This window comes from Leptodactylus fuscus, chromosome 11, assembly GCF_031893055.1.
Source record: "Leptodactylus fuscus isolate aLepFus1 chromosome 11, aLepFus1.hap2, whole genome shotgun sequence".
NCBI classification, from domain to species: Eukaryota; Metazoa; Chordata; class Amphibia; order Anura; family Leptodactylidae; genus Leptodactylus; species Leptodactylus fuscus.
In genome coordinates, this window is record NC_134275.1 from 44,611,252 (window position 1) to 44,683,340 (window position 72,089).

A 72,089-nucleotide genomic window follows, 5' to 3' on the forward strand; every position below is an offset into this window, starting at 1 on the left:
AATTTTTAAACACAGTCCTTGGCATAAGCTTAAGCATATAGCATCATACCTTCAGATTTTGTCTTTTCCCGCACATCTTCTTCTTGTAACTGTTAAAGTCTTTTTATTAACATTTGATATCAAACTTTATCATAATCTTGGACTTGATTGAAGATAAGTTTTCTTTCCCTAATAACTAAGCCAAACTAGGCAATTAACTAAACTATAATATCACAGTGTACCATATCATTCATTTATATATCATACTTCTCTTTATATTGTATCAATATTTTTGTCAAACTATCAGATAATAGTACTTTGGATACAATAATCTATATAAACATCATATATCAACATATATATCTTTATATCTATATGTATGAATATATATGTGTACTTCACTTGTGATGACAAATTGCAACATGACTTTGAAATATAATGTGATTTCATTATTACCATTCTATAGACATTCACAATATTTATTCTTTAGTTAGAACTTTTCACCAATTATACTAAACATATGTTCCTATATGAATGTGTTATCATACTTATCATACATTTTCTAAAGTTTAGTCACTTTATTTACCTTTTTTAATAAGAAATAATTTTATTTTGAACATTACTTTATTAAATATCATTGTGTTCTTTATCTGAGACACAATATTAACCCTTTATTCATAAAACGTATGTGCCTAAAGTTTCCTCTTAACACCTCGTCTCTTCACAGACTCCTGTGACCTTTTTCACCTTTCAGATACCTCCAATACCAAGAATAGAGACAAGACTTACACACTTGACTCTGTCTTAACTGTATATATTCTTGTGTACTGGCTGTATATGAATACCATATATATGAAATAAGTATATAAACATAAACTTTTCAAAATATGTCACATCCTATAATCAGAAGTTTAAAGAATAAACCAGAGACTATCTCTCTTGATATCCCATATCCTTTGATGATATTATACTTCTCCTTTCATGAAGATGATTAGCTTATCTCATTTGCATATAAGACATTTATGTTTTCCCAATGTTTGTTTTCCCAATGTTTGTTTTCCCAATGTTTGTAGATGTTGATGTGTGTAAGTGTATGCAAGTGTGTGCATACATGTAAGAATACATAATCAATAATAATACAATAAAACAATAATACAATACTGGCTATAGCTAACTAGATTTTCCCACCATAACTAATATATTTATTATCCCATGATCCAATTACCACAATAAACCTTTATTATTTGTCAAGTTTGAACAAATATATTGAAGATTATCTGTATCTTCTCAAAAGCTACTTTTTCCTACAGAATGTTCACCTAAAATAACCTTGCTTTGTAGTGCAGCTGTCACCTTTTCTCTCAGCTCATGTGACTTAAACACTTGGTTTTCCTGTAGGTATAAACATATGAGGTTCCTTTCAATGGATTTCACATATATTTGCTAATTTCCCAATTTAATATAGAGGATCATATAAGATAAAAAATAGAAAGAAATAGAAAAAGAAAATAGAAATAGAAAATAGAAAGAAATAGAAAATAGAAAGAAAATAGACGTCTCTTTGTTGGATATATTTTCCTTTTTTCCTTGTTGGATGCATCCTGATTTTCTTAGGCCTATTTGTGATGTCACAGATCTGTTGTATACACCAGTCGACTCGACACATATAACACTTATACTGACCAGCCCATCAGGGTCACAGGTCACAGTGTGTTGCTGTCAATCAACTGACCACATGAACGGACATTTGATTCACAATAAGTAAGAGCTCCATGCCTAGTTGCATGCCTTCATACACAATGGATTATAACTTGAAAATCCTAAAAACATGGACTTTACATGAAACTATTGAAAAACATGCTTAAGGTAAGTTATAACTTATATCACTTTATCATGCATTATCAGTCACATCATGTTAATTTGTTTACTCATTAATAGTTAGACACTCCATGCATTCTTTTGGCTAGAAGGAAAGAATGATGAATGAATGGATATCACTGATTGAACTGTTGCATTTTTCCATATATCTATATCTGAAGAGAAAAATAGATAAACTTTAGCAAAAACCAAATTAATACAATAATGATTTTAACCAATGGACAGTTTAATAACTTTATGGATTCCTAATACTATTTGATCATATTCATATATTGTACATATATTCATATACATGTCATATATTCATATATTGTACATAACATGTTCCTCCTCTCCCTGCTTCCAGAGAGTGGGCTATGACAAAAAGTCTTCACCACACATCAGGCTCTCCTCCTGTGTGTAAATATATATTATGATTATGATCCAAAGTATTATTCACTATAGCATAATTATGATTATTTATGAACATCATCACATAATCATGTGGATTATACCTGATCATTGGACTTTTCCTCATATAAAAGGGATTTTTTTTTTTTTATATATAGCCAAATAGTACGTAAGTAAAACTCAGTAGACAGTCATTACATCAGAGATACTTTTAAATTTGATCCCTGACCTCCTTTCAGATATATATTTTTAAGTTAAACCCATGAACTTCCTGTCAACACGTCCATCCATAATAGCCTCGCCAGGTCATGAGAGAATGCCAAGCTTGCCCTTTTCCTAAGAATATAAGACAGGTCAGATGCCATTGGGTTACTGAAAAGATCTGACATTTTGGAGACAACTGGTACATTCCCAGATACAATCTTTTGACTATCAATAGATTTGGTTGGCTGCAATTCTTTAATTTCAGTTAATACTGGAATTTCAATTTGTGGACTTTCCTGCATGGCATATGGTTTATATGCAACATGTAATTTCCTACGTTTCTCATAGATTTTGTCACTTTGGCCAATACCTTTCCTCCTACAAATAGGGGACACTATAACCGGATTTGACAGATGCCTTTTAATAGGCTTTGCTTTTTGCTTTGGACATACTCGGTTTGCTTTTGCCATTTGTCTCTCATGTGTTCTGGCCACGTCCAATAAACTAGCAGCTTCAAATAAAGTCTTCTTATCTGAGGCACTGGCAAGGGTGACTGCATCCAAGAATTTGAACTTTTTAACAAAACTTTTCACCATAGATGAAGAGTTCACCTTTTGAATGACAGTTTTGTATGTCCTTTCAAATTTAGACATGAATGCATATGTACATTCTTTTCTGCCAATCTTTATCTCATTCAGTATGTCAGGTGTTGGCACGCTGTCACCTCTAGTGCACCAGATTAATTTCTTTAATCTCTCCACATCACTGTCTTTTAACCATTCATCTGACTCATTATCATAAGACATTTTTGCAGACAAACGTTCTGTAAAATCAATAGGAAGCCATAATTTAAACAATTTATTTCTCTGTTCAATATTTAGATCAAATTTCTCTGCATGGCTTTCAAAAATTTCTGAGTTTCTACACACATGGATCTTTACATCATATGTGGGAATGGCTTTACTCAGATTGATCAAATATTCCTGAGATTTTAATTTCAATTTAGTTTCTTGTATCATTTGTTCCTCACCATCTATGGCCATTACTGCCACGTGGTGCTCTTTATCAACATATTGAGATTTCTCATTATCTGTCTGAACAGATTTATGCATACTATTACTTAATTTCTTCTCTGTTACCACGTCATTAAAAATCTTTACCAAAGAAGCTATATTCCTAAATACCTGCTTCTCTTTTGTAGAACAAATTCTATTTTCAATCTTAGAATTTGCCTGTTCACATTGTGTATATAAATCTTGCCATATACTTGCTAAATTGTCACTAGCCACAACTTTAAACTCAACGTTACATTTCTTAGACAATGACTCTAATTTTTCCATACTTTAAAAGTAAAATCTTTACTCACCACTGTAGAAAGCTTCACCTTCAGCTTATCCTTGGAACAGTTGGTCCCTGTCATCAGAACGTCTCAGTACGTCTGGTACTTGTGGTCCTTCTGTATTTCCTCACAGGCTTTCCTCACACAGGCTTCCGTATCATATAACACGTGCAACAGTCATCTGTATCTCACCAATATAGGTTTCTTTTCGAAGTCTTCCTGAATCTTGCAATTCATACAACTTGCAAAATATTCCTCTCTTCCCCCTTAATTGCAAGTGAATGGAACGAGAAAAACAGGAAAAAAACGACCGTGCTGGGCTCGCCACTGTTAAATATCTTGTATTTGCCGGTGAGACTTGTGTCCACTGTTAAATATCCGTACCTGGCCTTGAAATTGTGGGATAGACTTATGTCACGTGTTATAGGCCTTATCCACGATAGGAAGAAGTCAGCTTGTTATAAAGCAGTGTAGAGGTTTATTAATATCTTGAAGGAAAACACAGGAACAGGGAAAATGTCCAAATAACACAAATATCAGTCAATTGTCAATAGCTTACATCTTCAGAGAAGTTACATCATCTGGATATCTTGTAGTTACAGCTTGGTTCATGCTTGTCATCTGGTTGGTGGACTTGGGCTGGTTACGACGTCCATGGATGTCCATCTGCCTGGACCACCCACCCTGGTGTTCCCAAAGACAGACCTCCTGGTCTTCCCCTGGTCTTCCCAAAGACAGACCCAGACATGTGTATTTCTTACTCATTTATATTCATGAGAGTGGGTGTTACCTTCCATCTTGTAGCTATGTAAGGAGATTTCTAAAATAGTGTACTCTAACCGCACCCATGCACCCAAAATATAAGACTATGATGTCAGTAGAGTGTTAACCCCATGTCTGCTAGAGAATATTGTAAATATATAATATTTAACAATATATATATATATATATATATATATATATATATATATATTTGTGTTGTTGTTTAAATATGTGGTTATTTATACTTATTTATGTTTGTTTTGTATTTAATAAAATGGTTGTTGTGGCCAATTAATTCAACTATTTTGTGTCTGTCTTTATTGGGGCAGGAAGGGGGAGATGGCAAGGGTTGGGGAATGTCATGGTGTTTCAGTTTCAATATTGAGGAGTATATACTGATATATTATAAAAATAATTAGCTTGTGCACTATTGTGCCGTCTAAGGTGGGTCAAATGCCTCCCTTGATGCACTCATCATTATGGGAGCAGAATAGGACATGGAGCAGAATAGGACATGCTCTACATTCATCTAAAATAGAAAGAAGCCTTGGAAGCCTCCCTTGGCCAGTACTTGGTCATCAATGTAAATAGTGAAGGGGTCACAGCGCTCATGAAAGCACCACAGTATCTTCAGAGTTGATCAGAGTTGATGTTGGACCTCCACTGATCTCTTAGACTGTTAGAACCCTGTAGATCAGCTGTTTCCTACAGCGAGCAGCTCTCAGTATTGTTTATATGCCGGGCGCTGCGCTGCTCACTCACCTTATTCTTGATAACCGCAGTTGTGGTTACTAAAGCTGTATCCATTTCAAGTATCTGAGATATCGCTGCAGCACCTGTAACCATCACTATCAAGAATTTTCTGTAGGAGGGGGGTAGGGGGCACTGGGGCCACAAGACTTTAGTTATGCCACTGTGTGGAAGTTTTGCTCAGTGATTTAATTTCACATCCAGTTCATGGGTCACAAACCTCTACATTTTCAGGTTTGAGTTGAACCTGGAGGTTTTGGAAAATTTGGGTTAAATCTAGTTTTATCCAAACCAATTTGCTCATCTCTACTCATGACAGAGTATCACGAGGTCATGTTGATTTGGTAAGTTGACCATCCTGGGGTTTACATATCTGAACTTGTCCAAGCTATCGGAAGGCTAAGGAATCCCCCTCTGTAGTTCACCTTCCATACAGTGGAAGGAGACATTTCTCAGATAATAACACAATAATAAGTAGAAGGTTTGATGATACATCTGTCAGTCTCTGAGGTTAAGTGCAGATTATCCGATGATATTTTTATCGCTTCATTTCCTATTCAGAATGTCTTGATCTAGATCCTGGTGGCTGCTGTTGTGAAATCTTTCCCTTGGCAGGTGATATTTGGTTTGATAGACACTAAGATGTAGATGTTCTCCTTCAAATGCCATGGCTTTTTTTTGGAGGGTAACCATATGGAATTACAATATAAGATGATATCAGCACATAAATACAGAGCTTGTCTTATGGCAGACCAAAGCCAGGGCTAGCTAGAGATCTCCAGCCTGAAGATAAGATGGTGTCCTCACTATTCACGGTCCTTTTTCTGGTCATTACTAGAGATGAGCGAGTAGTATTCGATCGAATACCTCCCCTGCATAGTTATTGGTGTAATCAGTTGAATACCACTCGGTAAACGCAGTAAAAATTTGATGCCACTCCCACCTTCCCTGGAGCTTTTTTACACCAATATCTATGCAGGGGAGGTATTCGATCAAATACTACTCGCTCATCTCTAGTCATTACCTTTAGTAATGCTCAAGAAATATGTTCAGGTAGGTCATTGTCTTCCGGCTCAAGAGTCCAAGAAGACAGGACCCAGTCTGAATCAGAAGTCTGGCAACCCCTGCATGTTGCTGCAGAGGTTCCAGCCCTACTCCTAACAACTATTCATTGTTGCTTGCAGGCTGATAATCACTCTGGCTGGTAAAAAGCTTCTGCAACTCCATGTACACACTGTCTTTCATACCAACAACCATCTATCACTCACATGGACCACTATTTTCACCACAAGGGCAACCGATAGGTACTTCGTACACATAGTCCATCTAACTGGACTTACCACAAGACACATCACTCAACAAATAATAGAAGGTTGACTTCAAAAACTATTGTGCTACTTCACTCTGGTACAACTGTTTCCGTTGGGCTTCAATCCAACCATTTTTTCCCACATCCCCATCCTCTGAGTTGTACTTCACAAAACCAGGAGCCCATGCCTATACTATAACTCTACTCTATTGCCCACAGAGCTGGTACATGACACAACTCTGTTTGGACCCATTAATACACCCCCCCCCAATGGGTGTGAGTACAGCACGGTGATCACTCCTCACTGTTTGCCTACATGCAAATGCATCTGCCAACACTTGATGCGATAAGCAGAATATCAGATAACATTTTCATTGCTACATCTCCCATTCAGGACATTAATATTTGTCTTCATTGTAGACATTCTTCCTCCAGTTGCCAGATGACGGCTCCAGTTTTGGAGGGTAACCATACAGAATTACACCCTAAGATGTTATTCAAATAAGATGGTATCAGTGTATAAATAGGGAGATTCACTCTGATATTTACAGATTAGATTCGAGGCCAGGTAGAGATCTTAGAGATCTCAAGGCTGGAGCTGAGATGGTCTCCTCAATACTCACAATCTTTTTCCTGGTCATAACTTTTAGCAATGCAGAAGACACATGTCCAGGTAGGTCACAGCTCTTAGGTCAAGAGACCATAAAATACAATATCTTTTTGGATTGTTCTGTGTATATTTCAGAGATATTCAAGATTAATGGATGTATGTAATGGAAAACTTTTGACACGTATACTTTAATATATAGATTGGAAATCTAGAATCTTTCTTTTTAAATATCCTCGGAATGTACAGTATGAAGAATAATACAGAATAAGAAAGTCTAAGTCCATGTCTATAGTAATATATTGTATAATACCAACAGACTAAGATGATTTTGTAATTTTCAGGGGGCACTGACCAGCTGACCATTCTTCGAGGATGTCCTGGGGCTCCAGGGGCCAGAGGAGAAAAAGGAGACCCTGGACCCCAAGGAGAGAGAGGTCAGTGCCTTTAATACTGGGGGGACAAACAATAAGAATAAGAATAACGATAAGAAATATCAAAGCTTACAGAATGTGTTCTGTCTATTGTATATGTTGTAGTTCTAGGACAGGAACATTGGCAGTGCTGATATAGATCAGGAACTATATAATGAAATCAATACCAGGAAGCATCGAGTAAAGTTTCTGCTCCTGGAAGTGTTTCTCAAAATTTCATCAGGAAGCATTTACCTACTGAGATGTTTCTTGCTGGTGTCTGCAGTAGTTGAAGAATCCCCCAGATAGTATTCACTGAGACTTCCTTGGCCAGTATCTAAGGTCACTGAGACTTCTTTGAGTAGTATGTATATGACTACATCAAGTAGCACAGTATACACTGACACTTTTCAGCCAGTCTTCTCCAATTAGTATTTACTGAGACTTCTCCAAGTAGCATCTGCCAAAACTTTTTACAGAGACTTCACCAAGTAGTGTTTACTAAGAATTCTCCATAGACTGTCTACGATCCTTCTCACACTTGGAGTGAAGCAGACGGTCACTTACAGTGCTGCCATGTCCCATCAAGGTCTCATACATGGGGTGGGATTTATTCTCCCGCCTGGAGGTCACCACAGACAGTATCCTTCTGTCACCTACCACCTGTACTGGGTCCCGAGGGTTCCCCAGGACAGAGCTGGCCCTTCTGATCAGCCTGTCAAGTCTATTTCTGTGCCTGGTTGATATACTGCTCCCACAGCAGTTTACTATATATTAATGTAGTAATAGAGCTGATATAATGAAAAGCCCAGGAGCCTTAGGCCAGGGCTCCAAGGGCTAGAAATGCTGCGATTTACAGTATCTGCAAAGTGGATGGGATTCATGTGAATCCCATGCCCACTTTGCGTTTCAAACTGCAGCGTAGAAGCTGTCATGGCAACCATTTGTCGCCCTCTGATGGAATTCTGGGGGGCAGTTATCGGTTAAAGTTGGATTCGCAAATGGCTCCTGCACACTTTAGATGCTGTAGTTGCGTTTAACCGCGGCATCTAAAGTATTAACAGCCGCAATCGATGTTGACACGGATTGCAGCTGTTAGTGCTAGGTGTTGGCTGTATTGCATAGCCTGAGCCCTCTCCATACAGCCCCATACCACCTAGGACGTACTAATATATACTTGGTTGTTAAGGGGTTATTAGCCCCTCTCCACTGATTCCAGTGCGGTTTGAATGTCCCCACTATTCCTGAACTATCAGTGCTGTTAATATCGGTGTCTGATATGCTAACTAGACTCTCTAAGGTCCATTCATTTCTATGGGACTGCCAGGCCTGTAATCTCCAGCAGCGCCCACATAGGAATGAATCAATCACACAATGATACTGGTGCTTCATTCACAAGGAGGCTTTAGGGGGACTTTTGGTCCCCCATCCTCCTGATCGCTGTGGAAGCCAGTGATCAGACCCTCATCAATTGGACATTTGTTTCCTATTCTGTGGAAAGAAGATAAGTGTCCATAGTGGCACAACCCTTTAAGCTGGTCAAGGTGGCAAAAGGTCCCAGAATCTACTGAGACTTCTTCACACAGAATTTGCTGAGGCTTGTTCAGGTACAGTAGTATATATTGAGACTTTACCAAGTTGCATCTGTTGGACTTCTAGTATTAAATAATGAGAATTATTACAATATTTACTGAGGCTTCTTCAGGTCATCTTTACTGAGGCTTCTTCAGGTCATCTTTTCTGAGGCTTCTACAGTTGTGTATTTATCTAAGGAGCTGTCTCAGGTAGTACTGTACTTACTGAGGCTTCTTCAAGTCACAATTACTGAAGCTTCTTCAGGTCTTCTTTACTGAGGCTTCTACAGTTGGATTTTCTTACCTTGTCTTTGTGATATTCACCAAAGCTGGAGATCTAGTGTCTGTAGTGTGTAAACTTTCCAGGAAGGCTAAGCATGAAGGTGCTATATTGTCCTAGCTGGAAGGGTATATATGTATCACATGTTTGTATATATTATATAGATGTTGAAGCCGATTTGATCCATCATCTGTTCAAAACCACAAACTACTTACTGATAGAGTTGAGAAAACTTCACAGGAACCATTTTGGAACTGGTTCGTCATGAACTGGATTTGCTGTTATTATACTCTGGAGTCTCCAAGGGAGGAGAGTAAAAATAACAAAAACTTATACTTACCTTGAGTCACTTGTTCTGGGTGTCTAGCAAATCCTTGGTGTCCAGTTCAGGCCAGTTCGGGCCTCTGTTGGACATCATGCACCCTGGTAGTACCTCTGAGGCCTATGATTGGGCTTTATTGAAATATCCCTTTTACAATCTCTCATAATAAATATGGCTACCGATATTTTTGTACAATATGTATTTCTTTCAGGTGCTGCAGGAATTACTGGAAAGCCAGGGGTCCAGGGAATAAAAGGTTAGTATCAGAAGGAATAGATAAGTGCATGTCATCCTCCTAGAAGGACCTCACCATACCAACTACTATAATGGTCTTTATGAATCGAGATATTGACTTCAGTTCTACGCTCTCATTCACTCATCTCCATTTTGATGATTTCCTCTGGTCTGTTTTCCTTCTCCTCTGTTGCTACTAACCTCACCATAATTATACCTGATGCCTATATATAGTTCTAGGCCCATGGTGGCAAACCTATGGCACGCCTTCTCTGTGGGCTCTCATCTATGGAAAAGTTTATACTATGTGGAGGCCACTTTGTATCTGATAATACTGTGTTGGGATCACTGCAGAGCAAATTGTACTGTTTGGGGGCCCTTGGTGCCCTGTTTGATATTAGTACAGGTGATAACATTGCACAGTCAATCTAAAACAGATCCTGTTCTATGTAAATAGTGGACATTAATTGTTCAGTCCCATTCAAATGACTGTATATTCTGGGTCCATAACTGTCTGCAATTGTGGATCCGCACAGTATTAAGGTTAAATTCCCATGTTGGCACTTTGCGATAAATTATTGGGTTTTGGGTTGCAATTTGAGCATTCAGTCTTTAAAAGGTTCACCATCAATGTTCTAGGCCATACCATTTATCATTTCCGTTCCATTGCAGGAGATCCAGGTATTCCAGGGCCTCAGGGACCAAAAGGTAATGTGATAGATTCTGACATATGAGTCCAATTTCATTGACGTCTGTATGTGATGTAACCAATATCAGACTATGAGAAACTTCTACAATATTTTCTGTTGTCTTGTACACAGGAGATAAGGGAGATCCAGGCGCTCCAGAAGTGGCGTACGGTGAGTGAGGTTCCTTCAGACATCACTACTTACACCTAGAAGTAAAGGACTTATTATATCCACGTTCCCAATTTAAGATTACAATTTTGAAGTGATTTTCGATGAAAGATACATTTTGTACTTTTGTGATATTTTCCGATTCTTATCTTTTTCCATTTTCCTGTATTTATGGAAATGACTTATTATTAGTAGTTATGGAGGCAAATATTAAGTAGATGAGTACTCTTTCAGACATAACTAGTGAGTGTTCTTTCTTGGTGTTATCTCCAGGGAGGGTAAAGGTAAAAAAGAAGTTGTAATGGTGAGACTCTGCTAGAAGTAGAGAAAGTTCAGGACAGTGGCGTAACTACCGTGGTAGCAGTGGTAGCGGCTGCCACAGGGCCCAGTACATTAGGGGGTCCGGCGACAGCCGCTTCCCCTGCAGGTTTTTTTTTTTCTTAACAGGCAGTTATCGGCTGGAGTCCAGCCAGTAACAGCATAGCTCCCTGCATGTCCCGCATTTATACTGCTGTCCCGCGCAGCTCCCTGTGGTGTTTTACTTATTAAAGTATTTTCCCCCGCTCTTATAACAGACAAAATGTTGTAACTGCGATAAGAGCGGAGGAAAGCCTGCAGAACCTGTAGCTGAAGGACCTTTGTGTGATGTCAGCCGTCACATGACTAGGTGGGCGTGTCTTTATAGCCCGTGCAGTCCTAGAAGAGATGAAGAGAAGGAGAGATGTGGTGCTAGGTACTGAAGGGGAGGGAATGTGAGATGCAGGATGGAGAGTGTGTGTCTGGGTGAGTGTGTATGTATGTGTGGTGTGGAGCAATTGAGGAGCAACAGTAAACTAGGGGCAGAGATGGAGGGGGAACATTATACTAGGACAGAGATGGAGGGGAGGAGATGAAAATGGGGGTAGAGATGAGGGGTGCATGAAACTGGGGGCAGATGGAGGGAGGACATGAAACTGGGGGCAGATGGAGGGAGGACATGAAACTGGGGGCAGATGGAGGGAGGACATGAAACTGGGGGCAGATGGAGGGAGGGCATGAAATGTTATGTGACATCCGTGCGTTATTAAAGATGGCCAACACCACCAAAGACTGCAGCGGAGCCAGAGACAGGTAAGTAACTTTTTTTTTTTTATGTATGTATCTCCTCTGGGTCTCCAATTATTATACTCTGGGGTCTGAAAAGATCCCAGAGTATAATAATTGTTCATGGGTGTTCATGATGGGGCATAATCCTGTGTGTAGGGGCCACAATGGGGCATAATACTGTATGCAGGGGCCACTGTGGGACATAATACTGTGTGCAGGGGCCACTATGGGGTATAATAGAGCACGCCGGAATGCGGGGGGGGATGGGGGGGGTCGGTCGATCAAGGTCCCTTCGGTGTCAGTCAGGAAGGGGGGGCCATGTCAAAAGTTCGCCATGGGGCCCTGCCATTCCTAGTTACGCCACTGGTTCAGGATATTGGAGGTTCTAGATAAACTGATGTCTGTAGATTAGTGAAGAGCCAGTTTGCAGGCCATGAAGAGATGAGCAGATGGACAAGGGGGTGAAGACCGATGTAGAAATCATGGAAATTATCCTTGGGTCTACTGGCAAACCAAATCCCAAACTTGCTAAAGTCTATCAGAAGATTAAATCAAAAGTAATATTATGCTCTCAAAGCTTCTTTTTCCTTATTCTTGTGTCTTACAGCTGCTCAGGACTGTAAAACACTGCTGAAGAAAGGTTTTACACTCACTGACTGGTACATTATATATCCTGATGGAAAGCAACCACTGAGAGTCCTGTGTGATATGGACACTGATGGGGGAGGTTGGATTGTACGTATTTTCTTGTCTCTTATGATATGATACACTTTAAACTGACTACGTCTACTCAGGGGTGAAGCATTTGTTTCTGACGCAGACGTCAGCGGAGGGGGGAGGGGCCTAGCGGACCGAGCGTCTTAACAGGCAGAGAGCAGGCATGGAGAAGACCTGCTCTCTGCCTGAGCATGAGGGGCGGCCGCTGGAGCAGCGCTGCTCCAGTGGCCTCCCCAATCCACCGCTCAGTGACGGTGACCCTAAGCCAGTCCAGGACAGCTTGTTCTGGACTGGCTTAGATCAGCAAAAATGCCGCCCTCCCTGGGGCCCTGGCACAGCGCCGCCGAAGTGGTCGCCTCATGGGAGGTGTGGCACTGCGTCTACTTAAAGGAATTATTAGAGGAACAGATAGTAGAAATTAAAACCCCAAGTGAAACTTAAATGGAGTCGTCCTATAAGTATGAACCTTCAATGGTCGACCATCAAAGTCAATCCCTCAAAATCCTCCACTATCTTCTGGTGAGAGAGTCAATGTTTTCTGCCAATAATAAGATGGTGGTCCAAATCCAAGATACGCTTCCCACATATGATTATTCAGATATCCATGCATAATGCAAATTTTGGTACAAAAATAGATTCAACAAAATCACAACATTTTAAAATTTTTCAGTAATGTTAAATTCAATAGTCCAATTTTAATTATTAGTTTCTTGTTTTCAAGGTTTTTCAAAGACGTTATGATGGTTCAGTCAATTTTCTATGTGATTGGGCGTCATACAAGACAGGATTTGGCAACCGCCTATCTGAGTTCTGGCTGGGGAATGACAATATTCACAGCATTACTTCATCAGGTAAACAACATACACAAAGACATGTTTTACCAGCTCTCCCCGGCTCCTAACCTGGATGTGTCAGCAGTTTTGAGGTCTTAAAATTACTGCCAGATTTTGTTTTAATAAAAAAAAATCAACGTTAAAAATGCAAAACCCTTTTCTGCATTAAAATTACTTTGTCAGATCAAAGAATAAAAATACAAAGTACGCTTAACTGGTATGGCCATAACAAGTCAAACCGTAAAATAGTGAAAAAATGTATTTCCCTTACATAAATGCTTAAAGGGGCTCTATCAGCAAAATCATGCTGCTAGAGCCCCACATATGCGTGCATAGCCTTTAAAAAGGCTATTCAGGCATCGGTAATGTTATATTAAACTACCCCCCCGTTTTAAAATAATAACTTAAAAAAGAATCTTCTCTACTTACGGAACGTGCACCCTGGGCGGGCATTCTGGGTGTGTCTTCATCTTCTCCCCCGCCTCTTCTTCCTCTGACGTCTTCGGGTCCCGTCCTTCTCCGGCGCTTGCTCGCGGACACTGATAAAAAAAAAAATAGCCCGGGCGCATGCGCAGTAGCCATAGTAGAAGCCCCGTGCTACTTCGCATGCGCCCGGGCTATTTTTTTTTTACCAGTGTCCGCGAGCAAGCGCCGGAGGAGGATGGGACCCGAAGACGTCAGAGGAAGAAGAGGCGGGGAAGAAGAAGACGGCGCACCCTGAATGCCCGCCCAGGGTGCACGTACCGTAAGTAGAGAACATTCTTTTTTAAGTTATTATTTTAAAACGGCGGGGTAGTTTAATTTAACTTTTACAGTGCCTGAATAGCCTTTTTAAAGGCTATGCACGCATATGTGGGGCTCTATCAGCATGATTTTGCTGATAGAGCCCCTTTAAAGAAAAAAAAAAAATCAGATTTTCAAATCGTTGCAAGTACTCAAAATGGTACACAACTCTACTGAAAACATGGAATACATGGCTCTCAGAATGTGGAGTCACAAAAACATTTTGTTTTGTAAAAAAATCTAATTTTCATTGTGTACAAGTAGTAAAGCAGAAAATACCATGAAACTTTAGTTCTGGTTTAATTATTCTGACATGCAGAAATGAGTTCTATAAAATCAAAAACTAGAAATTTCTGGAATTAGTTCCAACACAATACATTTATTTATATATTTATTTATATTTATTTCCTTATGAAATATGGTGTCATTAATAAAATAGCCCATAAAAAACAAGCCCTCAAAAAGAAAGGATAGAAAAAAGATGTAACATATGGACTCGTGGTGATGTGTGATGCGTCAAGAGTGTACGGTAAGTTCTCATACACATAGGAATGTATTGCTAATGAATTCTTCACTTCCGTCACAGGTACATGGGAGCTTCGTGTTGATCTTCAGGACTTCAATTTTGAAAACTATTTTGCTAAATACAAATCTTTTAAAATCATGGGAGAGACTGAGAAATACAAGTTGGTACTCGGAGGATTTACTGATGGTAATATGGGTAAGGATCAATGGTAATAACATCTGTGTGGTGGACAAGTCCTAGACCAGTGGTTCGATCAAACCCTAGGCCCTATGCATGGTTCATTTTGTGTACCAGTAAAAAAACATATACCTATGTCTTGAATTTGGAAAAAAATCATATTTGATTTATCACTAAAGAAGGGTTCGGTGAATGTGCATATGAAACTGGTGGGTTCGGTACCTCAAACAAGGTTAAGAACCACTGTCCTAGACTCTATAATATACCTGTATCTTAGGCTTGTCCTAGAGGTCACAATAACATACTTATATCCTGGACTAGTCCTGGATGTCAACATAACAGACTTGAATCCTAGATTAGTCATGGACGTCAATATAATATGTAAATATAATTATATCCTGGTGCAGGAGATTCTTTGTCGTACCAGAACGGGATGAAGTTCTCCACCCGGGACCAAGACAATGATGCTGATACTAGAAGTTGTGCAGATATGTACAAGGGAGCCTGGTGGTATAATGGATGTCACAAATCCAACCTGAATGGACTGTACTTTCCCGGGAAACATGATTCCTTTGCCAATGGAATAAACTGGGAGTCAGGAAAGGGTTATAACTACTCCTACAAGAGATCTGAGATGAAGATCAGACGTGTGGTGTAGAGGAAAGACAAAGAACTCAAGTTATCTTGTGAACTTTTTATTATGTCTGACAAGCTGTTTCTTAGCCATTTGTTACAAGCAAATCTTGACAACCAGTATGGCCATCATTGTAGCTATTACATAGGTTGTCACTAAGCTTTTCTAGAAGCCTGAATATCATAATCTGCCTAGTTACACATCACTATGGGAAAGATATTACGTTAATTTGCCATTTCTAAGTCTAGGAAAGTAGTATTAAAATTTTTATTTACAGTGAATTATAGAGAAAAGCTCTTTAATGTAGAAATCTGTATAGTCTATATATTACATAGACCCCTCCACTCATGGATTTACCCATGGACACTTCTTTATGTAGACAATTTTCTTTTTCTGCAAAACAAAAATAAACAAAATAAATTCATCACCACAAAGCTTTATTCTTGTTAAAATAATCAGTAATAATGTTACCATTGCTCAAATCCATCATCTTTATTCTCAGATTCATGCCCCACTCAGGGCTCACTTTACATTAGGGCATCTTCAGCAGCACCTGCACCACTGCACTCTTATTGAGGGGACAAAAAGGTGAGCACACGCTACATGTGAAGTACCAAACAACACTCAGATCACCTGGCCTCCACCATGACATGTTAGCCAATGGTACCATGAATGTGCCCATGTAATCCCTCTTTATCAACCATGTAAGAGGGGGTTCAGCACTTTACATATAGCCCACATTCTCTTTGCTACGACCTCAAGGGCAAACATATCAAACTGTGGGACCTTGAAAACAAGGGATGCTGTTTTGGGGCAAGGGAGCAACTGAAAAGTTTCTTGCAACCTTCTCAGTGTAAAACATGCACCAGAAAAAATAAGGAGATAGTCGTACAGGCACAGGTCAAGACCAGGAGAGGATGTCAGAGGAAAAATCAAAAAACAAAAGAAATATCCAGAAACAAGCCAAAGGTCAAAATCCAAGCAGGAAAGTAAAAATGAGTAGTCAAATACAGAATCCAAAAAGCAAGCACGGGGGTCAGAATAGCAATCAGAAATACACATGGTCAGGAAGCCAAACAGGAACAAAACAATTAGACGGCCCCTGTGTAAAGAGGGCAGGGTCTTATATAGGCCTCCTCATCTGCTAATTGGATCAACTCAGAGAACTTCTGAAGAGGTAAAGCATCCAAGGTTGACACGGTAACGTTAAAGGTGAAGCAGCCGGATTGAGAATCATGACATGTTATTGGGGGATTATTTCATCTAGACCTCTATACCTAGAAGGTTTTATTCAGGCCTACACTTCAGTCACATTTCGGAGGGGGAGAAACAATTTTTCATTTTCATGTCCCAATGTAAATAAAATCTGTGAAATAGCTGATGGATCAAAATGCTCATTATGCCTCTTGATATGTTCTGTTCAGGGTCATATTTGGGGGTTTCCATTGTTTTGGTACTTTAGTGGCTCTGAAAATGCGGCATGGCACCTGAAAACTATTCAAGCAAAATCTGCCCCACAAAAGCCAAAAGCGCTTTTTCCAGTATATAGAGACTTTGTGAGATCGAGGTACATGGGCTACCAAAATACCTTGACAACAAAATCATATCATGTGGACTCAGGAGTTGAGCAGATGCATTTTGCTCTTAAAAATAATTGGAAATGGCTTTTAACCCCTTTCCGCAGGAGGAATTTTTCAATTTTTGTTTTTGACTCCCCCTCACCCCCTCCAAACCCCATAAGCCATATGAGGGCTAATTGTTTGTGTGACAAATTGTTCTTTATGATGCTACAATTCAGAATGGGTCGATTTGAAAAAAAAAGTGCATTTGTGCTACTTTCCTACGGGTTTCATTGGTACGGTGTTCACTCTGCAGCCAAAATGACATGTCACCTGTATTCTATGTTTTGGTATGATTCCAGGGATAACAAAATTATATATTTTTATTTACATTTTAACCCCTTAACAAAATCTAAAATTGTGCCCCCGAATTTTTTTTTTCTAAAAGTCCGGGTGTACTTTTTAGTTATACTATTCTGGGGAATGTCTATTGCTTTGATCACTTTCTATTCAAATTTTTATCAGTGTTGAAACTGTGAAAAAATGGTGGTTTGGCACTTTTGATTTTTTTTCCCCCACTATGGAGTTTGCCATTTGTAGTCCGGATGTTTTGGACCAAACAATACCCTGTTCTAGGGAAAGGGGGGTGATTTGATTTAGAAAACAACTGTATTCATCTGATTCACTTCCCTTAATGTAATACGTTGTTCCCTGCTTAGATTATGGCGGGTGCGTTGAGTAGGGAGTTTTCTTAATTTCTCCAATACCAGTATAACAAATGTTTCTACTGCCGGGCAGGTGGACAAAGGAGGAAAGATGGTGGAATGCTTTCTAAACTCTTAAGGAAATCTACTACATTCTCCCAATTCCTGTTCTGCAAGTAGTTTCTCCAATCTGAATAGGTTCACTCTAGGGTTGAGCGATCGTGTTCGGAAAAAATCGGATTCCGATCAGCGATCAAGAAAATTTCACGATCGCGATCGGAATTCCGAACACGATCTTTTTAGGTGGGATCGGGATCAGTAGTATTTCCCCCAATGCCTTCACACTGAGTATATAGTGTATACTCAGTGTGAAGGCTCCGCTGCGGTTCCATAGGAATGAATGGAAGCAGCCGACACACAGCCTTAACCCCCTGCGCGCCGGCTGCCTCCATTCATTCTAATGGGAGGCTAAACTAACATGTCTCGTAGCTACTTACCTCCAGAGATGGCTGCTCTGCTGCTGTACGCCTTACGTCACGTCTCCCCTCCCAGTACCCGCCCACACTCTCCTAACCCGCCTACACTCTCCTAACCTGGCAGGGAGGGGGCCGCGAGGCGAAGAAGACTGCAGCTGGACCGGCAGCAAGGACAAGAAGAAGGAGAAGCAGCAGAGCAGCCATCTTTAGAGGTAAGTGGACACCAGGGGGGTCTAAGTAGCCAGAGGATTAAAAAAAAAATCCGCTGTATAGTGAATAGGATTGCTTTTAAAATCCGATCTCCGATTAATAAAAAAATCCCATTGACTTGCATTGGGATCGGAATTGGGATCGAGATCGGGTTCGAATGAAAAATGATCGGAAATCAGATTTTAAAATCGATCCCGAAAAGTCAGGATCGGCTCAACCCTAGTTCACTCTCATTCTCGTCAATCCCAATCTATATATTTTGTTTAGAAAAATATTTCATAAATAATAATTTGCATACAAATAAATATAAATATTTAATTGCCTCAAAAGGTTCAAAATTCTCTACTGGAGAGAATGTGAGACCCATACTCAACACTATATCTTGTGACTTTGTTAAAGTAATATCTGATGAATTAATTATTTTCAATTAGTCCTGGCTTTCTTGTCTCTTGTTTCTGAGGTTCATGCCCCCATTTTTTAATTTTAATGTTTTTCACTTTCTATCGTCTTCTTCAATGGGGTGTTTACCTAAAAAAATAACCCATATATGATCCTTGAAGACAAGGATGTACTGTATGTCTTGATCGGGACCTAGATCTGGATCTTGTAGAATGCATATGATTCTATCTAAAGACCTTGTTATTCTGAGAATCCAAAACATAACGTTGAAATGTCTTTGTATTAAATTGCTGTATATCCTGATCCCGTTCCTGAAATTCATTATCCAGCTCTTTCTCAAAAGCTTCCAATGTATCCTTGGGGTGTTTGGGTTTTAACTCTTGTTTAAAGGTTCAATTTCTTGCTCTAATTCATCTAAAATTTGTTTGTCAAGTCCTTTTAATAACTCCAATATGGTCCTGGAACAAACTTTGCAGGTTTCTCCCATCTTTGTCTAAATAAAACATCTTCAACTAAAAATGAGGGAAAAACTTGTATCCTAAGACCATGCAGCGTAATATTTTTACTGAATTAAAGCTCGAGTGCCTTATTCCACCAAGTTCTGGTACATGTACACAGCAAATTCTTCAACTGTAATGAAGTATTTTTAAATCGGGAAACAGAGAGACCAGTCTCCAGACCCCGACCACCTATAAAAACATCTGGCAATTTACACAACCAATTCAGATCACAACTTCAGTAATCCATCACTGGACCTATATCCAAAATACAATAAGAAAACAAATACAATAAATTAATACAAAAAGAATATCAGGTCTCATAATCCTAAATAAATATATAAAAGAGGAGAACAGCAAGAAAAAACTCTAATAGAAAACCAATAATAATCTCTGATACAATAAATCATATGTGATCCAAAATTACGTTATGTTGTGAGAATAAAAGCAATTAAAACCAATTAAGAAAAGCAAATGTGGAAGAGTGCGGTACACAGGGAAGGCGATTCATAACTACAGCATGATTTTCTAGTGAACACATGATAAATGAATACAGCAAAGTTACCGCCCAATGGTAATTGCACAAATAATATATAGAATAAAATCACCATAAATAAATAAGTAAATGTCATCAAAAGTAACAGCAAATAACAACCAATGAAGGTGAACAAGTGCAATGTACAAATGTGCAGAGAAGGTGCAAGAAATGTATTTATTTTTTTATATAACAAAGGACTTGTCTCCAGAGGAGATGGGTTGGGGAGCCCATCTGGATAAATGTCCTGTCCAGGGGTCTTGGAGTAGTTATGAGAAGATGATGTTATACAACTGGAGAGACCTCTGAGCTGTACGATTGGCACTCCGCCACTTCAATCAGCTGACAGGCAAAGCAGTCAGGAGTGTAGGCGGCGCGTCTTGGACCATATTGGCAATATATTATGCAAAGAGGACCACCCACTTTCATAGCCTATGTGCGATTGTCACAGAGAAAACGTTCTTCCACACCGGTTACAACCATTCTAATGAATAAGACATGACAGAGGATTGCCTCTAGAGCCTACACACTGCCATATTGGGGCTAGATTATATCACCACGAGCAGGTCTAAGATACATCCTTGACACTATGTTATGCTCTGATCAGATATACATCGGTAACAACATGTTTTGCACCTTTTTGGCTGTGGTGTGTATATCCTCAAATTTTCACTCTCTTTGAGTACCTGAGGCTTAAATTGATGAGAATTGAATGAATTTCACCAGGATTATTCTGGGTTAAGTACTTTTCCTATCTCTTAATATTATTTTATGTGAATATGTTTATTTTATGAGATATCTTAATAAACACCAAGTTTTAGTTGTGTTTTCTTCCAAATTATTTTAGTGATATAACAATCTCTGCTTTTGGTTTTAGTGGGGGCTATTTATCATTGATATACACATTGGGGCAGCAGTGTTTATGACTGGTCTTCTATATAACGAATTGGATCCTCATAAATGGCGTGATGAAGCCAATAACATTTTCTCTGAGAATGACATTCCATCAATGAGATTTTTGATAGCGTTAAAGAGAGCCTACAAATCACTGACTACAGTATATAGAAACTTCGTGAGATGGTGGTATGAGGAACAGGGGCTACAAAAATACTTAGAGAACAAAATCATACCATGTGGACTCAGGAATCCAGTTCTCCTGGGCCATCAAGTGAGATTACAAGCCTAGATGGTAAAGTGCGACAATCACTGACACTTTGTTACGAGTCATTGCTCTCCTTTCAAAAAAGGAACAGGGCCTTACAAAAACATTCACAGGCCTTAGAAGAGGAAATTGAGAAAACTAAATTGTTTTCCACAGAACCTGATTTTGTGAATAAAGAGAAAGATCTTCAGAATGATATTGAGAAATTTACCACATAAATCAAAAACCGTAAACTTCCAATTTCAGAGGGACCTAGTGGAGTTTAGGAAGAATGGGGTCTACAAGAACCTCAATCAAAGAGGTAAGGAGCAGGAGACCTCATCCTCTGACTATGAAACGTCTGACACTGACCAAACTAGAGGCCAATCATATAGACAAGGGGGTAGAGGCCAGGACTGGTGTAAAGGTAGATTTAGACAAGGTGGACTGGTCATGAGCTGTATTATACAGCAGAGACCGAGCTCTAATGCCCAAGATTATTGTCTGCACTGATTGCGGGTATTAAGACTCCTGGTGCCGTGGTCAAAGCTGACAGTGCACCATTTTGCTTTTACCATGACCTATTGAAGGTTTCCAGGCTTGTGTGACATTCATTAGTATGGCAGGCTGCTTTATGTGGGAACAAAAAATTAAAAGTGCTGAACTGCCGTTTTTTTTTACTGTTTTGCCTCTGATAAAATTTTTAATAAAAAGTGATCAAAGCAATAGAAATTACCCAAAATGGTATAACTAATAAGTACACCCACAAACAAAACACACCCTATGCTTTCTCTTACACGGAAAGTTGTGGGTGCCAGAGTATGGCAACGTTTGGGGAAAAAAAAAAATTTGCCAAGTATTTGATTTTGTTAAGGCGTTAAAATGTAAATAAAAATATATAAATTTGATATCCTTGGAATCATACCAAAATATAGAATACAGGTAACATATCATTTTGGCTTCATAATGAACATCGTAAAAAAGGAAGCCCATAAGAAAGTCACACACATGCACTTTTGCTCCAAATCCACCCAATTCTGAATTCTTTCCAGCTTTCTGGTACATTGTAGATAATAATGGTGGGTTATGTAGATAACCTGTTTTCCTTTAGGCCCAACAGCGGCAGAATATGTAGTATTATCTGCCCCTGTGTGCTGGTAGGACAGGCGGAATTTTAATTAGCCAAGTTAAACACCTGGCTGGTCCCTATAAGAGGGCACCAAACCCCTCCCCCTGCGTGTTAATACAAAGTAATATAGCGTAAGCCTTACAATAAACATATACAACCACCTGCGGTGACGTTGTTTTATACATATCTGTTATATACAGCGAACCACATATATACCCATAATAATTATATATATATATATATATATATATATATATATATATATATAATATTTTTTTTATTTATTTTTTTTCCTCTCCACCAGCTATACCATAGGGAGGGAGACTTGTGCCGCTTTTGGGACTAAGGGAAAACAGGTTATCTACATAACCCACCATTCCCTGTCATCCCACCAGCGGCACAATATGGGGAGATAGAAAGTAATCTCCTTAGGGTGGGTCTTGGCACAAAGGTGGAGTCTGAGCTCCATGCTGCAGCCGCGCAAATCTGTTCCAGCAGTAAAGTGCATCTTTCCACCCACGAGGTTGCCACTGCCCTCGTGGAGTGCGCTCTTAGGAAGGCAGGTGGAGGTAGATCTTGGGAGATGAATGAAATTTTAATGGCCTCCTTCACCCACCTAGATATAGTGGGTTTAGAAGCCCCCAAATCCTTTAGCCTTCCCAAGAAGTTAATGAGCAGATTTTCGGCTCTCCTAAAAGAGCGAGTGCGCTCTATGTAAATCCTCAATCATCTCGATAGGTCCAACGAGAGCAACTTAACCTCTTCCGCCGAGGAGGGGGGTGGGTGAAACACTGGCAATGTTACCAACTGGAACCTGTTGGAGACGGAGGGTACCTTGGGCCTAAATCCCGGGAGGTACCTCAGTTGGACTCTATCCTGAAAGAAGATGGTATAAGGTTCTTCGGAAGAGAATGCTTGCAACTCACCACACCCTCTTGGCCAATGTTATGGCCAGGAGGAAAGCCACCTTGTAGGTGAGGAACTTTAGTTCTGTATCATCTAGAGGCTCAAATGGTTTTTCACATAGTGCCGACAAGACCGTGCTGAGGTCCCACTTGTGGACGGGAGCAGTTACTGCTGGTCTCAACCTCCCAGCACCCTTTAAAAAGGTGCTTACTAGAGAGTCCTGAGATAAACGCCTCCCCAGATAGGCGGACAGGGTGGATACGTGTACCCTCAGGATAGCAACCGAGAGCCCCCTGTCTAGGCCGTCCTGAAGGAAATCCAGGATCGCCTCCACTGGGGGATCCAAGGAGTCCACTTCATGTTCCCAGCACCAGGAATTGAATATGTTACCGATCTTTTGTGAATTTTTGTTTGTTGATTCCACTCGGGCACACAACTTCTTCAGGATGGCTCTTGAGAGTCTTCTATTCCTTAATAGGGACTGGTCAACTTCCAGGCTGTCAAGTTGAATCTCCTCAGATCCTGGCAGATCAGCTCTCCTTGAGTTACCAGGTCTGGGAGGGGGGAAAGCCTCCAGTAAATGCCTTGACTCAACCTCATGAGCTGGGCAAACCAAGTCCTTTTCGGCCAGAACGGGATTATGGCGATACCCAAGACTTGACCTTGTCTTATATTCATCAATACCTTGGGTATGATGGGAATTGGAGGGAAGATGTAAATCAGCCTGAACCTCCAAGGGATGGACAAGGCATCCACTACCAAGGGATTGTCCTCCTGATAGAGGGAACAGAAGGTTTCCACCTTGGCGTTGAGTCGGGTTGCCAGGAGATCGACCTCTGGGAGACCCCATCTTTGGGCGATCTGCTGGAGCACTCCTGAATGAAGTGACCATTCTCCGGATACGGTGATACCCTGACTCAACTGATCCGCTACTATGTTCAGGGAGTCCTTGATGTGAACAGCGGATAGATGGGACAGGTTCTTCTCTGCCCATGTGAAGATTAGGTTCGTGGTTCTTAGAAGGGCTGGAGATCTGGTGCCGCCTTGCTTGTTTATGTATATCACCGTCGTCATGTTGTCCAACTAGACTTTGACCGCCTTCCCTTTGAGGAGGGGTGCGAAGTGACACAAAGCAAAGTACACTGCCTGAAGCTCCTTCAGGTTGGATGATCCCTCCTCTGGATGTGTCCAGTATCCGTGTATAGTCCTGTCATTCAGGTGGGCTACCCATCCCCAATGGGATGCATCTGTGGTCAGCAGGATCCACTCTGGTGGAACCGTGGACTTTCCGTCTTTCAGGTGTATCCACCATCTGAGGGAAAGACGGGTACTGGGAGAGAGGCAGATCTTCTTCTGCAGTCCCTGTGGAGACCTGTTCCAGGCACTCAATACTTCCTTCTGGAGGGGACGCAAATGCCATAAAGCCCAAGGGACCACCTTGGCCGAGGATGACATCAGGCCTAGAACCCTCATGGCAGTCCGGAAGGTAACTTGCTGAGTTTTGAGGAGAAAGAGGGCGGCCGCCTCTATCTTTAATTTCCTTGGGCTGGAAAGAAAGATCTGCATGTTCTGGGAGTCTGGAATAAAGTTACCAGGTCCAGGAGGGGGGGAAGCCTCCAGTAAATGCCTTCACAAGGAATTTCCTTTGAGTGGCTGGCACTATCTCGGACTTCTCCCAGTTGACCACCCATCCTAACTTCTGCAGGAAGGATACGGAGATCTGGAGATGATGCTGAAACACTGAAGTAGACTGCGCTTTTATGAGCCAGTTGTCCAAATAAGGAACCACGAAAAGGCCTTCTAATCTCAGAACGGCAGCAATGGGGGCGACCGTCTTGGTAAAAACATATGGGGCTGATGAAATGCCGAAAGGGAGGGCGGTAAACTGAAAGTGCTCTCTGTGGCCAGATATCTGGACATCTATTCTCAGATATCTTCTGTGTGGAGGAAAAATGGGTATGTGTAAGTAAGCATCCTTGAGGTCCAGGGTTGCCATTACTTCGTCATGTTGAAGGAAGGCTGTCACAGAGTCTATAGTTTCCATCCGGAAGGGTCTTCTCTTTAGAAAACAGTTGATAAATCTAAAGTCTATTATCAACCTCCAGTCCCCAGATGGTTTGGGGACGAGGAAAACTGGGGAATAGACACCGTGGCTTCTATCTTGAGAGGGGACCCTCTCCAGGGCCCCTTTTGATCTGTATCCAGGACGCTGCCTCTAAGATGTTCTGCTGGGCAGCAGGTAAGACACAGGTAGCAATGAACCGGGGTACTGATTGATTTCCAGGGCATAGCCCTGACTTACCACCCGCAACACCCAAGGATCTCCAATCTGTTGACTGCACACGGTGGCAAAATGGGCAAGATGGCCTCCCAGGGGTGTTCGGCCACAGAGAACGGCACACCTTCAAAAGGTCGGTTTTCTCTTCAGCTCCTCCCTAGCGCGCCCCCGGCCAGCACCTCTGGAACGGAACCTGGACCGCCTCTGAGGTTCAGCTCTGGGAGAGGCCCCACGACTTTTCACTGGGGGAGGTCTCCTATTCCTAGAGCCTTGAGGCAAGGATCTGCCCTTATCTTCTGCCAAACCCTCCATAAGGTCGTCCAACCCACGCCCAAAAACCTTACCAGGTTGGAAGGGCAAGCTACAGAGTGCATACTTAGAGGGTAAATCTGCTCTCCAGGGTCTGAGCCATAGGGGTCTTCTTGCGGCCGTTGTCTGGGCCATTGTTTTGGAAGACAATCTTAGCTGCTGCCTTGAAGCTTCCCCCAGGAAGCCATTTTGGCAGGATCAACCAGGTACGTGGAGGGGATGGCATGGGGCAGACCCGGGGTCACTGATCAGACCCCGGGCTGCCCACTACCAACACTGGCACCTCAGGGGTTAACACCCGCGATCGGTATGTTAAAATCACGGCTGCAAAATAATGCGGCGTATACGATCCAGGCTCCGATTGAAATCAATTGGAGCGTATACAGCGCTCAAAATCTCACACGGCGTATATGTGCAAGGTCACACGGCACGTAACTCCGTGTGAATGCACCCTTATATTGTATTTTCTGACATCTGCTTTTTGGCTTTTTTGATTATGATTTGATACTGTTTTCACCCTCTGGTTTGCTGACTCCTCTTCTGTGTTGTTTTCTCTTGTTCTGTTCTGTGTATCACTTATCTAGTCTCTTTGGACCCACTAATAGCCCCTCATGGGTCTGAGTACAGCACCGTAGTCACTCCTCCCTCTTTGCCGCCAGGCAAATGCATCTGACAACACTTCACTTGATGAGCAGAATATCAGATAATATGTTTATTGCTTCCTCAAGTTTCAGGTGACAGCTTCTAGAATTTCTCCCTACCGTGTTATTCAAATAAGATTGTATCATCTATCAGCATATAAATAGGGAGAGTTACTCTGCTATTCACAGACCAGATTTGGGTCCAGGTAGAGATCTCAAGGATTGAGCTGAGATGGTCTCCTCAATACTCACAATCTTTTTCCTGGTCATAGCTTTTAGCAATGCAGAAGACACATATCCAGGTAAGTCACAGCTCTTGGGTCAAGAGACAATAAAATTCAATATGTTTTTGGATTGTCCTGTGTCTATTCCAGAGATATTCAAGATTAATGGATGTATTTTATGGAAAACTACAGATTGGAAATCTAGAATCTTTTTTGTTAAATATCCTCAGAATATACAGTATGAAGAATAATACAGAATAAGAAAGTCTAAGTCCATGTCTATAGTAATATATTGTAGAATACCAACAAACTAAAATGTTTTTGTAATTTTCAGGTGGTACTAACCAGCTGACCATTCTTCGAGGATGTACTGGAGAGCCAGGTGCCAAAGGAGAAAAGGGAGACCCTGGACCCAAAGGAGAGAGCGGTCAGTGCCTTTAATACTGGGGGGACAAACAAGTACTAAAACAGAGATAAGAAATATCAAAACATACAGAATTTGTTCTATTTATTATATATGTTGTAGTTCTAGAGCAGGAATGTTGGCAATGCTGATATAGATTCAGAAATATATCAAGAAATCAACCCCAGGAAGCATTAAGTAACGTTTCTGCTCTTGGTAGTATTTCTCAAAATTTCATCTTAATGGTGTCTATGAGGGTGCATTCACACTGAGTAAACGCTAGCTTATTTTGTAGAGTAAAATTACACTTGTGAATTTTGCTATCCCATTGACTTCAATGACATTTTACAGGCGTATTTTTTACAGGCGTATTTTTTACAGGCGTATTTTTACACTTGTAAAAAAATATCATTGAAGTCAATGGGATAGCAAAATTTACAAGTGTAATTTTACTCTACTAAATAAGCTAGCATTTACTCAGTGTGAATGCACCCTTAGAGATGAGCGAACACCGTTCGATCGAATATCATGGCGTTCGATGTATTCGTTCACAATCGAATACCAGGCCGCATACACAGTAAAAAATCGTATCCCCTCCCACCTTCCCTGGCGCGTTTTTTTGCACCAATAACCATGCATGGAAGGTGGGACAGGAACTACGACAATGTAGGCAGTGGAAAAAAATTGAAAAAACCCATTGGCTGCCGAAACCATGTGACCTGCCATTTATAAGAACGGCGGCCAGAGATAGGGAGAGAAAGACATCTGCTGAGGGCTAGATAGCGATTAGCTTCAGATAGGCAGGCAAGAACTAAAGAAGAAAGCCAACAGCTCTTCTCAGAGCTATACACTGTAGGGACATCAGTCCAGCTTTCCCCAGACGGTGGAAAACAGGGATACAGAACAGTTACAAGTTCATATATAGCAGAGAAACAGCATTCATTGTTGGCTGTCCGCACACAGAATAGCTGGAATACACAGCAGTGACTAGATCATATAGAGCTGAAAAAAGCCTTGAATTGGGGGGGGGGCCTGAAAAATAGCAGCAATACACTGCATTTACAAGTTCATATAGCTGAAAAAAGACCGTGAATTTTTGGGGGGCCTGAAAAATAGCAGCAATCCACTGCATTTCCAAGTTCATATAGCTGAAAAAAACCTTGAATTTTTTATTTTTTTTTTTTTTTTGGGGGGGGGGCTGAAAAATAGCAGCAATCCACTGCATTTACAAGTTCATGTAGCTGAAAAAAAACTTGAATTTTGGAGTGTCCTTAAAAATAGCAGCAATCGACTGCATTTACAAGTTCATATAGCTGGAAAAAGCCTTGAATTTGGGGGGGCCCTGAAAAATAGCAGCAATCCACTGCAGTTACTTCTTGCTATATACGTGCAAAGCAGCTTTTCAGGCTGTGTAACCCCAAAACAAGGATGCAGAGCAATTAGGTCAGGCTATGTACGCTCAATCCATATATACAGGGTGTTATGTCAATCCAGGTAGCTGCAACGGGGCTAAGGAATAGCAGTAGGAAATCTCGACAAGGGTGTGCGCTGACTAACAACACAAGCAGCACACAGGAAAAATGTGGGAAAGGATTCCCCCAAACCAATATGGGAAGGTACCTTACACTAGGAAACAAACACAGGGAAACTGAGTAGAAATCAAAGGATAAGGCAATTCACTCACACAGTCAATTACACACAGAGGTAGGATTGGTGAACACAGAAGGGAAAACTCACACACCAACTAGTTCACCCAAACCTCCCAAAAACCAACCACGGAACTTCCTCTATCCCAGATCACCACCTACTCCTCCTGCTAAGGCCTAGCATTGTAAAAGAGACACTCAGCACAGAACCATGGGAGGCATGGGTTTAAATACAGAGTAGAGACCACTCCTCCCAGGTGCAAATGGGAGGACAGACTAATAAACCAGGAAATAAAGCTGCCTACCAGCAGTGCGCACGTGCAAGTCAGAAGGTGTGCACCAATACCCACGACAGGACAACCCCGCAGCACCAGGATGCCACCCCAGACACCGCACAGCCAAAAACTCCCCAGGTAAGAAAAATAGAAAGCAATGAACCTAAATACTCCTAACACAGGGTGCATACCCCCAAATCCTAAGTGGGAGACACCGAAATTCAGTCAGGCTATATCCGCTCAATCCAGATATCCAGGGTGTGTACCCCCAAAATCTAGGTGGGAGAGATAGAAATTCAGTCAGGCTATATCAGCTCAATCCAATTTTTAAGGGTCTACCCCCTAAAGCTAAGTGTGATACACAGCAATTCAGTCACGCTATATCAGCTCAATCCAATTTTTAAGGGGCTACCCCCTAAAGCTAAGTGTGATACACAGCAATTCAGTCACACTATATCAGCTCAATCCAATTTTTTGTTCAATCCAGTATTGTTTGCTCTCCATGATGTGAACTATGCCTTTGTCTCTTGAAAAGCAACCCAACATGAAGTCAGCCATGTGTGCCAGTGTGTTACTTGGCATGACTTTGCTGCCCCCAACTGTAAGGGTCACTCTCCATTTCCTCCATTTTATACTCCCCTTCACACCATCCGTGCTGAAGCAATGGGATGCACTGAACTGTACCCTCAAGCCTCATGTGGGACAGTGACATGAAATGCCACTTCATCTTCCTCGTCTTCCTCCGCCAGCCAACGGTGTGAAGATGACAGGAGTGTGCTCTGAATGTTTTCTGCCTAGCAGAGGCTACTTCTCACTTACGAAAATGGCCGCACTTTGACCAGTATATCAGGCACAATGGTGTAGGTTTCAAAAAACCTTTGCACCAACAAGTTGAAAACTTGGGCCATGTGTGGACCGTTTTTGAGTCTGGCAAGCTCCAGATCTGCTACCAGGTTCCGACCATTATCACATACGCAAAAATGCCTGGCCCCAGGTGCAGCAGGGAAAAACACATTGCCATCTCAGCCAGGATGGCATCCCTGACCTCGGAGGCAGTGTGCTGTCTGTCCCCCAAGCTGATGAGATTCAACACGTCCTGCTGACATCTCCCCACGCCAGTGTTACAGCGTTTACAGCTTGTAGCTGAGGTGGAGGTTGCAGCGCAGTAGGCTTTCAGATAACTCATGCCATGAATTTTGGGCTGGGAGAGGAGATAGGCCACCCCAGTTTGCACCCCGGGCCCAGACTCCACTGTATTCACCTGGCTTGTCATTAAAGATAAGCAGCATCCCTGACCACAGTCGCTTGTCGATGTGTCGGTGGTCAAGTGGACCTTGCAGCAAAGTGCGGAGCTCTGGGCCCGACTGATGTTATGGGACACGTGCAGGCACAAGGCAGGGACAGCACACCAAGAGAAGTAGTAACGGCTAGGCCCAGCATAGGAAGGTGCCCCAGCTGTCATCTGGTGACTGAAGGCCTGGGTATCCAGTAGCATAAACGCCAACATTTCCAGGGCCAGCAGTTTTTAGACGAGGCCGTTAAAGGCTTGGGCATGTGGGTGGCTTGCACTGTACGTCTGCCTGCAATGAAACGCGTGGGAGATGGGGAGTGGCTGGGAAGAGGCGCATGCTGGTGCTGGCCAAAAGGGTGGATGAGGGTGAACTCCCCAATGTGTCAGAGACAGATCTGTAGGTGTCCTTGCATCATATCCTTGCACCATACTTGGCTGGATTGGACTTTCATTTTGTGCCAAAAAGTGGTCAAGACAGTGATCCCTGAGCTAATCCCATTACACCGTCCATTGCCAACTGCAGCACTGAAGTTACCATCTCTGGAAGTGGTACAACTTCTTTCTCTGCATTTAGCCATGCTCGATGTTATGCTAGCTGACTACACTTGGTTGCTCCAGGGTTCTCTTAAACCTCCTCTGAGATCCCAAAGGAACTTCACAAGAGTTGTGTATTGCAGAAAACAGAGATGAAAAAATAAGTGTAGGGCACAGAGGGATCGGAGAGGACAGAGCTGGGGTCGGCCAGGTACTCCCATAACATGCGCCTATACTTGTCCCTCCTGGTGACACTAGGCCCCTCAGTGGTGGTAATTTTGGTGGGGGGGGGGGGGCCATTAACGTGTCCCAGACCTGAGAATCTTGCAACAGGGTAGAGTTTTGCATGAGTGACCTTGCTGCCTCTGGACATGCCTTTGCCTGTAGCCACCATTTTTGCTGCTTAGCTTGCCTCCACATCTACACTGCTTTCACCCCTAGACATCACCCCAGTCTATGCCTTTGCTTCTAGCCACCTTTTTTTTTTTGCTTAGCTTGCCTCCACATCTACACTGCTTTCGCCCCTAGACATCACCCCAGTCTATGCCTCTGCTTATAGCCACCTTTTTTGTTGCTTAGCTTGCCTCCACATCTACACTGCTTTCGCCCCTAGACATCACCCCAGTCTATGCCTCTGCTTATAGCCACCTTTTTTGTTGCTTAGCTTGCCTCCACATCTACACTACTTTCACCCCTAGACATCACCCCAGTCTATGCCTCTGCTTATAGCCACCTTTTTTGGTTACCCCAAGGACTTGATGCCAAAATGTTATCAATTTCACAATCAAAATCAAGGTCAATGTCTGGGTCCTCAGTCCAATCCACTGCATCAATCCAACACAATGAGAGTGATGTTTCTGGAACCACCATTTTAGGGGCTAAGAATTTTAAAGGGGCTAACACTCTGCTGGTGCAAGGTTCAACTCACCCAAAGGGCAAAAAACTCAGCTGGTGCAAGGCTGAACTAAGTTAAAGGGCCTAAACCTCTGCAGGTAGAAGGCTGAAGTCACCTGAAGGGCCTCAATCTCTGCTGGTAGCTCAGTTTAAGGGCCTGTAAATTAATTTGGAAGGGCTCATGTTAAGGGCAGGAAAAGTGAATTTTGGAAGGTCTTACCACATCACACACACACACATCCACAATGACAGTTCAGGGTGGGTACTGATGGATTTTACATTGCCTATTTCATCTGTGGTTGTCATGGGCAACGTGATTAAAGGGGTGCTTGTTAATGTTTGTTGAGCTTAAATTTGGGTTTGTGTCCATCCATTTGGGGAGTAAAGAAGGTTTCCAGGTATTTTCCCACTTTGATAGCTTTTTTTTTTGAGTTTGGAAAGTGTGTAGTTGATAGGCTGTGATGTTGGGGTAAAACAGTGACTTGGGCTTGTTAGCTGCCCCCAGGCATGCTTCCCCTGCTGTCCCAGTTGCACTCCAGAGGTGTTGGCATCATTTCCTGGGGTGTCATAGTGGACTTGGTACTAACAAGAAAAAATATATATATACACCGAGCAACCCAGATGATTCCCAAACATACACTTAAATATATTTGAAAAGATCGTGTACCAAACACAAGGGAGATTTACAGCAGCAGTAATAACATCCAAATACCCCTTAGGGAACGATAAATGAAGAAGAAAGACCGATGGATGCGAGGAGAAACTGCGCTACTCTCTTGAGATTAAATTATTATTTAAGAAAAGTGGAATAAAGAACGTATTTTATCTCAAGAGAGTAGCGCAGTTTCTCCTCGCATCCATCGGTCTTTCTTCTTCATAGTGGACTTGGTGACCCTCCTGAGTCGAATGGTGGGATCCCCTGAAATGAAGTATTTTCCCCCATAGACTATAATGGGGTTTGATACTCATTCGAATAGTCGAATATTGAGCGGCTATTCGAAACGAATAACGAATATCATATATATTATTGTTCGCTCATCTCTAGTGTCTATAGAAGATTCTTCAGCTACTAAGTTATCTGAAGAAGAATCCCCCAGATAGTATTCACCGAGAATTTTTTGATCAAAATCTAAGCTCTGTTAGACTCTCCAGACAGTAAGTGTTGAAACTTTTCTGACGGCATCTTCTGAGACTTTTTTTCCAGTTAGTTTTACAAAGACTTTGTTAGGGGGGCAATCACCCCTGCATATGTTGTCGTAGTCCTAATCGATATTGGTGACGTCACAGCGAGCGCTCGTGATCAGGATGTTCTAAAGTTTATTACTATAGATGAGTGAGTACTGTTCGGATCAGCCGATCCGAACAGCACGCTCCATAGAAATGAATGAATGCACCTGGTACTTCCGCTTTGACGGCGGCCGGCCGCTTAACCCTCCGCGTGCCGGCTATGTCCATTCATTTCTATGGGTGCGTGCGGTTCGGATCGGCTGATCCAAACAGTACTCGCTCATCTCTATTTATTACATGTTACTTAGCTTTTATAGAGAAATAATGGCTGTATGCTAATTTAGGCATAGCAAACTACATCATATAGAAATATGAATTATCATTGGTCAAAGTACAAAATGGGCGTTCACAAATGATAAATACGTGCAGAAGCAATACATGACAGATGGTTGTCCATGTCATCCATTTTAGTGTGTAATTATGTTAGCACAGTCTGATAAAATGGATGCCATGACCTCCCAGGTTTCATGCTAGTGGATGCTACACAAAACAAGAGATTACAACTGACGTCATATCTTGTGAACATTATGCATCTTGTTATGGAACATGATATACTTAGGAACATTCCAACCTTTTCTTCTAAATAAGACAAAAGAGCAGAACTGCAAATCTCAAGGTTTAAGCAAGCTACATGACAGACAACTTTTATATAATGGAGACTTTCAGATCAAGATGGCGGAATGCTAATCTCTCCCTTTACACAGATATTTTCCCCTCACAATTTCTACAAGTAGTATCTACTGACACATCTCTGTGTAATATAATCTATAATGAAAAATATATCTTTGTACCGTATTAGCCAGTGGATATGAAATATAAAGATTGAGAGTCTTCAGTAGTTGATACCTTTTTAACGGCTAACAAAAATGATGACAGATTGCAAACTTTTGAGACTACTAGGTCTCTTCATCAGGCATGGTATGACACAATTTCTGAAGTATGCATGCCTTCAGAAATTGGGTTATACCATGCCTGATGAAGAGACCTAGTAGTCTCAAAAGTTTGCAATCTGTCATCATTTTTATTAGCCGTTAAAAAGGTATCAACTACTGAAGACTCTCAATCTTTATATTTAATATAATCTACTGAGACTTTCAGGTGGTGTCTGTGAAGATTTAACAAGGTAGTGAGACTTTTCTGAATAGTATTTGCCGATACATGTTTGGGTAATATTTGTTAAGGTCCAGATAATATTTACTAATCATTCTCTAGGGCAGGGGTAGGCAACCTTTTTTGTTCGGCGTGCCGATTTAAATTAAAAAAATCAAAGATGAGGTCCTCGGAGTACCGGGCAATAATTGTAAAGCTGACGACACCTACACTAAAGTCATATAGCACAAACCACAACATAGGGGTGCTGTCATACTGCGCTCCCAGCCACATGCGCTTACCACTATTTGCCTGTATACACATGTTCTTTTCCTTTAGAAGCAATGTAAGTACATGCGTAACCCACAATTAGTGGTAATGTATGTGACTGGGAGCAGAGTAAGGTCATACCTGTGGCAGTGGACACTAGCTGTCGGACACCGACGGTAGTGTGAACGCTCCCTAAGTGAAACGCAGATTAATTTCAGTCACTTTTAGTTCCTGGCGGTGCAGTAACAGCAAAACCCCAGCCAGGAATTAATGGGTGTCACACTTTCAACAAAGTGAATGCACTGGTGCCCAGGAACTGGATTTGGCTTTAATTGCATCTAGTTACAGTGTCACCACCCAATAGAATCACACTAAGGCTGAGGCCCCACATTATAAAAATGCAGCTTTTTTTATTGCAGAATTAGCTGCGGTTTTTTTTTCCCGTCAAAGCCAAGAATGGCTAGAAAAGGAACGGGAAATATATAGGAAGCTTCTTATAGGTCTCCCTCCTGCTCAATCTACTCCTGGCTTCAGCTAAAAAAAACCCCAGCAAAATCTGCAACGAAAAAAAGCTGTTTCTGCAACGCGGGGCTTTAGCCTAAGGCCCCCACGTTGTTGGAACACAGCTTTATTTGTTACATATTTTGCTGTGTTTTTCTGAGCCTAAGCCAGGAGTAGATTAAGCAGAAGGGAAACGTATAAGAAGCTTCCTATATATTTCCCATTCCTTCTGTAGCCATTTTTAGCTTTGGTTGAAATAAACCGCATCAAAATCTGCAACAAAAATGCTGCGTTTCTGCAATGTCGGGCCTCAGCCTTACGCCTCCTGCATACAAGTGGCACGCATGTGGTTTTCACTGATCTATATGTTAAAATGAATTGACAGGGCTGCAAATGCAGACAGATATAGGGGATGTATAGGACACATATAGGGGATGTATAGGACACATATAGGGGATGTATAGGACACATATAGGACCTGCTCAATAGTTTTCAGCTCTTCAATTTGGCCCAGATACACAGCCACAAAAAGAATGGCTGTATATATGGGTCAATTGAAATATATAGGTCTGTACTTTATCCACAGTTGTAGATAAAGAGTCTGGTCATGTGCATTGCAGGTTAACAACTCAATGTGCTTCATATTAATAGCAGTTAACCCCATCATGTCCCTCACATTAACCCCCTGTGTGCTTTATATAAGGGGCACTGATATGTGAGACATATGAAGGTAATAAGTGAATATCTTCATTATATAGGTCCTTCATTAGTACCCCCATATGTCTCACACATCAGTAACCCTTATGTGAGCCACACAGGGGTTAATATGAGGGACATGATGGGGTTAACTGCTATTAATGTGAGGCACATGGAGTTACTAAAACTAAAGTAATAACCCCAAATGCCTGACATTAATGAGAATAGTTAGTAACACACACGTACCTGGTGTTGTGTTTGTTTTCACTTTGCTCCCCAGAGCTTCCTGTCCTCCTCAGGGCTGCAGACGGCAGGAGCTCCTCCTCACATGTAGCAGCAGGTCCAGGGAGCCCTTATACTGTGCAGTGAGAGACTCACCTCTGATTGGTGGGCAGTGAGAGAAGGGGGCGTGTCCTACACAGCAGCTCTACCAGAGCACTGAAAGGACGCTCTCTCTCAAAGTGTATGAAAGTTGCAGGCTGGCTGCCATGCCAGCAAAATATGCCGACTGGCACGCGTGCCAGGGGTTGCCGACCCCTGCTCTAGGGATTGTCTACTGAGATGTCGTGAGATAATTATTACTGAGTTGAGTAACAACAACATACAGTCATATTCACCTTGACTCTGAGTCCAGGGATCCCCTGGCATCTTCTTTAGTCCAGTTCAGGCATCTGGTGGATAACGTGAGATCTATCATTGAGCCTTAGTGAAATATCCCCTTTGCAATCTCTCATAATAAAATATGGCTACTGATTAGAGATGAGCGAACACTAAAATCTTCGAGGTTCGAAATTTGAATCGAACAGCCGCTCACTGTTCGTGTGTTCGAACGGGTTTCGAACCCCATTATAGTCTATGGGGAACATATACTCGTTAAGGGGGAAACCCAAATCCGTGTCTGGAGGGTCACCAAGTCCACTATGACACCACAGGAAATGATGCCAACACCTCTGGAATGACACTAGGACAGCAGGGGAAGCATGTCTGGGGGCATCTAACACACCAAAGACCCTCTATTACCCCAACATCACAGCCTAACAACTACACACTTTACACATTCCAAAAAACCTCTATCAAAGTGGGAAAATACCTGGAAACCTTCTTTACTCCCCAAATGGATGGACACAAACCCCAATTTAAGCTCAACAAGCAGTAACAACCACCCCTTTAAATCACGTTCCCCATGACAACCATGGATGGAATAGACAATGGGAAATCCAAAAGCCCTCACCCTTAACTGTCATTTTGAGTGTGTGTGTGTGTGTGTGTGTGTGTGTGTGATGTGGTAAGACCTTCCAAAATTCACTTTTCTAGCCCTTAACATGAGCCCTTCCAAACAAAGTTACAGGACCTTAAGCTGAGCTACCAGCAGAGATTGAGGCCCTTGGCATGAGTAGAGCCTTGCACCAGCAGTGTTTTTGGCACTTAGGGTGAGTTGAGCCTTGTACCAGCATGTGTCCCTTAACATCAGGCGGGCCCTAAGTTCTGCGCTTTGCACAAAAGTTCCACATTAACTAGGCTGAATGGTACAAAGATTAGTAGGCCCGAGAACCAGGAACAGGTCTTGCAATGGCTGTCGGATAACGCTTAAAGCACATTGTCCACCAGCCAGTCAGCCTCTACCTCCTCTTACCCAACAGTCTTGTCCTCCTTCCACCCAAAATTCCCAATCTTCCCAGAACAATAACCCCAACTGTCCCTGCTCCCCAGAGCTGTTCTCCCTTCCTTTGACTGTACCGCAACCTGCCCCTCCATTTCGCGATTCCACGGACCTAACAGACGAGTATCTGTGTCCAGATGCTCAAACACTAGAGTCTCCTCCATTCCATCTCCGGTCGATTTGGTGGCGGATGACCAGCAACCCACCCTCATCGACTACGATGAGACGCAGTTGCTGTCAGGGCAGCCAGTTGACATGCGCATTGTGCAGGAGGAGGAGGCGAGACAGGAGTTGGAAGAGGAGGTGGTGGACGACGAGGACACCGACCCCACCTGGACAAGGCGGATGTCAAGCTGGGAAAGTAGTGTGGATGTTGAGGCAGGTGCAGCACCAAAAAGGGTAGCTAGAGGCAGAGACATGTCCAGAGGCAGAGGTCAGCTGCTTTGCCGAAGCCAGGCCAGACCCGGAATGTCCGAAGATGTTCCCTTTTGTACCCAGCCCCGAAAAACTCCCCCATCGAGGGCACGTTTCTTGAAGGTGTAGAGTTTTTTCAAGGAATGCGCCGAGGACAGATATAGTGTTGTCTACACAATTTGCCTCTCGAAATCAAGTAGGGGCCCTGAGAAGAGCAACCTGTCCACCACTTCAATGCACCGTCATTTGGAATCCAAGCAATGGAATCAGTGGCAGGCAGCAACGGCAGGACAAACGTCGCCCGCCGTTCATGCCACTGCCTCTGCTCACAGTGCTGGCGATGCACTCCAGAGGACGAGCCAGGACATCACTTCATCTGCCTCCGCCACTTTGTTGACTTCTCCCTCATCCTCCCCTGTTTCTGTCTTATCTCCTTCTCCTGCACCATCAAAGGCACCATCAGGCGCTTCTTTACAACAACCCACCATCTCTCAGACATTGGAGCGCCGGCAGAAATACACCGCTAACCACCCACCCACGCAAGCCTAGAACGCCAACATCACTAAACTGCTGGCCCAGGAGAGGTTGGCGTTCCGGCTTGTTGAAACTCCCGCCTTCCCGGACCTGATGGCAACTGTGGCACCTCACTATGCCGTCCCTAGCCGTCACAACTTCTCCCGGTGTGGCGTCCCGGTGTGGCGTCCCCTGTCCTTAAAGATAAACAGCATCCCTGACCACAGGCGCTTGTCCAAGTGTCGGTGGTCAAGGTGACCTTGCAGCAAAGCGCGGAACTAAGGGCCCACCTGATGTTGAGTGACACGTGCTGGTGCACGTGTCACTCAACATCAGGTGGGCCCTTAGTTCCGCGCTTTGCTGCAAGGTCACCTTGACCACCGACACTTGGACAAGCGCCTGTGGTCAGGGATGCTGTTTATCTTTAAGGACAGGCAGGGTGAATGTGGTGGAGTCTGGTCCCGGGGTGCAAACTGAGGTACCCTATCTCCTCTCCCAGGCCAAAATTCATGGCAGGAGTAGACTGAAACCCTACGACGCTGCAACCTCCACCCCAGCTACTAGCGGCAAACGCTAAAACACTGGTGTGGGGAGACGTCAGCAGGCGGTGCTGAAGCTCATCAGCTTGGGGGACAGACAGCACAGTGCCTCCGAGGTCAGGGATGCCATCCTGGCTGAGATGGCATTTTTTTTTCCCTGCTACACCTGGGGCCTGGCATTTTTACGCCTGTGATAATGGCTGGAACCTGGTAGCGGCTCTGGAGCTTGCCAGCCTCCAACACGTTCCATGTTTGGCCCACGTCTAACCTAGTGGTGCAAAGTTTTTTGAAAACATACCCAAATGTACCGAAGCTACTGTTGAAAATGCGGCGCTTGTGCGCCCACTTTTGCAAGTGTACAGGAGTCGCTGCTAGCCTAAAAACACTCTAGCAAAGCCTACATTTGTCCAAACACAGGCTGTTGTCCGTCATTCACACACGCTGAAACCCTACAATACCATATCTTGAGCAGGGTGTGTGAGCTGCACAGACCTTTGATGGAGTTCCATCTACAAAACCCAAGGGTTCCTCAAAGTCAGCTCCCAAAGTTTCTGCACCATGAGTTTCCAGGGGTGGCAGAGTTATGGCTAGGGGCAGAGGCATGGATAGGGATGATGTCTAGGGGCAAAAGCAGTGTGGATGTGGAGGCAAGCTAAGCAGAAAAAACTGGGGGTACAAGCAGAGGCATGGACTGGGGTGATGTCTAGGGGCAAAAGCAGTGTGGATGTGGAGGCAAGCTAAGCAGCAAAAACTGGGGGTACAAGCTAAGGCATGGACTGGGGTGATGTCTAGGGGCAAAAGCAGTGTGGATGTGGAGGCAAGCTAAGCAGGGAAAAAGGTGGCTAGAGGCAAAGGGATGTCCAGAGGCAGAAGACAGCTGCATGACAGAAGCTAGACCTGAGCCAGCAAGGCCCAAGATGCCCTCTTTTCTAGCTTCCTTAGAAAAATTCCCCCATCGAGGCCACGTTCCTCGCTGGGGGAGATAATTTCTAAATGTATAGGTCGAGGACAAACTGAGTGTGGTTTACACACTTTGCAATGCGACTCCCCATCTCCCAGGCCTTTCATTCCAGGCTAAAGTACAGCACAACCCACCCACATGCCCAAGGCTTCAACGGCCTCATCTCAAAAATTCTGGCCCAGGAGATGTTGGGGTCCCAGCTTGTGGACACTCTGCCCTTTTTGGGCCTGCTGGCTACTGCGCCACCTCACTGTGCCGTCCACACCAGCACTTTTCCCCAAACATGAGGCGGTCCCTAAGTTCAGCGCATTGCCCAAAAGATCCACGTGACCAGCTACGAATGGACAAGTGCATGCGGACAGGGACGCTACCTTTCAATCTTGGCACAGTGGTTGAATGTACTTGAGGCATGGACCGGGTCGCAAAATGTGGTGGACTGACTTGTCTCCCCACACAACATTCCTGGGAGGAGGGCTGAAACACCACCCTCCTCCTCCGCTGTTAGATTGACCCCAGCTACGAGCTGGAAACGCTGCAACACTGGTGTGGGGAGACGTCAGCAGGCTGGGCTGAAGCTCATCAGCTTGGGGGACGGACAGCACACTGCCACTGAGGTCAGGGATGCCATCCTGGATGAGATGGCAATTTGTTTATCCCCGCTGCCCCTGGGGCCAGGCTTTTTTGTCTTGTTGGAGGGCTCTGGAGCTTGCCAGCCTCCAACACGTTCCATGCCTGGCCCACATGTTCAATGTAGTGGTGCAACGATTTTTAAAAACATACCCCAAATTAGCTGAGCTAAGGGTGAAAGTGCGGCACTTGGACACCCACTTTCCCAAGTCTATAGTACCTGGAGCTAGCCGCCATACACTCCAGCAAGGCCTACATCTGCCTGAAGCACCTACTGTTGTGCAAGGTCAGCACACGCTCTAACCCTAGATACCGTATGTTGAGCAGGGTGTGTGAGCAGCAGAGACCTTTGATGGAGTACCAGCTACAAAACCCAAGGGTTCCTCAGAGTCAGCTCCCTCACTTTCTGCACCATGAGTTTCCATGGGTGGCAGACTTATGGCTAGAGGCACAGGCATGGATAGGGGTGATGTGTAGGGGCAAAAGCAGTGTGGATGTGGAGGCAAGCTAAGCAGCAAAAACTGGGGGTACAAGCAGCCAGTGGCATCATCACTGACAAGCACAGCTGTCTGTCAGCTGACAGGCTGACTTTCACCAAAATGAACAGACAATGGATAGACTCATCATATACATGTCAGTTACATGACAAATTTAGTGCAATTTGCAAGTCCAAGATGGGTTGGAGATCTGCAGAGAGGAATCTCACCACCTCTTGCGGGTGCCATCATTTGGAAGGCAAGCCCTGGGCTCAGTGGGTGAGAGCAAGCGCAGGATAATCGTCGTTTGGCCTGGCGGCCACTGCCTCTCCCACTGTTGACAGGGCTGGCGCTGCAGTCCAGACCAGCAGCCAGGACACCTCCACATCTGCCTCATCCTCACCTTTTCCTGCCATTTCTCCTTTTGCCCGCGCCATCATGCGCCTCTTCCCAGCAACTCCCCATCTCCCAAGCCTTTCATTTCATGCTAAAGTACAGCGCAACCCACCCACATGCCCAAGGCTTCAACGGCCTCATCTCAAGAAATCTGGCCCAGGAAATGTTGGAATCCCGGCTGGGGGACACTCTGCCCTTTTTGGGCAGAGTGTCTACTGCGCCACCGCACTGTGCCGTTCACACCAGCACTTTCCCCCAAACATGAGGCGGTCCCTAAATTCAGCGCTTAGCCCTAAAGTTCCACGTGACCAGTTACGAATGGACAAGTGCATGCGGACAGGGACGCTACCTTTCAATTTTGGCACAGTGGTTGAATGTAGTTGAGGCGTGGACCGGGTCGCAAAATGTGGTGCCTGACTTGTCTCCCCACACAACATTCCTGGGAGGAGGGCTGAAACACCACCCTCCTCCGCTGTTAAATTGACCCCAGCTACGAGCTGGAAACGCTGCAACACTGGTGTGGGGAGACGTCAGCGGGCCGTGCTGAAGCTCATCAGCTTGGGGGCCAGACAGCACACTGCCTACAAAGTGAGTCATGCCATCCTCGATGAGACGGCAATGTGGTTTTTGCCACTGCACCTGGGCCCAGGCATGTTGTCATGTGTGATAATGGCCGTAACCTGGGATCGGCTCTGTAGCTTGGCAGCCTGCAACATATTCCATGCCTGGGCCACGTTTTTAACTCATTGCTGCTAATCATTTTAAAAAGGTACCACAATGTTCCTGAGCTACTGGTGAAAGTGTGGCGCTTGTGCGGATAGTTTTTAAAGTCTATAGTTGCTGCTGCTAGCCTCTATGCACTCCTACAACACCTGTACCTGCTGGAACAACGGCTGTTGTGCGACGTCTCCACACTGCTGGCACTAAACATATCATGTGTTGAGCAGAGTGTGTGAGCAGCACAGACCTTTGATGTAGTTCCAACTCCAAAACCCTCGGGTTCGTCAAAGTCAACTCCCTCAGTTGCTCAACCATGAGTGGCCATGGGTGGCAGACTTATGTGAAATCCCATCCCATCCATTGCACTGGACACGAAACATCAGCATGCGCTCATCACAACTCCGGATATGGCAGCTGCGTTAAGCAGGGTGCAGGTTACAACACAGACCAGGCCCGAGCACCAGGAACAGGTGTTAGAAATACTGCAGCATCCGCCATTTCCTTCCAATTTTGGGGTTTTGGACCCGCCACCGACTTGTCTGGACCTAAGTGGGGATCATGAGACACAGTTGCCATCAGGGCAAGCTGTGGTCATGTGCGGTTTGCAGTAAGGGGGAAGTGCGCAATTGGAAGAGGAGTTGGTGGATGACGAGGCCACCGACCCCACATGGACAGGGGTGATGTCTAGGGGCTAAAGCAGTGTAGATGTAGAGGGAAGCTAAATCAACAAAAAACCTGGGTAGAAGCAAAGGCATAAACTGGGGTGATGTTTAGGGGCTAAAGCAGTGTAGATGTGGAGGGAAGCTAATTCAACAAAAAAACAGGGTAGAAGCAAAGGCATAAACTGGGGTGATGTTTAGGGGCTAAAGCAGTGTAGATGTGGAGGGAAGCTAATTCAACAAAAAAACAGGGTAGAAGCAAAGGCATAAACTGGGGTGATGTTTAGGGGTGAAAGCAGTGTAGATGTGGAGGGAAGCTAATTCAACAAAAAAACAGGGTAGAAGCAGATGCATAAACTGGGGTGATGTTTAGGGGCGAAAGCAGTGTAGATGTGGAGGGAAGCTAAGCAGCAAAAACAGTGGGTAGAAGCAAAGGCATGCAAAACTCTACCCTGTTGGAAGACTTATTCCTAGGTCTGGAACACGTTAATGCCCCCCCCCCCTGGACAAATTACTGCCACTCAGGGGCCTAGTGTCACCAGGAGGGACAAGTATAGGCGCATGTTGTGGGAATACCTGGCCGACACCAGCTCTGTCCTCTCCGATCCCTCTGTGCTCTACAGCCTACACTTATTTTCTCATCTTTTTTTCTGCACTGCACATCTCTTGCCTGCTTCCTTTGGGATCTTAGAAGTGGTGGTCCACTTCCACAGATGGTAACTTCAGTGCTGGAGTTGTCAATAGACAGTGTAACGGGAGTAGCTGAGGGATCGCTGTCTTAACCACTTTTTGGCACAAAATTAACTTCCAAAGCCAAATATGGTGCAAGTATATGATGCAAGGACACCTACACACCTATCTCTGACACATTGGGGAGTTCACCCTCATGCGCCCTTTTGGCCTGCACCATCATGCGCCTCTTCCCAGCCACTCCACATTTCCCAAGCTTTTCATTGCAGGCAGAAGTACAACACAACCCACCCCCATGCCCAAGCCTTTAACAGCCTCATCGATAAACTGCTGGCCCTGGAGATGTTGGTGTTTGTTTATGCTTCTGGATACCTAGGCCTTCCGTCAGCAGATGGCAGCTGGGGCACCTCCCTATGCTGGGTCTAGCCGTTACTACTTCTCTTGGTGTGCTGTCCCTGCCTTGCGCCTGCATGTGTCCCATAACATCAGTCGGGCCCAGAGCTCTGCGCTTTGCTGCAAGATCCACTTGACCACCGACACATGGACAAGCGCCTGTGGTCAGGGATGCTGCAGTGCTTATCTTTAATGACAGGCAGGGTGAATGTGGTGGAGTCTGGTCCCCGGGTGCAAACTGAGGTGGCCTATCTCCTCTCACAGGCCAAAATTCATGGCAGGAGTAGACTGAAACCCTACGATGCTGCAACCTCCACCCCAGCTACTAGCGGCAAACACTGTAACACTGGCGTGGGGAGATGTCAGCAGGCCGTGCTGAAACTGATCAGCTTGGGGGACAGACAGCACAGTGCCTCCGAGGTCAGGGATGCCATCCTGGCTGAGATGGCATTTTTTTTTCCCTGCTACACCTGGGGCCTGGCATTTTTGCGCCTGTGATAATGGCTGGAACCTGGTAGCAGATCTGGAGCTTGCCAGACTCAAACACGGTCCACGCAAGGCCCACGTTTTTCAACTTGTTGGTGCCATGTTTCTTTAAAACCTACACCATTGTGCCTGATATACAGGTCAAAGTGGGGCCATTTTCGTAAGTGAGAACTAGCCTCTGCTAGGCAGAAAACATTCAGAGCACACTCCTCTCATCTTCACACCGTTGGCTGGCGGAGGAAGTCGAGGGGGTTGGAGTGGCATCTGATGTCCCTGTCCCACACGAGGCTAGAGGGTGCACTTCAGTGCATCCCATTGCTTCACCACAAATGGTGTGAAGGGGAGTGGAAAATGGAGGAAATGGAGAGTGACCCTTACAGTTGGGGCCAGCAAAGGCATGCCAAGTAACACACTGGCACACATGGCTGACTTCATCTTGGGTTGCTTTTCAACACATATTTCACATCATGAAGAACAAATAATACTGGATTTTTACAAGCCTCGAACCCCGGTCTAGGTCTAATGTCTGTTCCTTTCTTATATTAGGGGAGAGGGAAAAAAAATTACTTCAGTGATACGTTTAGCGTACATAGACTGACTATTAATGTGTATCCCACTTAGTGTTGTTAGGGTTACACACTGTCACAACCTGGCTAAAGCTTCTATAGCTGTTAATAAAGTCAACATAACTTTACGGTATCCAAAAAGACAGCTGGTACCGACAGAGAGCAAGACAAACGTCAACCGAAGCTGTGAGCTCTGAACACCCACAGTGACTTTGGCGTCATCATCATTATAAGGGAGCGGGTGGTAATAAATAACTTGGCAGTGCCTAAAACCCAAAAAGCTTATACAACTATATTTAAATTAAGATACACAAATGACACTTTTTAGTAGCATGTCATGAGACAAGCTGATAAGATCTTCCTTTGTGCAGTGCTATTTCAAAGTTAAACGCTGCCTTTATTTTAATTCTGGAGAAGGTGCAGACATTAGATTTAGAACATGTTGTCTTCATTGTCCAAATCCTCTATATAGGTAATGTGTTTCTCGGGCCGAGCTGTCTGGGAACGAGCTGGTGCAGCACTGACAACCTGGGTGAATATGGCAAGAGCCTGAGATGTAGGGTGAATGAATCCCCAAATTATTTGGGGAATTTCCACTCAGAAACTGGCACTATATACCAGTAGCAAAAATTGTGGGTGCACGTAACCCCAATATATTCTTTGAATTCCCAGTCAGACAATGGCACTATATACCAGTAGCAAAAATTGTGGGTGCACGTAACCCCAATATATTCTTTGAATTCCCAGTCAGACAATGGCACTATATACCAGTAGCAAAAATTGTGGGTGTATATAGCCCCAATTCTATTGCTAGGGGACTTGCAGGGTATTTCTGAGGTGAAGGTGGGGGGGCACACCGTTGGAACGGGGATTTGGGGTGTATATATGGGGTATACGGGAATACACTGTCAGTGTATTCCATTCAGGATCCTGGGAAAGCTGGGTTGCGGCGATTGAGCCCGTCAGTGCCACGTTACACTGACAAGCTTCTCCCTGGAATTGAAGTTATATGTAACCCCAATATATTCTTTGAATTCCCAGTCAGACAATGGCACTATATGGCAGTAGCAAAAATAGTGGGTGTATATAGCCCCAATTCTATTGCTAGGGGACTTGCAGTGTATTTCTGGGGTGAAGGTGGGGGGGCACACCGTTGGAACGGGTATCGGGGGTATATATCAGGTATACGGGAATACACTGTCAGTGTATTCCATTCAGGATCCTGGGAAAGCTGGGTTGCGGCGATTGAGCCCGTCAGTGCCACGTTACACTGACAAGATTCTCCCTGGAATTTAGCTCTTATAAGCGCTGTTGGTTGTCTTCTCCTTCCTATCCTAGCCTGTCCCTGCCTACCCAGAATCTAAGCCCTAGCTAACTGGACGGAAACCTCCGTCCCCGGTGAATTGCAAGCTCAGAATGACGCGAAGCTGGGCGTCGCTGTTCTTTTAAATTAGAGGTCACATGTTTTCGGCAGCCAATGGGTTTTGCCTACTTTTTTCAACGTCACCGGTGTCGTAGTTCCTGTCCCACCTACCCTGCGCTGTTACTGGAGCAAAAAAGGCGCCAGGGAAGGTGGGAGGGGAATCGAGTAATGGCGCACTTTACCACGCGGTGTTCGATTCGATTCGAACATGCCGAACAGCCTAATATCCGATCGAACATGAGTTCGATAGAACACTGTTCGCTCATCTCTACTACTGATATTTTTGTACAATATTTTTTTTTTTATACAGGGGCTGCAGGAAGTACTGGACAGCCTGGGCTACCAGGAATAAAAGGTTAGTATCAGAAGCTTCAGTGCTCTCATTCACTCATCTGCTCCTCTCTCCATTTTGATGGTTTCCTCTGGCATCTTTTTCTCCTCCTATGTTGCTACCATACTTATCCTTTTTACGTCATGTGCAGACCTACACGCTTGGACAAAATTCTTGCTACCTTCGTTTAATGAAAGAAAACCCCACAATAGTCACAGAAATAACTTGAATCTGACAAAAGTAATAATAAATATAAATTCTGTGAAAATGAACAAAGGAAAGTCAGACATTGCTTTTCACTTCAACAGAATTTAAAAAAAAAAACAAAAGCAAAAAAAAACTCATGAAACAGGCCTGGACAGAAATGATGGTTTCCTTAACTTAATATTTTGTTGCACAACCTTCTGAGGCAATCGCTGCAATCTAACGATTCCTGTAACTATCAATGAGACTTTTGCACCTCTCAGCAGATGTTTTGGGCCACTCCTCATGAGCAAACGTCTCCAGTTGTCTCGGGTTTGAAGTTACCTTTTCCAGACGACATGTTGCAGCTCCTTCCAAAGATGCTCAATAGGATTTAGGTCAGGGATCATCGAAGGCCACTTCAGAATAGTTCAATGTTTTCCTCTTAGCCATTCTTGGATGTTTTTAGCTGTGTGTTTTGGGTCATTATCCTGTTGCAAGACCCAGGACCTGCGACTGAGACCAAGCTTTCTGACACTGGGCAACACATTTCTCTCTAGATTCCCTTGATAGTCTTGAGATTTCATTGTACCCTGCACAGATGGAAGACACCCTGTGCCAGATGCAGCAAAGCAGAACCAGAACATAACAGAGCCGCCTCCATGTTTCACAGTAGAGACAGTGTTCGTTTCAAGATATGCTTCATTTTTCCGTCTGTGAACCTAGAACTGATGTGCCTTGGCATAAAGTTTGATTTTTGTCTCATCTGTCCATAGGAAACTCTCCCAGAATCTTTGTGGCTTGTCAACAATTTTTATTTATTATTATTTTTGTCATATTCAAGTTATTTCTGTTACCATTGTGGGTATTTCTTTCATTAAACGAGGGGTACCAACAATTTTGTCTACGTGTCTATATATAAACCTAGGCCATATAATTTATCATTTCTGTTCCATTGCAGGAGATCCAGGTATTCCAGGGCCTCAGGGACCAAAAGGTAAAGTGATAGATTCTGATATGAGTCCAATTTCCTTAATGTCTGTGTGTGATGTAACCAATGTCAGACTATGAGAAACTTCTACAATATTTTCTATTGTCTTGTACACAGGAGATAAGGGTGATCCAGGCTCTCTAGAAGTGGCATATGGTGAGTAAGGTTCCTTGTGACATCATTACTTACAGTACATCTAGAAGTAAATGCCTTATTTGGTTTTGAACTGATTTTTATTAAAAACAATGCATTTTGTACTTTTGCGATTTTTTTTTTCTTATTCTTGTCTTTTTGGATTTTCCTGTATTATTGTAGTCAGTATTTAGTAGATGAGTGTTCCTTCTTGGTGTGATTTCCAGGGTGGGAAAAGACAGAGAAGAAGTTATAATGGTGAGAGTGTGCTAGAAGTAGAGAACGTTGTGGATATTGGAGGTTCTAAATAAACTTGTCAAGAGCCAGGTTGCAGGCAACGTAGTGATGAACAGATGGACAAGGTGGTGAAGAAGACCAGTGTAGGAATCAAAGAAGTTATCCATAGGTCTACTGCCAAACCATATCCCGAACTCCCTAAAGTCCATCAGAAAAATAGATTGGAGATAATGTTATGCTTTCAAAGCTTCCTTTTCCTTATTCTTGTGTCTTACAGCTGCTCGGGACTGTAAATCACTGCTGAAGAAAGGTTTTACCCTCACTGGCTGGTACATTATATTTCCCGATGGAAAGCAACCACTAAGAGTCCTGTGTGATATGGACACTGATGGGGGAGGTTGGATTGTACGTATTTTGTTGTCTTTTCTTGTCTCTTTGGGTATTATACACGTTAAACTGACCAAGTGAAACTTAAATGGAGTCGTCCTATATGTATAAGCCTTGAGTGGTCGACCATCAAAGTTAATCCCTCAAATTATTGACAATTGCACCACCATCCACTTGTGAGAAAGACAATTCTTTAGATGGTTTCTGCAATTACAAGATGGATAGAGAAATGTCACAACTTTTTACAATTTTCAGTAATGTAAATACAGTATTCCAGATTTCAGTATTAAATTCTTGGCAGGTCTTCCAAAGACGTTATGATGGTTCAGTTGATTTCCTACGTGATTGGGCGTCTTACAAGAGAGGATTTGGCAACCGCCTATCTGAGTTCTGGCTGGGGAATGACAATATTCACAGCATTACTTCATCAGGTAAACAACACACACAGACATTTTTTACTAGTTCTCCCTGGCTCCTACCTGGCTCTGTCAGCAGATTAGTAGACTCAAAATAACTGCCAGATTACAATCACTGTATATACTCGAGTATAAGCCTATAAGCCGAGTTTTTCAGCACAGTTTTTGTGCTGAAAAAGTGTGCCTCAGCTTATACTCAAGTTAATACGGTAATTTAAAGAGGACCTCCCTGTGCAAGACATCTGTGGGAGGCCGCTGGAGTAGCGCTGTTGCTGATAGGTGAGTGGTGAGGCAGCGCTGTCTCCAGGACCGCCCCTAGATGTTTCCAGGGCATCTTCTCTTCCTTGGAAACATCTTAAGGCGGCCCTGGAGACAGCGCTGCCTCACCACCCACCTATTGGCAGCGCTGCTCCAACGGCCGCCCACAATCAGCAGTGGGCCTCCGCTTCAGTCCCGGCCCCCTCCCCCGGCTACATCACACGCCAAGTGACGTGGCCATGTAAGCTCAGGCCTGCACCCGGCGTGTGTCGATGACGTCTTACTGCGTCTCAGCGCAGGCAGCATCATCACGCCCCTTACACTGAGACACAACGTACTGCCGGGAGAAGATGAGGTGGTGGCAGCGGTTGGTTGGTAAGTATACGAACTTTATGTTTCTTTGTTTTAAAATAGGCCGCTACCTGCTGGAGTATTCCCAGCAGGTATTGGCCTATTTACTAACCTCCCCGGGCCTACTCACTGCCGACCCCCTCTTCACCTTATATTATAGGCCACGGAGGCCGGTAGTGAGTAGGCCTGAACCCAGGCCGCAATCCCACTGCCGCCATTATTATACTCGGGGGGTCTTTTCAGACCCCCGAGTATAATAATTGGAGCCACAGGGGAGGTGAGAGAAAATAATAAACAGTTTTACTCCTCTCTCTGGGATCCAATGTTAATACTAGCTGGCTTTGGCCCTATATGGTAATATCCCAGACATCACGTGGTCTGGGATATTACCATATAGGCCCAAAGCCTGTGCTAGCAGTACCATATAGCCCCAAAGCCTTAGTAGTAATAGCATGTTACTGCTAGCACAGGCTTTGGGCCTGTATAGCAACAGGCTGTTACTGCTACCATAAGGTTTTGGGCCTGTATCATAATATCCCCGACGCATACCTCAAAACGTCCCGATTTCCGCAGGACATTCACGATTTCGGTGACGTGTCCCGCGGTCCCGGTTGGAGGGAGGTATGTCCCGATTTCAAGTCAGATCTGCGTCCAGAGGATGCAGATCTGAGTTGAACACATACGGGGCTAAAGCAAGGAGCTGTCACAGCTCAGCTCCTTGCTTCGCCGCTGCATGCCAGGATGGAAGCCTGATGAAGTGCATCTAGCACGAAACGGTCGTTGCTTCATTGTCTCTGCATTCCATTTAATCCATCTCCGATTGTGTATGCTGTCTAAGTTCCATTTTTTAATGATGACGAATTAAAGCTTGAAAATTTTACTTTTGGTTGGTGAGTGCCCTGTTTCCCTTTACAATTTTTTGCCCAAGACTTTTTTATATATCCTTTGAACAGTGAGCACCACCTATATACCACATCACTTTGCCTGCTATTCATACCTTGTTGCCGTATATACATTGAGGTGTTGTATTTTAACACAGAACGGTGCCACTACCTTCATATATCCTGCTAGGATTAAAATGAGCACAAACAGAATGTCATGCATTTCCCCCCCTCGGCTTATACTCGAGTCAATAAGATTTCCCCATTTTTTGTGGTAAAATTAGGGGGGTCAGCTTATATTCAGGTTCACTTATACTCCAGTATATAGGGTAAGTAAAAAAGTAAATAGAAAATAAAATAAAAATGAAAACATTTATTTGTGTTATAATTGCTGCATTATATATATTTAATTATTCTGACATGCAGAATTAAGTTATCATGTCAGTCATATGAGTCAAGCCCTATACAAGCAAAAACTACAAATTTCTAGAATTACAATTCCAACTAGAGATGAGCGAACAGTAAAATATTCGATATTCATTTCGAATAGCCACTCAATATTCGACTATTCAAACTAATACTGAACCCCATTATAGTCTATGGGGAAAAATGCTTCGTTTCAGGGGAACCCACCATTCGACTCAGTAGGGTCACCAAGTCCACTGTGACACCTCAGGAAATGATGCCAACACCTCTACAATGCAATTGGGACAGCAGGGGAAGCATGCATGGGGGCATCTAACAAGCCCAAATCACAGTTTTACCCCAACATCACCGCTTATCAACTACACACTTTCCACATTCAAAAAAACCACTATGAAAGTGGAAAAATACCTGGAAACCTTTCCTCCCCAATTGGATGGACAGAAACCCAAATCTAAAGCTAAAGAAACATTAACAAGCACCCCTTTAAATCACGTTGCCCATGACAACCAAAGATGGAATAGGCAATGGGAAATACAAAAGCCCTCACCCTTAACTGTCATTGTTTATGTGTGTGTGATGTGGTGAGACCTTCAAAAATTCACTTTTCTGGCCCTTAACATGAGCCCTTCCAAATTAACTTAGAGGCCCTTAAGCTGAGCTACCAGCAGAGAATGAGGCCCTTCAGGTGACTTCAGCCTTTTACCAGCAGAGTTTTAGGCCCCCTTAACTTAGTTCAGCCTTTCACCAGCAGAGACTTGTTGGTCCTTTGGGTAAGTTGAGCCTTAAAGAGCAGAGATTTAGTTTTTGGCCCTTTGGGTGAGTTGAGCCTGTAAAAAGCATTGTTTTTGGCCCTTGGAGTGAGTAGAGCCTTGCACTGGCAGTGTTTTTGGCCCTTGGAGTGAGTAGAGCCTTTAAAAAGCATTGTTTTTGGCCCTTGGAGTGAGTAGAGCCTTGCATCGGCAGTGTTTTTGGCCCTTGGAGTGAGTAGAGCCTTGCACTGGCATTGTTTTTGGCCCTTGGAGTGAGTAGAGCCTTTAAAAAGCATTGTTTTTGGCCCTTGCAGTGAGTAGAGCCTTGCACCATCAGTGTTTTTGGCCCTTAGATTGAGTAGAGCCTTTAAAGAGCATTGTTTTTGGCCCTTGCAGTGAGTAGAGCCTTGCAGCGGCAGTGTTTTTGGCCCTTGGAGTGAGTAGAGCCTTGTACTAGCAATGTTTTTGGCCCTTGGAGTGAGTAGAGCCTTGCACCGGCATTGTTTTTGGCCTTTGGAGTGAGTAGAGCCTTTAAAAAGCATTGTTTTTGGCCCTTGCAGTGAGTAGAGCCTTTAAAAAGCAGTGTTTTTGGCCCTTAGAGTGAGTTGAGCCTTTAACCAGCAGAGTTGGGGGGAATCAGGGTGGATTGAGACTCTAACCAGCAGAGTTGGGGGGAATCAGGGTGGATTGAGACCCTAACCAGCAGAGTTGGGGGGAATCAGGGTGGATTGAGACTCTAACCACAGAGTTGGGGGGAATCAGGGTGGATTGAGACTATTAGGAGCAGAATTGTGCAAAGCTGATGGTGGAGGAGTAGTATGAGGAGGAATTGTAGAGGGTGAACACACACATGAAACTTCATGTCGGGGTGCTTGACACCGGTGGACATGAAAATGATGGGTCTATCCAGTGGCTGTTCATTTTGATCAGCATCAGCCGGTCAGCACTGTCAGCTGACAGCCGGCTGTGCTTATCCATAATTATGCCACCAGCTGCGCTGAAGACCCTTTCCGAAAGCACGCTGGCGGCAGGGCAGGAAAAGACCTCCAATGCATACAGCGCAGGTTCCAGCTACAAATCCAACTTGGAGACCCAATAAGTATAGGGCGCAGAGGGATCAGAGAGGACAGGGCTGGGGTCGGCCAGGTATTCCCGCAACATGCGCCTATACTTATCCCTCCTGGTGACACTAAGCCCCTCAGTGGCGGTAGTTTGGTGAGTGGGTGCCATTAACGTGTCCCAGACCTTAGAGAGTGTGCCCTTGCCGGGTGTGGACCGGATGGCAGTTGTTAGCCTGTTGGAGCAACTCTCCTCTCTGCCGCCAACGAGAGTTGATGGAAACATCTCCATCATATTCTGCACGAGTTGCTCGTGGCAATCACTGATGCGACTGGCCCTCTCCTCTACCGGAATAAAATTAGAAATATTGTTTTTATACCGGGGGTCGAGGATTGCAAAAATCCAGTATTCGTTGCTCTCCAGGATTTTGACAATGCGTTTGTCAGTTGAAAAGCACTCCAACATGTACTCAGCCATGTGTGCCAGAGTGCTACTTGGCATAACTTGGCTGCCCCCACCGGAATGGTCACTCTCCATTTCCTCCTCTTCCTCCCCCTCCATTTCGCTCCAACCGCGCTGCAGCAATGGGACGCACTGAACTTCCCCGCTAGCCTCCTGTGTGACAATGAGATCTGCCACTTCGTCATCCTCCTCCTCCTCTTCCCTCAATATACGCTGTGAAGCGGACAGGAGTGTGCCCTGACTATCCTGCTGGGATGGTTCTGCTCCCATGCCCGACTCCTCAGCGTAAAATGCGTTATCCCTGATGGCGATGAGGGATTCTTGCATCACACACAGGAGCGGGATTGTGACACTCACGAGTGCGTCGTCACAGCTGACCCTCATGGTTGACTCCTCAAAGACACACAAGATCTCGCATAAGTCTGCCATCCATGGCCACTCATGGTGCAGAAACTGTGGGAGCTGACTCTGAGGAACCCTTGGGTTTTGGAGATGGTATTCCATCACGGGTCTCTGCTGCTCACACACTCTACTCAACATGTGGTATGTCGAGTTCCAGCGTGTGGGGACGTCGCACATCAGCCAGTGTTCTGGCAGATGGAGGCGTTGCTGGAGGCTTCGGAGGCTAGCAGCGGCTACTGTCGACTTGCGAAAGTGGGCGCACAAGCGCCGCACTTTCACCAGTAGCTCGGGTAGTTTGGGATACGTTTTTAAAAACCGTTGCACCACTAAATTGAACACGAGGGCCAGGCATGGAACGTGTTGGAGGTTGGCAAGCTCCAGAGCTGCTACCAGGTTGCGGCCATTATCACACACGACTATGCCTGGGCCCAGGTGCAGCGGTGAAAACCATGTCGACGTCTCATCGAGGAGGGCATCCCTCACCTCTGAGGCAGTGTGCAGTCTGTCCCCCAAGTTGATGAGCTTCAGCACGGCCTGTTGACGTCTCCCCATGCCAGTACTGCAGCATTTCCAGCAGGTAGCTGGGGTCGATGCGGAGGAGGAGGAGGGTGGTGGTTCAGAGCCCCTGCCAGGAATGTTGGGCAGGGAAATGAGGTAGACCGCCCCACTTTGTGACCCGGTTCCAGCCTCAACTACATTCACCCAGTGTGCCGTCAGTGAAATGTAGCGTCCCTGTCTGCATGCACTTGTCCACGCGTCGGTGTTCAAGTGGACCTTTGTGCAAATCGCGGAACTTAGGGCCTGACCGATGTTGCGTGACACGTGCTGGTGCAAGGCGGGGACGACACAGCGAGAGAAGTGGGGACGGCATAGCGAGGTGACGCACTTGCCATCAGGTCATGGAAGGCCTGAGTTTCCACAAGCCGGAACAGCAACATCTCCTGGGCCAGGAGTTTGGAGATGTGCGTGTTTAAGGCTTGTGCATGGGGGTGGGTAGCGCTGTATTTTTGCCTGCGCTCAAAAGTCTGGGAGATGGTGGGTTGCTGTGAAGAGGCGCATGATGCTGCAGGAGAAGGAGCTAAGGCAGGAGAAGGCTGAGCTAAGGCAGGAGAAGGAGCTGAGGCAGGAAAAGGGGAGGATGAGGGAGAAGTCTCTAAAGTGGTGGAGGCAGATGTGGAGGTTTCCTGGCTGCTGGTCTGGACTGCAGCTCCAGCACTGGCAACAGTGGAAGAGGCAGTGGCGACAACGCCAGATGATGATTGTCCTGCGTTTGCTCTCTGCCACTGGGCCCAGTGCTTGCCTTCCAAATGACGACGCATGGCAGTGGTCGTAAGGTTGCTCTTTTCAGAGCCCCTACTCAGTTTTGAGTTGCAGAGTGTGCAAACCGCACTATATTTGTCCACCGCACATACATTAAAAAAATTCCACACCACCGAAGACCGTGGCCTCGATGTGGGAGTTTTTCTAGGCTGGCTACAAGAGGGAACATTTTGGGCCCTTTTGGCTGTGGCCTGGCTTTGGTGAAGCAGCTGTCCTCTGCCTCTGGACATGCCTCTGCCTCTAGCCACCTTCTTTGGTGCTGCACTTCCCTCCACATCTACACTGCTCTCTCCGCTTGACATCCGCCCTGTCCAGGTCGGGTCAGTGTCCTCGTCGTCCACCACCTCCTCTTCCAATTCCTCTGACGGCTCCTCCTCCTCTTGCACACCGACGATGGCAACAGGCTGCCCTGATGGCAACTGTGTCTTGCCATCGTCGTCACTGAGGGCCGATTGCTGGTCAACAACAACAACAGGAGATAACGGATGCTCCAGTGTTTGGGCATCAGGACACAGCAACTCATATGTTACCTCCGGTGATTCAGGATGTGGTGAGACAGGGACAGGGACAGTGAATGGACCGGAAAACAGCTCCTGGGAGGTGGGAAAGGTGGGATTACTTTGCTGGGAAGAATGGGCATGTTGTGAGGAAGGAGGACCAGACTGTTGGGTAGGAGGAGGAGTTGAGGTAGAGGCTGACTGGCTGGTGGAGAATGTGCTGGAAGCATTATCTGCCAGCCATTGTAACACCTCTTCCTGGTGCTTGGGCCTGGTTAGTCTTGTACCCTGCACCCTGCTTAATGTGGCCATCAAGCCAGGGACTGTGGGGAAGCGCAATGCTTGCTGCTGCAGAGCAGTAGGCACGGTAGACGCTGTTGGTTGAGCGCAACCTTGCTTCACATCTGCATTTCCACGCCCCCGTCCTCGTCCCTGTCCCCTTGCGCTATCCTTACGCATTTTTTGATGTATACTAATGCCCTTTTTATGGTCTATACACCGAGAAAAGCTGGGTTGAGCGTATCTGGCTGGACTGATTTGGTCTGTATCCCTGTTAGGTGTTTGGGGGGACACTGCCTGCAAAGCTGGGTTCAGGGTATCTGGCTGGACTGATTTTCTCTGTATCCCTGTTAGGTGTTTGGGGGGGACACTGCCTACAAAGCTGGGTTCAGCGTATCTGGCTGGACTGAATTACTCTGTATCCCTGATTTGGGGAGACACCCCATTGAAATCTCGACTCCTCTCCCTGCAGTGTATAGCTCTGAAAAGAGTTGTTGTTCTTCCGTTTTTCCCTGCCTACTAGAAGCTAATACCTATCTAGCCCTTAGCAAATCTCTCTCTCTCCCTATTTCTCACCGCAAATGACACGAAGATGGCGATGGCTATTCTTGTAAATGGGAGGTCACATGTTTTTGGCAGCCAATGGGTTTTTAAAAATTTTTTCAATACCACCGTTGTCGTAGTTCCTGTACCACCTCCCCTGCACAGTTATTGGTGCAAAAATAGTGCCAGGGAAGGTGGGAGGGGATACAAATTTTTAGTGTGTTTGCCTCGTGGTATTCGATTGGAAACGAATATCTCGAACGGCCTGATATTCGATCAAATATCTATTTGATCGAACAGTGTTCGCTCATCTCTAGTTCCAACACATTATATATATTTCCTTAAAATGATGGAATTAAAAAGTAAAACAGCCCACCCAAAAAAAACAAAAAGACCTCACTGGTGGAAAATCAAATGTTATGGTTCTTAGAAGAAGAGGATAAAAAAACCATAAACATTTACTATGCCCTGAAGACCAAAACATGGCACGTGGTGAAATATGATCTATAAAGTGTACGGTAAGTTCTCATACACATAGGAATGTATCGTAAAGGAATTCTTCACTTCTGTCACAGGTACATGGGAGCTTCGCGTTGACCTTCAGGACTTCGATTTTGTAAACTATTTTGCTAAATACAACTCTTTTAAAATCATGGGAGAGAATGAGAAATACAAGTTGGTACTCGGAGGATTTACTGGTGGTAATGCAGGTAAGGATCAATGGAATTAACATCTGTGTGGTGGACAAGTCCTAGACGTCACTGTAATATACAGTACTTGTATCCTAAACTAGTCCTGGACATCCCTATAATATACTTGTTTTCTGGAATAGTTTGGGATATCACCATAATATATTTGTATCCTGAACTAGACCTGGACAACACTATAAAATGTTTGTATATTTGTATATCATAGATGTCACTATAATATATTTGTATCCTAGGCTAGTCCTAGACATCATTATAATATGCTTGTATCCTGGTGCAGGAGATTCTCTATTGGTCCATAATGGGATGAATTTCTCCACCCGGGACCAAGACAATGATGCTGATAATGGCAATTGTGCGGATATGTACAAAGGAGCCTGGTGGTACAAATGGTGCCATGTATCCAACCTGAATGGACTGTACCTTCCCGGGAAACATGAATCCTTTGCCAATGGAATAAACTGGAAGTCAGGAATGGGTTATAACTACTCCTACAAGAGATCTGAGATGAAGATGAGAGCTTTGGAGTAAAGGAAAGGCTCAGAATTTGAGTCGTCCTCTTGTGAAGTTCTTAAAATGTCTGTTAAGCTGTTACTTAAATCTTGACAACGACTATGATCATCATTGGAGCTATTGTATGGGTTGTCACCAAGCTTTTCTAGAAGCCTGAATGTCATACTCTGCCTAGTTACACATCACTATGGGGAAGGATATTTAATTAATTTGCAATTTTCGAGTCTTGGAAGGAAATATTAAATATTTTTTTACAGTGAATTGTAGGGAAAAGCTCTTTAATGTAGATATCTGAATAGTCAATCTATGGAATAGACCCGACCACTCATGGATTTACCCATGGACACTTCACTTCTTTACGCAGACAATTGTCTTTCTCTGCAAAAAAAAGAAAATAAATAAAATAAATTCATCACCACAAAGCTTTATTCTTGTTATCTTGTTAAAAATAATTAGTAAAAATGTTTCCATTGCCCAAATCTCTATTCTCAGATTACTGCCCCGCTCAGTGCCCACTTTACATTAGGGAATCTTTGGTAGCACCTGCACCACTTCACTTTCATTGTGGGGGCAAAAGAGGAGCACACGCAACATGTGAAGTACCAGACAATACTCAGATCACCTGGCCTCCACCATGACATGTTAGCCAATGGTACCCTGAATGTGCCCATGTAATCCCTTTTTATCAGCCATGTTAGAGGAGTGCAGCACTTTACATATAACACACATTCCCTGTCGTCATACAGCAGCACAATGTGGGGTATTTCTGCCCCTGCGTGCTGGTAGGACAGGTGGAATATTTAATACAAAGAACTATGCACTGAGCTGATCTTGACAGATAGAGCCACTCATGTGGGAACAGGTTAAGGAAAGCAGCAAGTCTTCTATTGACCTTCAATAGGAGGTCCAATACTAAAAAAGACAACCAGATAGGATCTCACTAAGACTGTGAGTAGACCCAAAGTAAGAGACTGCGCTAAACCTGTATTATGATATAAACTTTTATTGCAGAATCTTCATTAATATACACGACGCTGAATGGCAGCGTTTCGGGGTTACCACCTCCTTTATCAAGTGATGTGTGGTACAGAGCTCAATAGGACCTTAAAAAACATATTTACAAAAAAGGTGCAATCACTAAAACTCATAAAAGTTTTTAATTTCCATATAAAGAATCAATATTCTGATAGGTGTTACAATATTAAAAGGTAAATGGCCCTTATTCTAATCAACACGAAACCACCCCCATAAAGTGATTCTCACAAAGTAATTGAAGTAGGAAAAATGCACGTACCTGTGCACAGATGAATTGGCCTGCAGTGCTCAGCTGTATATCTGCTAGTAGTGGCATCCGCATGGTTTTTCACTATTTATATTATGTCAAAAGACCGCCAGTTCTATTGCGCATGAGTACACAGAGCCAATACTAAAACTAATCGCTATTAGCTATGAGCTTACCCATATACTCAACTGTTAGAATATTTAATCTCCGGTCATTCCGCTTGTATTCTAAAGTTTCTTTCCCCCCTCTTGCTCACACATGCTGTCTCTTCTCTCTTTATCATCCAGCAGCCTCCATTGCCGGCAGCTTGCAGAGAGCACACAGTCCCGTGTGGCTCCTCCCACTAATGAGTCATAGCCTATCCTGGTGATAGGCTGTGATGACAGCTATGCGGGCCGGACAGAAGCAGTCAGAGGGCCGGATGAGGCCCGTGGGCCGCACATTGACCAGGTCTGGTCTAGACCATAAATTTTTGTAAATCTATCTTAATGAAAACATTGTTCCTAGAGGTTTAAGATTCAAGAACAACTCACCTTTTCCCAAAGATACGGTTTTCTCTAAGGAGTGGGACCATTTATTACATCTATGCTCAATAGGGCTGATGGAACGTTTGTGCCACAAACGTTTACAGTTAGCAAATATCACTAATGACACCATTGCTATCAAAATGGCTGATATTGAGAAATATCAGGGATATCCTGATTATGCAAAAATGAGTGGAGTACTTTACTCCAGGGCCATTGAGATTGAAATAAATATTTTGGAATCCAAGAGTAATAAACTCAATCGTGATAGGAGGGATTTCAAAAATAACAACATACAATTTTGAACCAAATACAAAGAGAACACTCCAAAGTCAAATAATAAGAATAGATATACAACAAAGAATAAAAATAGACAAATGAGTTAATTTGAGAATACTCACTCTATAACCCCCATACATAAGAGAGTTATGGACCCTAAAATTCAACATGTCAGAAGTAAGCCTGACAATATTAAATCCAATAAAACAACATATAAAAAGAACCTTAGAGAAAACAGGGGACCCTTAGGGTCGAACAAAAGTGACTCCATTGTGTTGCCTGTCAGCAACACTGTGGTGGTTCCAAATATCACTAGTGTTAATGTTCCTTCTATGGATACTAATTTCTCTACTGATGCGACCATTTCTTCAAACCCAGGGCCTTCTAACACAGGCCTTAATTTTCCACCTACTACTTTTAATGAAGTGATCGCTGTAAATCAGAATACTATAGTTGTCAGTGATATTTCACGAAGCGCAGTGAAAGTAGACGAAGAATGCAATACAATTACAACTCATATACATAATACTGACATAATTAAAATACATGAAGATAACCTTGACACAACCACGGTGCAAGAAGATATGGATACTTTTGATCAGGAGTTGGATGATTCCCTATATGGTACATCCCTCATTGAAAGCCAGATAGAAGGGGTGTTAGAGTATTCTCCCCGTCGTAGTAGCAAGGGTCATTTTTTAGCCCTACCACAAATATTAACACCTCCAATAGCATACCATCTAAGAGAAGGACCACTTCAAACGAAAATCACTGTGTAGTCCAGGTTGGTCAGATACCTATAGGTCTGAATTCACATGGTGCGGCTTTTTAGCACGTATGACGGTACTCATGGCTTTACTGTCTAATTGCTGAAGAACACACCCATAAGGAATATAAAAGATGCAGCATATATGTCCTACACTGTTATATTATCCAGTGGCAGACAGTCCATCCTGGGATTAGATGATTCTGATATATTAACACTGTGTAGTCCAGGTTGGTCAGATACCTATAGGTCTGAATTCACATGGTGCAGCTTTTTAGGACATATTTTTATCTACACCGTGTACTCTGAAGAATGGGATCAATATTATCGGTGTGGGTATGTCTGAGTGGCACATGCTATGTATGTGGTTGACTTGATATAAACCCTAGGACCAGTTGTGTCTGATGTCAATTTATTAACACTGTGTAGTCTGGGTGAGTGATATACCCATAAAGCTGGAGACACATGGTGCAGTTATCTAAGGCATAGTCGTACTTACATCGGGAACCCTGGAGAAACAGGATTAACATTGCTGGTGTGGGTATGCCTGAGTGGTGCATATGATATATGTAACTGACTCGGCATGAATATGAGTATGAATTAAAGATCTGTGAGGGGTTAACATAATCAGGATGGGACTTATATTGAGAATGATGAATGAGCAAACTGTAACATCGTGTAAACACCATCTCTCATCAGTGTTGGGAGATATATGCCGGTTTCAATAAAGTTAGGTAACAATATTAGGGTGCATTCACACGATGTCTTTTGGCTCGTAATTTGGCACGTAGACGCCGCGGGAGCTTTTGCGGGCCGTATACGCTCCCATTGATTTCAATGGAAGCATGGATCGTATACGCGGCACTATTTTGCGGCCGTGATTTTGCAAAATAGCGCCGCGTATATGATCCACGCTCCCATTGAAATTAATGGGAGCGTATACGGCCTGCAAAAGCTCCCACGGTGTCTACGTGCCAAATTACGAGCCAAAAGACATCGTGTGAATGCACCCTTAGAAGAAAACTGCCACTTATTATTGTAAAGAAAGTTACCGCTATCTCAGAGGGATGCCGATGTGTTTTCAGGCTGCGCAAGTGATTATTCCGTCCCCTGACACTCCCACTTGCTGACGTCAAGGATGATGCAGATGCCGGCAACACTGGATTGGTTGAAGATGGTGGGCGGAGTTTAGCTCTGTTGTGCTTCTATAAGAAAGCGGAGCCGCTCAGTAGCAGCATTGGCCTCTATGAATACCAGGACCCACCATCAGGGTAGTAGTAGTTTCCTGATGAATTATCAGCAATAAGGAAACGCGTTGAGATAACAAATATCAGACTAGCTGGCACAGATATGTAGTTTTATAGGTAGGAGATATCAATATCCTGGTGTGATTTAGAAATAGGCACTATAATATAATCTACTCTGGTTTGGGGTGGAGCAAGGGAATCGGCAGGTGAGCTAAAACTGGTCTGAACTAGTACATAGAAATTAGCACATAATTAACTTGTGCTATCAGTGTGACACCCACCTAGGAGGTTTTTTTTAGAAGCTAATTTGGACGGCTCAGGATAACAGGAGTTGTCTTTTTTGAGGTGTTGCAATTAGATACATGGAAGATACATGGAATACAGCAAATGTAGAAAATGAAGCCACCTGGAATCACAGAACAGTTAGCAATTAACGATTTAAGGGGTCCCCGCGGGACTATTACGCACGACCGTTCACAGGAAACCAACTTCTACGAACTCGTTGCTCCTGTGGGATAGTTGTCACCCGGCACCGCTTCGTGCTGGTATCCCGAAAGGTCAATACCTTAGGCTACGCAGAAACTGTTCGGAAATCTCCGATTTCAGGGTGATGGCAAGGGACCTAAAGGGTAGGTTTAGGAGACGTGGATACCCTGATGGGGTCTTGAAGAAAGCTTACCATCATGCTTTCACGGTGGACCGTACATCATTACTGAATCCCCGGGTATCAAACTATGTAACGGAGAAATGTACGCAAACACGGATTATAGCAGCGTATGACCAGGCGGCAGAGAGTGTTAAAAAGATTCTGAGTGACGCCTGGGGCATTTTGAGTACCGATCCGCTTCTTGGAGAGTTGGTTGGGCCGAGTCCCAATATAACATTTAGGAGGGGTCCCAATTTACGAGATAAATTGATCCATAGCCACTTGAGTCCCATGAGAACAGAGTCTACGTGGCTGGACCAGATTGCCCGGACAACGAGGGGTACATTTCCTTGTGGTTCATGTACAGCCTGTGAACATATCTTGAGGGGAGGTAAATTTAAGTGCACCAATGCTGGCAGGGATTTCTGCATTCGTCATTTATTAACTGTAAGACCACTGGGGTTGTATATTTGGCTACTTGCTCCTGCGGACTCCAGTATGTGGGGAAAACCACAAGGGAGTTCCGCAGGAGGATAAGGGAACATATCAATGATACCTTACGTAAAGAGCCTACACCAATTTCAAGACACCTCTGGGAACATCATGAGGGGGATGTCTCTAACCTCAAATTTCAAGGAATTGAAGTGGTCACAAGATCTGTGAGAGGGGGGGACTTTGATCGAAAGGTCCTACAGAGAGAAACCCGTTGGACCTTCCTCTTGGATACGGTGCAGCCTAGGGGGCTTAATGAAGTGATTTCATACAGTAGCTTCCTTTGAATAGTATGCATTCTGATTCCCTGGTCAGTGATTGGTGCAAGTGTGTTTGTACTCTCCTTTAACATTAATAGTCATCCATTTGTTTTTCATCATGTGCGTACTTACCTATATGGATTAGGCATGCTTGGTATTGGTATTTATTTCTATCTTTTATATACCTACCTATGTATGTATTCATCTGGTTCAGATAGATGTAGTATGCAAACATAACGGTCTCCTTTCTATATTAGTTTTATTCTACCTATATACCTTATTTAGGTGTATTTTATTTGTTTTCGACCACCATTGGTTCTACTCTGGTAACGGACTGGGTGCTTTTGGTCATCTGTGTGGATTTGTACCTTGTTTGAGGTGGTCCGCGATATTATATCTGGGGTTACTATGACGCTTGTGCGTTGTTAGTTTACGCCCCCATATGGGGTGGGTTTTTGTTATACCCTGTTGGTTGTGATTTTGAGTGGCGGCATTGAGCCGGAGCTCAGGGCACCAATAGGAGAGGTGACATAGTATGGTGCGAGTCATCTGATTGGGCACGCCCACTCTGACGTCACCAAGAGGGGTGGGGCTTGTTTGGTATAAGTAACGAGCATTACCAGCAGCCAATGCGGCTATACATCACAGCCGACAAGCGGCTACACGCTATAATTCAATGCTATACAAATATCATTAGCACTATCAATGTGCATAAAAAAGCCTCTGATGAACTGACTTTGGTCGGGGAAACGGACCGTTAGGCTGCATTACTAGTTAGATGTATACCATTTGAGTCGTGTGTTTGTGTGTGGAGTAGGTTAAAGCATTGGGGGAAATTTAACCCTATAGATACTTTGGCTGTGTGTAACTGGTAAATACCAGATGTATGCTTGTGGTCTTCCCTAGCTAGTTAAATACTAGCAAACATAAGTACTAGCAAACATTGGAATTAGGGTGGGCTTATTGTTTCTAATCTCTTATTGACAATAGAGGAGATTTTAGTGCCCCCTAGGTTCTGGTACTAGTCCTGCTATCTCATGCATGGAGGGTGGGAATTGTATTGAAGGGAATTGACTAAAAGACTGAGCTGCATCTGTAGGTTGACACAGTATCTAATACAGCCATTAGAATATTACCCTACTCTACTGTTGTTTCAATATCCCCTTTATATGGACGGTAGTTTATTATGCCGTTCTGAACTTTTAAAATAAATTAATAAAAGTTGAGTTTTAGTGCACTTTAATATATTTTGTTTGCTCCTTGAACTATTGGGGGTGCACCAACCAAAAAAATTTTTTTCTTTAGTTTGTTTGTCCCCGCGGGACTACCCTGAGGCCGTAAGGGAGAAGCTGCATTACTAGTCTCCATATACAAGATCCAAAGGGACCATTGGGCACGAAATTTGGTGTAAGTATGATTTTTATTGTCCAGCATACGTTCCAGAGTACACGCTAAATCAACATGATGGAGTAACTCAGCTACGGTCAAGCAAAGAGCAGACTTCCACTGATGAGTGATCATAGCCCGAGCTGCCAGCACAATCTGCCCTAGAACAACCTGCATCCCGAGGGGAAACTACCAGTGTCCAGAAAGCATAGGGCAAGACCAGGGGAGGGACGTATATCGAGACCGGCTATGGTGGACATAAAGTGAAATACAGCCGTCCAAAAGGCTAAAATTGGAGGGCACTCCCACCATAAATGTATGAAGGAACCCACGTGACCGCAGCCCCGCCAGCAAAAGTTTCGAACAGGAGGGATCTATATGCGCTAATTGACTCGGGGTCCTATACCATCGCAGCATTATTTTCAAGGCCGTTTCCCAATGAGCCGCACCTCTAGAAACTCGTTTGACAAACCCAGTCGCATCATACCAGTCCGACAGAGGAATGATTCTGGCAAGATCCGTTTCCTAACAGAGCAGATAAAGAGATTTAACCAGCTCAGCAGGAACAGAAAGAAAGTTGTAAAACGCAGACAACCCCCCTTTAACAGGCAAGGATCGTTTCCACAGCTTTAAAGCTAATCTGGGAAAGGTCAGTCTAGAGGGCTCATAGGATTGAAAAAAATGACGCAATTGTAAATATTTTAAAAAATCCATCTTAGGGAGGTGGAACTCATCCTGCAAGCATAGTGAACGATTTAAGCCCATTCTCAGAATATAAATGGGCCACTTTATAAAGGAAAAAATGTGAAGAAAGATGTGGGTGGGCACTCACCAATCAGTAGACCGCATTTTCTTCTTTATTTTCTTCTTTTTCATAAAGAAGAAAATGCCGTCTACTGATTGGTGAGTGCCCACCCACATCTTTCTTCACATTTTTTCTATATATTCTGCTGTTGTTCCGGGGGTTGTGAGCACCACCTTTTAATTGTCAGTAGTTCTGATCTAGAGGATTATTTCAAAAGTCAGCTGTTGCAGCATTTATACATCTGGAACTAGCTGTGCCGTCTACCTTTTTTCTTATGCTAATTTTGACACTTTATAAAGGCCTCTAGAGGCCCACCCACGAAGTCGCAGCTGAGGTATGAAAGAAGTCAAGTACAGTAGGGGCAACCTCGACAATGGAGCCAAGTCTTCTCTGGAAGTGTGTGACAGGAAATAGCGCCATGCACTCACGGAGGCCCTAATACTTAATAAGGGAAAGGGTATAGTGGAGGGCGTCAGATCCCTAGGACGCAGAATACTTATAAGCAGGGCATCCAATAGGCTTTCTTCAACCTCGGCCCAATGCCATTTAGAAGTCTCATCCCATCCAACCATAAGCTGTTCAAGGATAGATGCTATATAATATTTCCTCACATCTGGGACACCCACACCTCCATGGGACCAGGGCCTTGTCATCACTTTAAATTGGACCCTGGATCTCTTACCTTCCCAAATAAATTTAGAGAGAATAGACTGTAATTTAGGGAAGTATGAGTCAGGGAGGGGAATGGCAACTGTGCAAAACACATATAAAATGAGGGGTAACGCCATCATTTTAACAATGGCGATTCTGCTAGCCCAGGACAACATCGTTTGAGAGAAGGATGCAAGGAGAGAGGATATCTTAGTAGGAGGGGAATATAATTGGCAGCAATTGTTGGTGGCGGCCCACAGTAATACCTCCAATATTCTCAGCCACCCGAATGGACTCCGCCAAGGGTTCCATCACTAACGCAAAAATAATAGGAGAAAGGGTGCAGCCGGAAAGACTCGGACAAGAAACCCAAAGAAAGCACATGAGCCAACGGGTGGGAGTAAAGAGCTAGTATAGCAGACTTAAAGAGGGCTATCAAGGTTTTCCCAGTGGACCCTGTCAAAAGCCTTTTCAGCATCCAGAGCCAAAAGTAAAGAAGGAGTACCATCTCTTTCGGCTTTCAGAATAAGGTCTATGAACCTCCGTGTGCTGTCCGAGGCCTGTCTTTCAAACACAAAACCTACCTGATCAGGGCTGATCAACTGAGGGAGGAGATGAAGTAACCGCTCAGCAAGAATTTTAGCATACAATTTAACATCAGTGTTCAGAAGCGAAATGGGTCTAAAATTAGCCGGGACGGTGGGAGACTTGCCAGGTTTTGGGATGGTCACTATGGTGGCCGATAACATTTCCTCCGGGAAGCACTGTTCCTCCGCCGCTTTCCTAAACACAGCTAAAAGATGAGGGGACAAGATATCTGCGAAGGGTTTGTAATATATTCCCGAGAAGCCGTCAGGGCCAGGAGACCCCACTTGCCTTAAATATTTCCCATAACTGTTGTTCTGAAGCCTGAAGGCTCTGTACTCTCTTCACTTCCTGGATTTCTCGCACATTGGTGGGTGGGTTTCACGTGCTCTGCTATCTGCTATGATCCACAGTATGATGCTGATGTGGAAACTGATGTAGCAGGGCTGGCTTTGAGTGCACTTGCATTACATACAGAGGTAATAGACTCCTTATCTCAGCCCTTATCAGCCAAATTCAATTAAACCGGCTGATAAGTGGAAAAGCTGAAGATAGACAGCACAGTAATCCCGGAGCTCTCACCTCCCGGAGAGCAGACAAAAGAAGGCAGCTATGTCACTTGACAAATGAGCAGATAATCCCAAGGGCCAGTGTCAACAATGAAGTGAATAAATTAAGATAGCGGCCAAACAAAGCAGTTTTGATAAAGCAATGTATTTAGGAAAAGTCTTATATCCACATAAACTAGCAGTACAGATAGGATCCTTGTTATGGGACAACCTGGCTGACAGAGGAACTAATACCAAAATTTCCTCACTGCCTGGCACTCAGCCTTATCAATTAGGATGATGACAGTTACCCAGGATTACTAGTAATTTGGTCATAAACATGGCCTCTGACCTTATCAATACCCTTAATGAAATATTGAATATGGTGGCAGCAGTAAGTTTTTTTCCTAAATTAGTCATTCACAAGTACCAGGGGATGCTTGATTTAGAATAATTCAATTCTATGTATGAAGTATGGTTGTGGCGCTGGATGGACCAGCTAAAATGGCAGAACAATGTTGACCACATGTGGTTCAGAAGGTGTCAACGTAATAGACAAAGAATATAAAATGGTTGTTAGAAGGAAGGATGAAACCAGTCTAAGACTGACCATGTGACAAACAGAAATAGTCCTACACAAGTCAAAATGATGAACTGGGATAGAAACTAAAAGGACCTGCTGACATGGTACCATCAATGTGAAGGAAATATCTATCTACTGGCAGAACACTACCACTACTCCTGGGAGTCCTGACACACATAAGGGGTACAGACTAGAGATGAGCGAACACTAAAATGTCCGAGGTTCGAAATCCGATTCGAACAGCCGCACACTGTTCGACTGTTCGAACAGATTTCGAACCTCATTATAGTCTATGGGGTGAAATGCTCGTTTCAGGGGTAGGCAAAATTCGATTCGAGTGACGGTCGGGCTGGATTCTCCTTGAAGTCTTCTCCCGGTGCAGCGTCCCTGCGTCTTCTTCCGGCTGGAATTCACTCTGCCTAGGCATCGGGCCTAGGCAGAGCCGACTGCGCATGCGCGGTCGGCTCTGCCCGGCCTGACGCCTGAGCAGAGCCGACTGCGTATGCGAGGGCATGCCCGCGCATGCGCAGTCGGCTCTGCCTAGGCCGGATGCCTAGGCAGAGTGAATTCCAGCCGGAAGACGCCGCGGGGACGCTGCACGGAGAAGACTTCTAAAGGTAAGATAAGAACCAGCGTTGACTGGCAGAATGTATAGCATTCTGCCAATCAAAGCTGGTTCTGCATCGAACCTTAAACTTTGAAAACCTAGTAGTGTTCGATCGAGTACGAGTATTTTGAATACCGTAGTATTCGATCGAACACCTACTCGATCGAACACTACTCGCTCATCTCTAGTTCAGACAAGAAAGGCCGGACAAGTGGTGAAGACGCTGATGGGAGACCTGCATAACAGGGGATGACACGAGGAGAAGGTGGTGGCACAACAGGGGATAAATGTGTCTGTTAGCTGGGGGTGACGTAATGGAGGGAAGGAGTAGTGAATGAGGGAGAGGGGTATAGGGAGTATTTAAGTATTGGGTGGGAATTTTCCCACCATTCCTCACAGGATTCCTGAAGGAAACAAGCCCCCACCCACCCGCCCCTTTTTTAGTTCTGATAGTTGGGAGGGATGGTTGGCTTAGGAGGTGGCTGCTTGTCACAGTGGCCTTGGTGGTGGGGGGTCCTCGAGGTTGGTAGATATCTGGGAATGCTCTTGGTGGGGGAGGGCACCATGGTAGGGGCTGGACTCCCCAAAACCATTAGCAGGTTTTGGTGGAAACCTGGTTGGGGTCAGAAAAAGTTCTAAAAGGGTTTGGCCTGTTTGGCCAAAGGATTTGAACAAGCACCAAGGTGCTTTAAGTTGGTGCCCCCGAGCTGGTGCGGAACGGCTGGGGGTAATGTTGCCGATGCTAATAAGTACATGGGTTTTGGGGCCTCGAGGACCTCCGTCATCGGTTAGGAAAACATTCTGGGTGGTTTACAGTATGTTGGGGAATGTTGGCATTTTTTGTATCATTTATTTTATTTTATCAATAAAATGGCTGCTGTGGCCAATTTATCCAAAATTGTGGTTGAGTCTTTACTTCAGGTTGTATTGTGATGCAGAAGATGAACCAAGTTGGCAATACCATTGTCAAGTATTTATGTGTTTTCAGTGGGGAGTTTAGAGTAAGACTTCTCCAGGGAGAACAGAAGGATCAGGACATTCGGCTAAATATCATGGATCGGGGGAGGTCAGGAATCTCCTATTCACATTAGGTAGTCAGAATACAGATACCGTTATTAACACAAGAAGATCAGAGAGGAGTATTTTGCAAGTTGTATGAATTGCAAGATTCAGGAAGACTTCGAAAAGAAACCTATATTGGTGAGATACAGATGACTGTTGCACGTGTTTTATGATACGGAAGCCTGTGTGAGGAAAGCCTGTGAGGAAATACAGAAGGACCACAAGTGCCAGACGTACTGAGACGTTCTGATGACAGGGACCAACTGTTCCAAGGATAAGCTAAAGGTAAAGCTTTCTACAGTGGTGAGTAAAGATTTTACTTTTAAAGTATGGAAAAATTAGAGTCATTGTCTAAGAAATGTAACTTTGAGTTCAAAATTGTGTCTAGTGACAATTTAGTAAGTATATGGCAAGATTTATATACACAATATGAGCAGGCAAATTCTAAGATTGGAAATAGAATTTGTGCTAAAAAAGAGAAGCAGGTATTTAGGAATATTGCTTCTTTGGTAAAGATTTTTAATGATGTGGTAACAGAGAAGAAATTAAGTAATAGTATGCATAAATCTGTTCAGACAGATAATAAGGAATCTCAACATGTTGATAAAGAGCACCATGTGGCACTAATGGCCATAGATGGTGAGGAACAAATGGAGTCTGTAGCAGAGGTCATCTCCAGTCCCAATAGCCAAGGTGACCTTCGTAACGGCACAGATATAGATATGTCAGCAAATGAAAAGCAATTACAGATACAAGAAACTAAATTGAAATTAAAATCTCAAGAATATTTGATCAATCTGAGTAAAGCCATTCCCACATATGATGTAAAGATCCATGTGTGTAGAAACTCAGAAATTTTTGAAAGCCATGCAGAGAAGTTTGATCTAAATATTGAGCAAAAAAACAAACTGTTTAGAATATGGCTTCCTATTGATTTTACAGAACGTTTGTCTGCAAAAATGTCTTATGATAATGAGTCAAATGAATGGTTAAAAGACAGTGATGTGGAGAGATTAAAGAAACTAATCCGGTGCACTAGAGGTGACAGCATGCCAACATCTGATATACTGAATGAGATAAAGATTGGCAGAAAAGAATGTACATTTGCATTCATGTCTAAATTTGAGAGAACATACAAAACTGTCATTCAAAAGGTGAACTCTTCATCTATGGTGAAAAGTTTTGTTAAAAAGTTCAAGTTTTTGGATGCAGTCACCCTTGCCAGTGCGTCAGATAAAAATACTTTATTTGAATCTGCTAGTTTATTGGACATGGCCAGAACACATGAGAGACAAATGGCAAAAGCAAACCGAGTATGTCCAAAGCAAAAAGCAAAGCCTATTAAAAGAAATCTGTCAAATCAGGTTCCCTGTCGTCCTTACCAGCGGCACAATGTGGGGTATTTCGTGCCCCTGTGTGCTGGTAGGACAGGCGGAGTTTTAATTAGCCATGTATTAATTTCACATGGCTCGTTCCCTTTAAGAGGGCACAGATATCTCCCCCCTGTGTGTTTTTTTCTGTCCTGTGTAAAGGATCGGACAGGTGGAGAGGACTCTGTGTCCTCCTAAAGAGAAAGAAGGAAGAAGTTGTAAGTTGCAGGTTCTCACCTGTTCAAATCATCTTCAGTGAAGCACTCTGGCCTGCTGGACTTCTGTGTCAGTCCTGCAGGGAGAAGAGGGGTAAGTTTAAAGGCTCCTTTATCTCTTCATATATCCCTGCCTCCCTCCCACAATGTTTGCCTCATGTATCCCCGTCAGTCTCGTCTTGTTTGGGCTTTGTGGAGCCGCGCACCGCTGGCGTATACGCACGGCTCCAGGAAGGGGAACTTCCGTTTTCATGGAACCTTCTCTGTCTAGGAGGTTCCCAGCCGGGCGCTCATAGAGGTGACACCGGCACTTCTGGTTTCGGCATCCGCCGCTCCGGGAACACGCAGACAGCGGTGCAGTGCGGCTATAGAGGCAAGGTATGTGCCAAGGGTCTGTTGGCTAGGGAGGGAGCAACTCATAAGGCCTGAGAGTGCTCTCAGGAGGGCAAGGAACAGAGCTCACATATTTTTTTGTTAAGCCACACCCCTTTCCGGATACAGGGCTATAAACAGGGGCATGGCTGCTTCCCTCATTGCCTGCTAGTTTAAACCACTAGCTGGTTCCGTGTTGTGGCTCGTGTTACTGCTTCAACTACACTTGTTCTAGTGCAAACTCGACTGAAGTTTGGTAAGTTGTCTGACTGAAGCTGGGTGAGTCTCCTTATATGGTTCCTTGAATGTACTCCTTTATGTTCCGTATCCTATGCTTAGGTATCGCTGAAAGCTAGTTTCTTTGTCATGTCTTTGTCTTCCACCCCTCCCGGGGATCAAGTGAGACGGATGAAGTCTTCAAAAGGAGACATCTGGCTTGTATTGAATGTGACGTTCTACTACCTGATAGTAGGTGCGGTCTTTTTCGTCTGCTAATTCTCCCAATGGTGGGAGTATCCTGAATGTCATTTTTTGCCTCTAGGCTATGACTGGTCACGCTGCCAGCAATGCAGGGGACCTCTGCGGAGGAACCCGTTACCAGTGATATGGTAGCATAGGTCAAGGAGTACATGGTGAGTACGTTAGCCGCTAAAAGGGGTAGGGTCCCCACTGGCTTCTAAGTATCCTTGTTTTGCAGGATGATTCCTTAAAGGATATCCGTACATCACTGGCTCAGCTCACCAAGAAACAGTGCGTGACAGGCGTTCTGTTTCGCTGCCCTCCCTGGAGTGCCTCCAGGTGGAGGATGAGTCCATATCATCGGACGACCAGTCCTCCTGTTCCAGCAGACCCATTTTTTCATCGTGAGAAGACTAACAAGCTGCTGAAGGTCATCTGGTCGTGGACCAGATTGGCGAGGGGGAAGCCTCTGCGTCCACCTCTGAAAAGCGGAGGGTTTTTCAAGTGGACGCCTCCATGGCCAGTTTAATGGAACAAGAGTGGAAGCAGCCGGAGGTAGCTTATGTCACCACCAGGGCTTTCAAAGCAGTATATCCAATTGATTCCTCCCAGCTGGATCGCTGGGGTCCTCCGCCCAAGGTGGATTTGGCCATCTCAAAGCTCTCCCGTCGCACTGTCGTGCCTATCGATGACGGTTTTTATTATTTTAATTAAAATAGTGTCTAAAAAAGACAGGATGATAATGAATACAATAA

General features: G+C 44.0%; 2 protein-coding genes across 2 annotated transcripts; both read left to right on the forward strand.

Moving 5' to 3' along the window:
• The first annotated feature begins 7,194 nt into the window (after positions 1 to 7,194).
• On the forward strand, positions 7,195 to 15,737 carry LOC142184352 (ficolin-2-like). The gene is made up of 9 exons (XM_075259160.1): positions 7,195 to 7,284; positions 7,563 to 7,655; positions 10,019 to 10,063; positions 10,714 to 10,749; positions 10,863 to 10,901; positions 12,592 to 12,719; positions 13,423 to 13,552; positions 14,904 to 15,038; positions 15,428 to 15,737. The coding sequence occupies exons 1-9, from the start codon at positions 7,215 to 7,217 to the stop codon at positions 15,676 to 15,678; spliced, it is 927 nt and encodes a 308-aa protein (XP_075115261.1). The 5' UTR covers positions 7,195 to 7,214; the 3' UTR covers positions 15,679 to 15,737.
• Positions 15,738 to 26,670: 10,933 nt separating this feature from the next.
• LOC142184355 (ficolin-2-like) lies at positions 26,671 to 57,213 on the forward strand. Its single transcript, XM_075259165.1, has 9 exons — positions 26,671 to 26,740; positions 26,997 to 27,089; positions 46,382 to 46,426; positions 47,547 to 47,582; positions 47,694 to 47,732; positions 48,223 to 48,350; positions 48,634 to 48,763; positions 56,551 to 56,685; positions 56,963 to 57,213. Exons 1-9 carry the CDS (start codon positions 26,671 to 26,673, stop codon positions 57,211 to 57,213), a joined length of 927 nt encoding a protein of 308 aa, XP_075115266.1.
• The last annotated feature ends 14,876 nt before the right edge of the window (positions 57,214 to 72,089 follow it).

Coding starts and splice junctions, on each gene's coding strand:
- LOC142184355 (XM_075259165.1), top strand. CDS start 26,671: ATGGTCTCCTCAATACTCACAATCTTTTTCCTGGTCATAGCTTTTAGC. Junction 46,427..47,546: donor TGGGCTACCAGGAATAAAAG/GTTAGTATCAGA, acceptor GTTCCATTGCAG/GAGATCCAGGTATTCCAGGG. Junction 47,583..47,693: donor AGGGCCTCAGGGACCAAAAG/GTAAAGTGATAG, acceptor TCTTGTACACAG/GAGATAAGGGTGATCCAGGC.
- LOC142184352 (XM_075259160.1), top strand. CDS start 7,215: ATGGTCTCCTCAATACTCACAATCTTTTTCCTGGTCATAACTTTTAGC. Junction 7,656..10,018: donor TGGACCCCAAGGAGAGAGAG/GTCAGTGCCTTT, acceptor TATTTCTTTCAG/GTGCTGCAGGAATTACTGGA. Junction 13,553..14,903: donor TCACAGCATTACTTCATCAG/GTAAACAACATA, acceptor CTTCCGTCACAG/GTACATGGGAGCTTCGTGTT.